Source organism: Cupressus sempervirens, chromosome 10, assembly GCF_028749045.1.
Source record: "Cupressus sempervirens isolate cs-2001-9-10 chromosome 10, ASM2874904v1, whole genome shotgun sequence".
Lineage (NCBI taxonomy): Eukaryota > Viridiplantae > Streptophyta > Pinopsida > Cupressales > Cupressaceae > Cupressus > Cupressus sempervirens.
This window is the reverse complement of record NC_143127.1, coordinates 979,236,117-979,308,205: the sequence shown is the minus strand read 5'-3', so window position 1 is coordinate 979,308,205 and position 72,089 is coordinate 979,236,117. Positions and strand designations below refer to the sequence as shown.

Genomic DNA, 72,089 nt, shown 5'->3' with positions numbered 1-72,089 from the left:
CTAGAAACCTAAAAAATCCCATCCTTTGGTCTCCTTCTCCATAGGTTTGGCAGCCTCTGAAGAACAACAAAGCAATGAGCAAAAATCAAGTTCTGGAATGAGCCCAAAATGCCTCCAAATCCCTTAAAAGAGGGCATAACCCTAACTCACGTCCAAGAGGGGTTAATAAAACATATTTTAAAAATAATTTTCATTTATTCATCCATTTTTTTTCAAAGATTAGCCCCTTTTACCGAAACTTCACCTTTTTGGGCTTCCCTGCCTTAGCAAAAATTATTATTTTTAATTATTTGAAAAGGGGACATGACAATTAACATGTCCTTGACCCATAGAATGAAATGATTTTTTTAAATTAATTTTGTTCAAATGGGTCAAAGTTATGATCAATCAAAGTGGGCTACTAGTAAACTTGTCATAAAAGATAACTAGACAACCTTGAGTTTTGCAAACAAAATCAACTTGGAAAACTTATCAAATGGATTCACCAAGATTCCAAATTGCAGACATAGGATGTCATTTATGACTATAATGCAATAGTATAACCATTTTTTCAAAATTCTTAATAGGTCATAAAATATCCATTGTCAAACATGGCTTCTTGGAATTTTGAACAATGTACATCAACATGACAACAATAAACAACCAACTTTGAGGAATGCACAACCCTATCCAAACATGTCAAAATGATTTGAAATTTGGAACATAGGTTTTTTTGATATGCATATCTAGAACTCCTAAAGTGAAGTGTAGTGAAACTTTACAAGGTAAAATATAATCGAATGCAAAGTAAGTTTATGAACTCTATTTAACACTAAGACCAAAATGCAAATTATGACAAATGCTCAAAACAACACCTCACTGATTGACACAAAAATTCAAACCAATGACCCACGGTGGTTGAATATGCTAAATAAATCAAAATGAGAACTTGGAACACATCCTATGACTCAAAAAAACAACCCAACACATATGCATGGAAATTTTTTATAGGGACTCATTTTAGCAAAGTTCAAAAATAGGTACTCAAAATTGTGATGCAATTTTGAGTCCCAACAGTGGATTTTTATAGGAATTCATGCCCCTTGTGGGCATGATTAGGATTCATATATATGGAATAAGAAGACTACTTCAACAAATCTCTCTTGAACAACCTTTATTTAAAATAGAAAATCTACTCCTAACTATACAAATGATGGCCCCATGCCATTGAAACTTCAACAGAACTCTTTACCTCTATCAATGACATGATTTTCATTTCTTTATTTTGGAGGAAAGTTAATAATTTAATTTCTATCAGTTTCGTCAATCACATATATGACCTAAATGAACACATTAGGCAATGAAAAATCCTCATGCTCACTTTTTTAGTGCATAGAAAACCTAGAAACACTCTCTACAACTTACTATGAAAGTGCAAATCAACATGCTCAAAAATATTAGAACCAAACTAATAACCTTCTTCAATCTAAGAATAATGCATGCTATCAAGCTGAAAATCAAAAGTTTCATAGTCAACTTGCTCAAGAGAAAAATAATACAATAATTTTGCATTTCCTTTTGTATTACCAGTTTACATTCTAATTAGCAATCATATTTGTTTACTCACAAATATCATCAACATTAAAACCTAAAATCACCCCAACATACTCCAATGAATCTTGATCATAAAATGCAACATCATCATCATTATCACTATCGATCTTAGAAGAAGAACAATCTATTTTCTTATAACAATAAAATAATTTATCATCATTTGAATTGGGATTAACCAAATCTGAAAATTTAGTGTACTCTTCAACAAGTGGATTAATAACTCTATGCAAAGCTCCTTCATGCATATTGTGACAAAGGGTGGGCTAATCCACATCAATATCCTCATAATACAATGGATTGGCAAATACCTTAAAGCCATTTTCAACACTACTATCATGAACTCTTTCAACACATGAGGGAGAAAAAATAGAATCACAACCATGTGAAGACACAACATCCACCTCACCAATCATGCACATGGCATATAAATCAACATTATTTGCATTTTCTTCTTCAAAATTATTAAAAGGGCATGACCAATATTCATTTTTCAACTAATTAATCGGTACTGATATATCAACATTATAATGACTTGCATGCTTATAATGACTTGCATGCTAATAGTTACAATCACATATGATTTCATGGTATTTCTCTACATAAATAGGCAAATCATCATTGTGTATAGTACATTCATCTATGAATTCTTTATCCTCATATTTTAGAGACAAATCTTCTTCAAAGTTTTCAACTACAAACTGATTTGTATAGTACAGATATGGGATTTCATTTTCATATTTAGAAGAAGAGGCCATAGCTTTACTTGCATAAGAATACCCACTTTCATAATTTCTCTCTTCTTCCCATGTTGCATCTAACTCATATGAAGATGGACATACACTTTCATTGTCCTCACCTTCACTCAGATAACAAGTTTCAGCCTCATCTTCATCATAAGACTATGATACATATAAATCATTGTCTTCTTTATATGATACTTCCTTATGGCATGATGGGTCAACACCTTTTTTCTCATCACTTGAATCATAACTTTCAACTTCTTCATCCTCATAAGAATGAAATGCATATTCTATAACTTCATGATTAGTAACATTATTAACATAATGAAATCCATTAATAGAAGAAGAAACTACTAAAATTACTTCATGTATTTGGAATTTATTAAGTAGATCAAATCCATTATCTATTTTTGTAACACTACAAACACATGCATTCCCTTCAACAAGAATAGGAGTATGTCTATTTTGTAACAAGGAAACTTCATCGACATGTTTTTAAATCTGAATTTTTAACATGGTTATTTACCACAACAAGGACACCTACATGATGATTTGAATTTGAACCCTCAACATCACATTGATTTATACTCTCAAATGCAAACCTCTCTAGAGAAATGACTTTTGGTTACTCCATACTTCATATTATTTTCAATCTCTATAGTTGTCATGAATGCCTGATGTAATGTCTTAGGTTATTTATCTCGTAATAAGTAGCTCATCTTCCCATAAAATGAATTAAAGTAAATGACTACACATACTTGACCATCGGGTCTACAATTACCAAGGATTTCATTTAAAGCTCTTGCAAATCTAATATTGAATTCATGAACAAGTTCACTATCCTAATATGGATCTTTAAAAATTTACTAAAAGAATTAGATATGCTTACCCTTTCTCCAAATTGACCCATGAGGGTTGAATGCAACTCATTTCAAGATGAGATAGAAAATTTTGGTTGAAAAGAAAACTAGTCCCTAGCATCATCTTCCAATGATTGAAAAAAAAATTTCAAGTGCATGTCTCTTCATGAACAATCTCAAAGTCACCCATAAAATCACTAAATAGATGAATATGATGATTGACTGCGTAAAAAATGCTCCCACTAAACTTAGGAAAATGCTTTCTAAGATCATATGGAACAACATTTGAGAAACAATGAATGCCATCAAAACATAGTGGCAAATATTTCTTGGTAGAAATAGATCTACAAAATCCATTAATGGGCTTCATACTATGTGGCATTAAATTTTCCATACTTCAAAGTCTTAAAACTCATTCACCATAATAATTTTCAGAATTAATTGAAGTAGATCTATATATTCCTCTACCCATTCACTCTTCAAACTTCACTTATACAATGCTGAAGCTTATTCCAATGAAGCATGTGAAAATCTATCAAGCAATTCTCCCACTTAGTGCTAAAATTTACTTGATGGGTAATATACCTTTGTGTAACTTACTTTCATGAAAAGAAAAACTCATGAGAGTGAAAATAACTCAATATGTGATGCTTGCAAACTAGTTCAATGCTGAAAATGATAGTGCATCTATGTCTTACCCAAAATTTATGACTCTTGAATTGCACACCACATAGTTTCTTCAACCATTGCTAAGAGCCATAGATCAACTCTTCAAATATGCCCTCTTGCTACTGTATTCATCATCACACTTTCAATTTCAAAATGTACCAGAATATAGATAAATACTTGAATCACCACTTAGTGATAAAATATTTAACCAACTTGTATAACATTATAAGCTGATCCAGAATCTATGACACATATATCAAAGATTTTATACAATAGCTATGAAGTCTCACATGCTTAACATGGTTGAAGAAAACTTAGACATGAACTCTAAATTTTTTCAATAAACTTTGCAATAGGATGAATCACATGGGGTCTTCACAAATCAAATCTGCAAAGTTATAGTTGTTAAGGACAAGGTAGCAATTAATATGCATTATTATAACAAGGAACTATAAAAAACTACATAAACTCATTGCTATAGAAAATTTCCTTGTGCATTTCTTCTTGTTGTATTGAATCTCCCTTTATATTCTCAATTTTTTTCTACTAAGAGGGTCCAATACAGTCCGTTGTAGAGTCACCTTTTTGTTGGCTCCTGGTTTAACAATGATTTTAACTACTAGGAAGTTGAAAAAAATAATGCATCTAAGATAAGATAACCCCCATGATGGATGCACTTTGATTAGAACTTGGGCCAACTATAAGGCTATACCCCTTGTTCACTTTAGGCTTTGCTAAATGTAGGTGGGTAGACCTTAGATTCATCCATATCACCAATGCAAAAATATAGATTTGAATCAAAACAAGTAAGATTAACCCTTGAATATTCTTCACTCATTCAATAAAAAAGATATGAAATGGCTAATAACATGACCTATGTATTCACAAGATAAGTGGGGTTCCCCTTTTTGCTCTTCAACATAAAAAGGAAAAAGATTTTGATATTTGAATGATTTTCGTATAACCTAGATATGAAACAATAAAGTATGCATTCTCTTGACTAAAATCAATGCCTAATACATTTGAGTATTCCAAAAAATACAACATACATCTAGATATTTTTGATCTATCTATTCACTTTGTGAATTAGACATCACTCTTCACAATGAATCACATGCTTATTAGAATCCTTCTATGGAATTCACAACCCTATCAAAATACATCAAGAATTCACTTGATCCTTTCAATCAATGGAAAAACATATCAAGACATACAGTTATAAAAAAGCTACAATGAGGATCTATGCTCTTTTCCCACAAATCACAAAAGATTGCAAAGATTAGATATAGGAGACAAGAATTAGAATAAAATTATTTCCATTTTCTATTTTTCATTGACTTCGTTGAGACAAACACATTCAAGATGCATGATATTAATTATGAAACACAAAAAATAGATCAAAACTATCACTACAACTTCATATTTTTGTTTAAATAGAGAGAAAACGTTGAAGAATAGGTGGAATCATAGCTAGAGCCTTTCTCAATAGACTAGAACCAACCTTAAAGTATGACAAAATAAGAGAATATGTAGAAGAATGAAGCTAGGTCACATTTGATTTGATCATGCTACTTGTCATCTTTATTCTTCATCTTCCATAGGAGGAAAACCTCTCTCCTCTCTCTTCAACTAAAACCCAAATATGATATTCATTATTGTTGCAACAAACTAGAAAATACCTCATCAAAATTATGGAAACCCCTCTTGGAGAAAAGATTAGATCTTCTACTAAAACCACTACTAAAAGTCCCACCAAATGTATGGAGAAATAAAATAACATTATTGGAAAAAAAAAACACCAAGTTTGGCTCCTACCCAAATGGTAGACTTGGAAAAAAAGGTTCTCTAACCACCATCATTGAGTAATAAACAACTAGAAGGAAAAATTAGTTGGAGAAAATCTACTTGGAAAAATCCCTGAATAACATTTTACAATGAAAACTTGCATGTATTTGGACTACAAATCTAGAATCTACACTCTGAGATCTTCCCAATGATATATAATACTCATTGTTTTGGTGAAGATTTGGATTAGAAACCCCTCACTAAAGATTAGGCAAGCCATTAATCTGAATGTGCAGATTATTTTTCTTCAAAAAAATTGTTTACTATAAAGTCAAGACTTTATAATTAAAGATAATTTCAGTTTAAAATATGTAGAGCCCAATATAAATTTTAATAAATTCCTTTTAATTCCACAAATTGTGCATTCAACTCATCTAAGGGGTATCACTTCAAAAAATAAAAAATGAAACCTTATCAAGCATTTCTTTTGAAACTTGGCACTTGGTCAAACGTAGTTGACTGCCACATGGAAACACCAATTGATCCACTAGGTCTTTGTTAGTGCCTCATCACTACCCAGTTATCATCTTTGAGTGGCTTGCCATGTCATTGCCACATGGTATCTTTTGATTTACTCTCAAATCCCTATCAGCTTACCACCTTAGCTCAGTCCACATTAGAATCCCTACCATGTGTCATGATCTTGCTTCATCATGTTGATGTCATCATCACCACTCTGGATCATGCAATTTCAAAACATGTCCTCTTCTAATATTACCATCTTCAACCTTGGGTGCCACACATAATCTTGTGATTTGCCAACATTTCCAAGTCATCACCACCTCAGCGCCATGTTAGCTACCTGCTATGTTGGAACCTTGGATGTGCCAAGACATGTGGTATTCTCTTGATCCATTGCTATAGTTTAACACTAATCTCACGATGAAGTGAGATTGCACCATGTGGAACCTCTATCTCTATCACACCACTGGGTCTCACTACCATGTGGTAGTGTCACACTTCATTGCTACACTAACACACTACTATTACAATGAAGCAGTGATCTAGAACCTGTCTACCTCCTTAGTCATCTACCTTGAAATCCATGCCAAGTGTGCCTCCTCATTGGTCCACCTAAGTTTGACCAAGTCATCTCTTGATTCATTCCACCCATTCAAAATTTTATTCTTGCACATCAAGTTTATGTGTGGGCCTCACACAAAAATTATCTCCTTGCCAAAAAATTGCATGAATTAGACACTATTACAATATGCTTTGGTTATAAAAACCAATAAAATTTTAGTCTACTATTCAACAAGGTACTAATATTTTCATTACATCTCTTAAAAGAGAACTCCATGCATTGCCAATAGTCTCGATACTCTTGCAACACCTTACCCAAATGTTCTTTCTTCATAAAAAAACTCATCGTCACTACTCTACCTTCATTTAGCACTACTAATCATAGCAAAGATTCACAAAATAGACCTCCATCCACATCTTCTATCGATACATAGGATATCGATTGTGATTGTAATCTTTCACTCTTGGCTCTCATTCAATGAAGCTTGTTGGTATTGGTGGCGTTGCTCCTCTATACAAAGATTTTGAATGGGATTTCTAGTGTTGTGCCTACTGAGTCCACAGTGTATATAGTGAGACTTTTTCTATACTTCTTCTCTACCTAAAATGCTCTCTTTAAAGAATGCCAATTTCCTTTGTAATTGATTGTCAATTTGAAATGCCCCATGCAGATGCCCCATGCAGTCATTCACATGAGAAGGAAAAAAAACTATAGCCCATAATTGTGATTCATTTTTTAATAGGATATGGTGGAGGAATATTGAAAAAAACTTCCATTTTTTTCTTGAACAACAATGTTTCCAATTCAATTTGTACTCCCACTACAACATTTGGGGTCAAATTGTGATGGCAATTTGTGATAGTGGTGTAATTTGTGGTGATTTTTATGTTTTTTTTAAAATTGTCCCCTTGTCATCGCAGTATTGATGTTGGTGTCATAATTACAACATGAACATAACTATAAATATAAAAAAAGAAACATGACATTAATCATTCCCATTTTATCAACTATGGAGAGTTGCATGTGAAAGATTGTGGAGAGCTCCAAATGAGGGTATAGAGAAGTTGTGATAGAGTGTGGAGTGTGGAGATCTAAATTTCCTAGCCCTGCCCTTTCTCTACATTTTTTTGCCATGGTATTTTTCTTATAATGAATTCTCCTCTATCTTCTTCCCTATATAAGATCTTAAACGTAATAAAAAAAATTTTGTTGTCCATGGCATCAAATGAGCTTGACTATATTGTAATAATCTCTAGTCAATCTATGATCATGCCTTAGCTTTGCAATTTTGTTGCCATGCCACATGCTTGTGATCTTTGTGCCCTTGCCCTTGCCTTGTCCTTGATACATACATATTCTAGAATCTAACTAATAAAACAATAAAACTCAATTAACCTATACTAAGTGGCTTACCTCAAGATCCTACACAGAAATAATGCAAACCAAGAAAAATGGGTAGAGTTCACAAGAAACATTAAAAAAACATATCATATAAGATATTTTTCGAAAGAAACAAGCCATAGCATAGTTAAATTGGTCTAGTTGTTGATTAGCTAGGTTGATTAAAAATTCATGTAGAATAGTTATCACATTAGGTTCAATAAAAAAAATAATCAGCTCTTCCCAACTAGCAAGACCAAATATAGTTTTCCAAGGTGAAAAAATTGCATATGCAGGTGCATTACTTGCATGCTAGGCATGAAGCACATTCCCCAATTTATAAGACTCATTCCCTTGTAGAAGTCTCTGCCACAATGACATTAGCTCTAAAGCATCCAAAGGATTTTGAAGTGGTTCTCAACCTTGAAACACTCTTATAAGAAATGGCAAAGAAAATGCAGATGCAATACATAAAAAATTGCACAACTTGTATTTCTCTTAATATTTGGATTGTAAATTCTAAAAGACAATTGTAAGTGATTTCGATGTCATAATACCTACCACAACACTTTCTTGAATTCTATCCAATGCTCCCATAATATCCTCTATGTTGTCTAGCTATTGTTGTAGTCATCTAGTCTCTTTCTAAAGCCACTCCTTCTCCTTTTGGTATATTTCCATAGACTCCCTCTCATGCTTTAAATTTTGATGAAACTTATGAATATCTGCCTCTACCATATCTAAAATCAACTTCACATAATTTTGTAACTTTGGCATAGGTTTTTGATCCTCGATAGCTTTCACTTCTATTTTCACAATTTAAGTAAATAGGGAAGAGAATGTGTATGGCTTGTGATCATTTGGATCATTTGGGTTTTTTTTTTAGATATGTTACTTTGACTTTAGTATTGATTTTAATAGAAAAGATAATTGGTTAATGGAAAGGAAAATTAATAATTATTTTTAATGATAAATAACTTTATTAATAGAAATAGTAATGGAAAATCTTTGCATATCTATTTTAGTATGCTTTTGATAGATTAAATTCCTCATGTAATGGGTAGGAAAATTAATAATTGATTTCATATAAATATAAATATAAATAATCTATTATTTTATAATAATAATAAATTCATATTATATTTTTGAGCACATGTTAATATGTATATATGATTGTGCATGCACATTTCTTATCTTCATTTACTTATTGGCCCACAATCTATTAATCATTCTATGATTTGTAATCAAAGATAGCCACAAATGCATGTTATTGAGAACCTTGGAAATCCATCTAAATGATTTAAACCTACATATCATTCTTATTCATTAGATGTCAACCATAAAGTTTACTAGTCTAATAATACACATTCAATTAAGAGTTGGCATGTATCATTTAATTGAAAGGTTAAAAAAATAAAAATAAACATTAAAAATGTCATGAAAGACTCTTTCAAGGGGAAATGGAGTTTAAAAGTCAAGTATAAGCTCTAAAATATCTTGTACCAGCTACTATTTTGGAAGATTTCAATGGAGTTTGCAAAGATCCAAAGTTAAGACAAGAGTAGACATACTTGCATAACTTTATTTTGTGAGAAGGGAATGTGGACATTAATGTGGGGTTAGTGATTAAATTATAGAGAAAAAGATTTGAATATAATAGTACTCACATAGTCCCATCAAGGGAGACAAATTTTCAAGCTTTGCATTTATAGTTCTAATAAAAAGTACTAATAAAAAGTACTCAAATGATACCATATGGTCAAATTGCATTTATATGTTAGGTACCCTATAGCCCATAGGCACATTTTAATGCAGTTCACTAAAGAAATACATGGTGATTTTAATGCACTTCAGTGAAAAAATACCTTGTTAAATAATTCTACCATCTTCAAAACCATATGTGTAGATATAAAGATTAAGTACAACATATCCAATATTTTTGTAGATATACACATTAACTACACCAATTTTTTCTTTCAAAACCATATGTGTAGCTATAAACATTAAGTACAACATGTCCAATATTTTTGTAGATATACACATTAATTACACCAAAATGTTCCTTTTAAAATCATATGTGTAGATATAAACATTAAGTACAACATGTCCAATATTTTTGTAGATATACACATTAATTACACCAAAATGTTCCTTTCAAAACCATGTGTAGACATGAACATTAAGTACAACATGTCCAATATTTTTGTAGACATACACATTAATTACACAAAATTTTTCTTTCAAAACCATATGTGAAAATATAAACATTAAGTACAATATGTCCAATATTTTTGAAGATATACACATTAATTACACCAAATTTTCTCTTAAAACCATATGCGTAGTTATAAACATTAAGTACAACCAACTCAATAAGGATACAAGAATAAATTATTCGTGTGAAGAAGCATCATGTGAGATAATACAATGAAATTTGATCAAAATAAGGAGACAATCTCTTGAATGTTGTCTAACTTTCAAAGAGAAGGTGATGAAAAATGTTATTGTCCTTGCAAGAGTTGTAATGACTTGAAGACAAGAAGAATAAAATTCAAAACAAGTAAGAGACATTATAGGGAGAATGGTCACACTAAAGGGGGGTTTGATTATCATCCATTGGTAAGTTGTTTGTATATTATTTTCATAATTAATATACACATGAATCGTGAAATGGGGGTTTGATTATCATCATTTTTACATAGGCCGATCTTCCTAGGGTAGTATATGATATGGACCACCACATCTCAGAGGAACTTGGAGGTGTGAATATGGAGGAACATGGAAGTTTGAATATGGAGGAAATAGAGGTGTGAGTGTTGAAGAAGAAGATCATGATCCCATGGGAAATGGCGATCATGTGCCAAAAACCACATTTGAAGATGATGGTACAAATACATTGATCCATGACACATTTGGTACTAGTTTTGGTGCTAATGCTAATGATGATGATTATGATAAGGATGACATTGAGTTTTTTCATGATATACCTCTACTTGAGAAGGAAAACATGACCCTTTACAAAGGATCCCAATCAACTCTTCTCTCTATTGTATTGTTGTTAGTGAATTTAAAGGTTATGAATGATTTATCTAGCATAGCAATGTCACATATGCTAATATTTGTCATTAAAAGGTGAAATATTTACCCTTAAGATCATTCATACTAAGGACTTATATTTTTTGGTGTAGATTGATAGGTGACTATTTGTTACCACCATCAAATGTTCTCCTTTGCTCATACTGAGAATCATGTGACACTATGAAACAAAATTGAATGGAGTATCAAGCAATAGATGCTTGTCCTGAAGATCATGTTATTTATCATAAAGAATACAAAAATGCAACATAATTCCCCGAATTCCATATGAGTAGATATCAAGATGATCAAGTGATAGAAAAGGTGTCTTACAAGGTTCCTTGTTACATCCCCATTATTCCACATCTTAAACAATTATTTAGGTGCAGTAGCTTGAGACAATTTATGGATTACTATGTACACAATATAAGTCAAGATGACATTATTTGAATGCCTACAGATGGTTCATCATTTATGTAAATAGAAGAAAAGTGGCTGCACTCTAAAGAAGAACCTCAAAAGCTCAAGCTTTCTCTAACAACTGATGATGTTAATCCATTTTGAGAGATGAGATTTGTTTACTTGGTATGGCCTTTTTTTTTTATCAACAATAACCTTCCTCCATGGATGTTAATAATGAGGGATCAAGGAAGTTTGAGTTTGAAAGCATGGTGGGTTCTCCAAAGTAGTCATAGTAGGAGGTGGAGATGGGAGATTTCAGTTAGGGAGGTTGGGTGAGGCAAGGATGAAACACAAAGAGTGCTTGTCGTACGTCAAGTGAATTAGTGTATCAGCCTAAGCTCCAAATGTTGGTTTGTGAGGGTGAGTTAATTTAGGTAGGGTTACTACAAGCACATCCTAGGGGTTCGAGAGTCAGTGTGGAAAAATATCCTTTGTCAGCATTATTTTTGTTGTTAGGGCATGTAGTACAATAGGTGTTGTAGGAGGAATTGGGTGGCAATCCTATGATGCGAGTGAAAAGTAGTCCTCCTGGGGTAACAAAAAGCATGCCAAAAGCATCAAAAAATGTGCAAGAGATAGACTCTCCTGAGAAGACTATAGGAAAAGTGTAGAGAGAAATGAAGGATGTCATTGTGGGTAATGTGAGAAGTGCAACGAGTCAATTGATTAGCCTTAGAATCTTGATTCAAAAGTAAACAAGTAAGAGAGATGGGCGTATTGGGTGTGGTGGAGCCACAACTAGAGGTAGAGGGTGGGGTACAAGCAACAAGTGAAGTGGATGAATTGCAAAAAATGTTGGTCATAGAGAGAGTTCAAGTAGAAAATATAGAACAAGAAGTTATATTTTTTGGGTTTGATGAATAAAGCTCGTGAGGATGGAGCATAATCAAAAGCCAGATGGCTCCAAGTGGTGGTGAATACTGAATGGGCACGACTATGATTGTTGGAAGCTAAGTTGTAGGTGGAATAGTCATAGGCAAAGGGAAATGATGTGGGTATCTAAGCTGAGTGAGCATGGACACAAAGGTTACAAGATTCTCTGAGGATGGCACAAGTGGGTTTGGAAAGTGTGTAGAATGAACTGGTGTTATTGTAGGTGCAACCAAAATATTTTAAGGATGTAGCGTCAAAAATAAACACCATGTCATTGCAGCTACAAAAGTGCTTGGTGGCTAGTGAGGTAAAGGTGAGGTAGTTGTAGTAGTGGTTGAGTGAGACAAAAGTAGATGTGTAGCATGAGAGAATGGAGATTGATCAGATGTAATAGAAGTAGGGTGTGGCTCAATGAGCGATCACTATATTGGGTATTAACAAGTTGGTAGACAATGTGTTCATGGATATGCAAAAGGACTACAAAATTATAGTAGGAAGCCACCTATTATATGGGGTTATATCATCAATCAATCCCATTAGAGCATTGATGGGAGACCCAGTTCATGGATATACAATTTATACAATTGTTCAATGCTCAACTATGCAGTGGGAGGTTCCTAATACCAATGGATGTTGTTTGGGTGCAAGGGGGATCCACGCTAGGAGCTTTATCTTTTAGGACTATACTAAGGGAAATGCCCCCAATAGGAAATCCTAACATGTCACCTCCTTAAGGGAGCCCAGAATAAGTGATCTACTAGATGTTGCTTTATATGTAATTGTGCCTTTGCTATCGTAATAGAATAAAAAGTGTGTTTTTTATGGCAAAAAAGGGTTACTAGAACTCCTGTTATGTCTTATTAATTGAAAGTTTCTGATTATTATTGTCATTTCTGATTGATATTTTTGCATTGAAATGGATTGGATGTTTTTAGTATTTTTTAGTCTTTTTGGATGCTTTTGGTATTTTTGAAACTATTATGGATTTTTTGGTATTTTTGAAATTGTGGAAGGTTATTGAACTCCACAAAAAGAGTGAGCAATGGGATATTTAGAGGAGGATTAACCTTCACTTATGTGTAATAACCGAATGCTAAGGTGGGCTCTCAATGAAAGATGAATATAGACTTGTGTAAAAATTTAACTAAAGTGTACGAGGTGGAAAAAGCAAGAAGTGCTAAACCACAAATTGTAGTCAGAACTTGGAGTGTAAAATTCTATGTATATTGATAGTCTTTATAGACAAGTTAGGGCCAATGTCAGGATTTTCTCTAGATGTGCATTGGGATAGATATTTATGGGGCCATTAAAAAGGTGTGTGGGCCTAAAGAGTTACTTTAGGGCCCAAAAAAGGTGTCAGAAGGCTTGAAAAGGCACTACGACGCCTTGAAAAAGGTCTCACTAAGCAGGCCTAGAAAAAGGCATTTGAGGCTTGAAAAAGGTGAAAGGGGACCTGAAAAGGATGTTTGGGCCTCTATAAGGTGGGGGAGGTTGTTGTGGTCTTGCAAATGCTTACCTATTTTGTGCCACCTTTGGTTCCAAGGGTTAAGGGTTCAAGTGGTGTGGCATTCCATCTCATGCATTATTTCTTATGATTGTGAAGTAGGCTAGACTGATAGAGTGCTAGTAGCATTACTGGGGCATATCAGAATGGTGGCTTAACTAGATGGTGATGAAAGAGTGCAATAGATATCTGTGGCAATCTAAGTGATGCCATGACTACCAACATGTCCCTAAATCATAGAGATGAGAAATGAGATCACAAAGATGTTTCAGGATAGCATTGATATATTTGTTGAATGGTGCTAGATCAATTGTGGTCTTTGTAACATAAATAAGTTTGAAAAACTTCTTTTGATATTATTATGAGAGGAACCAAGGCAAATGTCTTCAGCTATCCATGTTGTGCCAAATTTTTCCAACCCCCCATATATGTGTCAAGACATAACAACACTACTTCTTAATTAATTTATGCACTTGTTTGTTGTCTTTGTTGGAAGTAATAGGGCAAGGATAATGTCATAAAATATTTAAATATTTTTCAATGTATGGTGGCTCACCATTGATTTCATATAAAATTAGTTGAGGTATATAAACCTATCTCGAAGGAGCAAAATTATAGACATACACCAACTCGACATGAAATCAATGGATCATTGGATTGAAAAAATACAAAAAAAAATCAGTTCAAATTAAAGATAATATTTTTGTCATGTTTTATATCTCTTATTTGATTTTTTTGATTTGTTTGTGATAGTTTTGATGCATTTGTGATCATTTTTAATGATTTTTATGGTTTTTTTGGTTGTTTTTTATTATTTTTTATTATTTTTTTACTATTTTTTGACTATTTTAAAAAACTTTTTATTGTTTTTTATAGTTTTTTACATGTATTGATTGTCTTTGATTATTTTTTACATTTTTAGACTATTTTTGATGATTTTTGATCTAGTAGTAGTGAAAGGAGGAAGGAAGTGAGATTTGTTAGAATATGGAGATCACCAAGGTAGGCAAGAAGGCTAAAAGGGATGTTTCAGAGCACATAAAGAGTTAAGGAGACTAAAAGTGGGCTTTAGGGAACATGTTTGCATTAATGAAGGCTAAAAGGGGGCTCTTAGGGATATAGTTGGAATTATGGAGGCTAGCTGAATTTTTGGATTTTTGGTAGTGATAGATACAAATGGAGTTTATGGAGGCTAAAATGGATATTTGGATTTTTGGTAGTGATAGATATTTGAGATGTGTATTATTGTTCCTATAATTCATGCCTATGATATCATAAAACATAATCAAACTCCATGTTTCCTCTAACTTGTTCACCTTCCCTTTATTTGTGTTTGTTGGTTGTCTCTACTATGAATTATTTCTAATGATGAGAAACCATTGAACTGTAACCCACAAGGGTTTCTCAATTGGGTATGTGTAAAATTGACTCAAATGTGGCATCAGCTATCCCTCTTGTTCGGTGTCCTATTAATTGTGTTAGGTAATGCTAAGATATGCAATGGAAAGGCTACAAATAAGAAAAATTGGTGTGGATAGTTTTTTTGTATCCATGTCCTAATGTATTTTCACATTGAAGGACTTGTGTTGTTAGGGAAGCCTAAAGGTGGTATCTCTCGCTCCTTTTACACCAAATTCCTTTGTTTGTTTGTTTTTTAGGTTAATGTTTTATGGTTTTTTTTTATATTTTCAGATATGAGGTGGTTCCTTGTGGCTTTGGACATAGAACCTTTTAAGATGGGTGATGGTAATGGGTTCTACTAGTTCTTCTCCATCACAATCAAAAAGTTTGTATATACCTATCCTAAAAGATTCTATGAGTATATAAGGGCCAATCTAATTGGCTTCCCATTTTACTTTTTTTTCTCGATTTGCCTAGTTTTTAGGGTTTTCATGAAGGACTAAGTCTCCTATTTAGAAAACACGAGGCTCCACCTTCTTGTTATACTGGCTGGATAGCCTATTGTGATACACTTTGAGTTGTTCATGGGTTGTGCAATGATGTTCCTCTAGGAATTCCAATTGTTCTAAATGGACCACTCTATATTCCTCACCTTTCATAACATCACATAAGGTGACTCTCAAAGATGGGATTTCAACCTCTAGGGGAAGAATTGCTTCACTTTCGTAGACCAAAGAGAAAGGGGTTGCGACCAAAGGCATTCAAACACATGTTCTATAGGCCCAAAGTGAAGGATTCAGTTGTAGATGCTAGTCCTAACTAGTGTCATTAATAGTTCTTTTGATGATGGCAATGATTTTTTGTTGGTGGTCTCTTCTTGGCCATTTCTTAGGAGATAATAGATTTATGAGGAATGGTGAATGATGTGGACCTTTTCACACAGGTCGTCAACTATTTGGTTTTTGAAATACAAGACATTATTTGTTAGAATATCATGAGGTATGTTGAACCAACATATTACATGATTAAGGATAAACAAAGAGATTTTTTTTTTTGATGGCGTCTGTGAGTGCTATTGCTTCAACCCATTTGGTAAAATATTATGTTGATATGATAATCCACTTGTGTCCATTAGAGGAATGTGGGTTGATGACACCTATCAAGTCAAAACCCCACTGATAAAAATGCCATGGTGTGGCTAAGTGGTTGAGTTCTTGAGCTAGTGCATGAATTATATTACCATGGACCTAACATTTCTTAAAAGCTTTGACATAGTTGATAGAATCCTTTTCCATGGTCAACCAGAAATAGCCCATTCTAAGGAGATTTTTTGGCTAGGGTGAATCCATTGGAATGTGACCCACAAACACCAGTATGAACCTCTTGCAGAGAAACCCTAGACTTTTAAGTTTCTAGACACCTAAATAAAGTGTCATCTAGACCTTTCCTATACAATGTATTAGCTACCAATGTGTAACATGAGGTTTGTCAGATAAAGTTTTATTTTTGGTTTTGCAATAGGTTAGAAGGCATAATGTTATTGCATAAGTAGGCAAAAATGGAGAAATACCAAGGGGAGTTAGGAGTGTCTAAGAGGAAAACAATGTGACATTCTGGTTGAGAAAATATAGGTTGAACCACCTCCTCTCCTAAGAACTCATATCGTTCTTGTTGGTTTGATAGCTAGAGTAAGGAGGCCAAAGTAGTGATAGCATTAGCTACCCTATTCTTGTCTCTAGGAATCTGCTCAAATATTATCTAAACAAAGCATGCTTTGAGAGTATCAAACAAATGTTTGTAAGGTAGCAATTTTTCATCTTTGGTTTGATATGTGTCATTCACCTGATTGATGACTACCATGGAATCTCTATAGACCTCTAATTACATCAATTACCATTCTAAGGCTAATTTAATACCAAGAACTAAGGCTTTATATTCTTCCATATTATTAGTGCATGGGAACAATATTTTGTATGACTTTGGTATGTTCATGCCTAAAGGTGTGATGAATAAAGTCCTTGTACCTAAACCATGATGTGTACATGATCCATCAAAATAAAACTTCCATGTAACTAGATCTATCTAATAGATGTGTGTATCCATAAAATGTACTAAGATGAGATTTGAGCTTTCTAGGGTTGCCTCATCCAACTGATCTACAATGGCTTGTCATTTTATGGCTTTTCTATCAACATAACCTATGTCAAACTCACTTAGAATAATCACCTACTTAGCTATCCTTCCTATTAACATTGCTTTTCTAAGAAGATACTTGAGAGGATCAATTTTGGCTAAGTTTTTCCTTGTTTATTAGGAGGTAGTGGCATAATTTTTGGAAAGAAAAAACTACTGCTAGATATGCCTTCTTAATGAAAGTGTAGTTGATCTCATACTTAACCAATATTCAACTAATGTAGTAGATGGATCATTCCTTTCCTTGTTCATTTTCTTCTACCAAGAGGGATCCTATTGATTTTTCTATCAAGGAGATATACAACCATAAAGGTTTATGTGGCATATGAGGCTCCAAGATAGGTGGATTCATTAGATAATTCTTGATAATCTCAAAAGTTGTTTGATACTGATTATCCCACTTGAAAACTATGTCTTTGTGAAGAAGGTGAGTAGAAGGCACTCATTTGTTGGCCAACAGAGATATGAATCTTTGGATAGACTAAAGTGTCCCTTGGAGAGAATGTAGTTGGCTCAAGTTCTTGGGAGGTTTCATGTTGACAATAACTTGTACTTTTTTGGGATCTACCTTTATCCCTTTGGCGAAGACAATATAACCTAGGATCCTTCCAAATTGCACCTTGAAAGCACACTTCTTAGGATTTAGCTTAACTTTGAAGCTTCTAGACATGTGAATATCTTGTCTAGAATTGGAAGATGGTATTCATGGGTATGAAAATTTTCTAGAAGGTAATCTACATAATCTTTCATAAATGTGTGCATCATGTCATAAAATGTTGTGGTCATAGCGCATTGATATGTGGCACCTATGTTCTTGACACCGAAGGGCATGATGGTTCAACAAGATGTCCTCTTTGCAAAAGTGAAGGTTGTTTTCTCTTGGTCTTCAGGTGCTATTTGGATTTGTTTATAACTAGAGAAGTCATCAATAACAGAGAACATCAAGTGTCCTATGGTTAGGTCTACAATGACATCAATTCTTGGTAAGGGAAAGTCATCTTTGAGACATGCCTTGGTTACATCATGGAAATCAATGCAAAACCATATACTTCCATCCTTCTTTGAAATAGGCACAATGTTTGAGCTCCATGAAGCATACGCCAATGGCCTAATGAAATTGGTATGAAGTAACTTTTCCAACTTTTCTTTGACTAGAAGTCCTATATGCAGACGCATTTTTCTAATCTTTTGCTTGACTAGTTTATCCTTTGGAGAAGTATTGAGGTGATGAAGAATCAAATTAGGGTCTAAATCTGGCATGTCTTCATAGGACCATGCAAAATTAATTTGCCTTTTCTTGAAGAAATGAATGAATTCAATTATTTCATCTGAAGTTAATGACTGTGCTAGGTGAATGATTCTGGGTTATGCTTCTATGCTAGTGTTGACTTTCTCTATGGCCTCAGTTAAAATAAATGACCTCTCTTTTGAATATTTGGGTAGAACATCAATTATCTCATCATTGGGTGCCACAATTGGGTTTTCACCCTTAGATACATCACTTCTATTTGTTTCTATTTTTTTTTATCTAGTCCTACCACAACATGGTCTGGGTTGCTAGATTTGTGAGGTATTAGATCTCTATTCCTGTGACTAAGATGATTGATATTGGAACCATTCATAGGTGCTTCCTTTGGTTCTAGTCTTGGAGCATACATAAATTTCATGGTCAATGTCAAAGTTGGGAATATTATGAGGCTCAACTTTATCTCAATTAATAAGCTCATGATGGACCAAGGATAATGAATAAAGATATGGTTATGGTTTAGCTGGGTTGAAAGAAATGACCTTCCTTGATGACTCATACATCATATCTGGTACATCTATAACATGTACTTCTTCTAAGTTATCAAGGAAACTAAATTCTTTGAGTTGCTCATTATCCTCATTTTAAATTTTCATTGGAAAGAAATCTGGAAATAGGGTCTAGAATTGGAATTCTTCATTAGGTTCATCATCACCCTATGATGTGAGATAGGTGTTTGTTCTATATCTCCTTCTGAATCATTCTAGCATAAATTGACTCTGCATAGTGAAAGGGTGTCTGAGCTAGAAACAAATTCTTAAGTTTTGGTAGTGTTCTACGTAGAAATGTGCATAATATCACATTCTTTATCATAAGTAGATTCCTCAAATAGTGTATCAAATTCCCATTTGGTAGATTCATCATCATCTCTATCATTAATGGCATCCATGAATTTTTATTCTACAACATGTAGATCATGGATAGATAGGTTTACATTCTTTAGATGGGATGTGCTCTGATCTATGATTTCCTTCTCTTTTGGTACCCAAACAAAAGTAGATGAGGAGGAAGCTTAGTATCTAGGTTGTGACTTATCAAGGTTTGGTGGCTAAGGATAAGGTGGAAAACCTTCATTTTCTTGTTGTGAATAGCCTACTCCTATCTTTAGTTTGTTGGGTTTGAATTATGCTACTAGTGGCTCAAAAATACCTTTGTCTCTTCCCAAAGGGCCTTCTCCCAAATAACCTATTTTCTTCATTAGGTCATAACCCTTTCCAAAAAGGTGAAGGGAAATGTAAACATTGTGTATCCTCCATTTTTCCTCTTCTTTGATGTTTAGAGATATATCACTTCCTTTAACAAAATTTTTATTGTAGGGTCTATGAAGAGTGGTTGAAGTTGGTCTGCCATGAGATTTAGGAGATAGTGGTGGGTCAAACAAAGAAATTGAATATTTACCTACCCTTTTGTGTTGCATTTTGCAGTTTATTTTAAATTATTTCATTAAACAACTCATTTCTTTATAATGTTTTTGTATGGAGTCTCCTAGTAGTAGTGATGATGAGGTAGAAGAATTGGAACAATCCACTTTCTCATTTCCATTATTCATTGTGGAAAAGTGGTTGTTGTCTTGGCTGGTGGAGTTTGAAGTTTCTACTAGTATAGATTGGTTGGCATTACTTTGTGGGGTGGTGATTTCTTCCCTGTTATGGGGAACAAGGGAATTATAATATTGCATGTAGTTTTGGTCATCAAGTATGGTTACCTCTTAACCAATATATGAAAATTTCAAACATTGATGATAATTGGAGGGAATCGCTTATGTGTCATGGATTCCATGACTTGCCTAATAAGATGGTGTATGTTAGCTTCAGGTCTAGAACTTGATAGATGGTTTCTTTCATGACTAGGCCAACCCTTATTGGTAAAATGACCATACTCTTAGAGGACCTTTCCTCATCATCATAAGCCTTAATTGTAAAAAAAAATTTCTTGGGCTCAACAACATCTTTTGTATACCCTAGAGCTTTAACAGGTTTGGAGTGTAGATATTTAGATTGGCCTTGTCGTCAACCAAAGCTCTCTTTAGTCTATTTTTGTGTATAAAAACTTTAATATGTAATGGATATTTTTGTGGATGAGTGAAGGACATGTCATCTAGTGGTGAGAAGGGTACACAATGAGGTGTAACAAGGCTACTTACCATGTTTTGGAATCTACTAACATCAAGATCATTTGGCACGAAGGCTTTGGTTAAGATCTCTTTATGATTTGGAGATATGGGCAGGAGTTTTTGATAGTTAATTAACCAAGCTATATTTGGATATGGTGGACCTTGTGGTCACTTGTTCTAAACTTGGTAGAACCACTTTAGAGGCTTGACCCTAGGTAATGGCACTCAAGGGTTGTTTCTTGTGCTTGTCTTTAACAATGATGACATTAACAATGTTGTCAACTTTCAAGGTCATGTTCATTGTATTATCATACTTGTGGGAATAATTGACCTTGTCATTGGAGAATGTGTCCTGGTTATTTTTGGAAGATTCACCCTTCTCATGGTTCATGAAGGGATTTTTAAAGGTCATATGGTCCTTGTTATTACAAAGATTATGTACTTCAATGGTCTCCTTATTGATAATTTTTTGAATGGCTCCCTTAAGGGCATAGAAATTTTTGGTGAGATGCCCACTATTTTGATGGTGGGCACAAAAATGTTTGCTACTCACCATAGAGGTTTAACTTGTGGTTCATAAGGTTTAGCTTCTAGTAATACAATAAGCTCATATGCTAAGAGCATTTGCAATTCTCTTTCATATGATTCACCAATGGGAGTGTATACTTTAGGTGGGTTAAGAGACTTATATCCTTTTTGTGGAGGGGCTTGGTTATATGTCACCTATTTTTTGGGGATATTCTATGCTAGAGTAGTAGTTGTGTTCCTATTAGAAATAATAGTCCACCAAGATAACTAGAGGGGGGGTGAATTAGTTATCCAATAGTTAAAACATCTATCCACCTTAAATAAACTTAACAATCCAACCAAAGTAAATAACAACCATAACAAGATGCACATAGACAATTACACTAGATATGTTAATTAGGAAAACCCTTGATCAGAGGGAAAACCCCGATGGGAATGATGCCCACAAGATGATGTACTAATATAAATATTTCTTGTTAGAGGATGGACCTTGTTAGGAGTCTATTACAACATTTAGTACATATGATTCCCTATTAGGATACTTTGAATCCTTGTTAGAAGATTCCAACCCCATTAGGAGTTGTATAAGATAGAAGGACCCACTATCCAAATAGCTTTTGAGGCAAGACCACTAAACTCACTATCCAATTGATCTCTCAACTATTCCTTGCAAAATAATTGTTTGTAGTGTTCTTTAAGTTCTTTACTCTATCCTATCAACTGGACCAATCACTATCAAACCTTGTAGAACAAGTCACGAACATCGGATCCAAGTATCAAACTTTGGATCACACAATAGAACCTTGATAACAAATTTTCCTTCCCCTTCACTCTGCTCTACTTATCTTTTCATTCTACTCTTTGTGCTACTTACAATCATTCACTTGCTTCCATACATGATAAAGGAAATTATCCTTCCTTTATACTGAATCCATACAAAAATTTCTTGAGTTGGTTATTACACCTTCTCCATTAATTATTATAAGACCACATTAAGAACATGTTACACTTAGTGATAATATTAATCTTTCATCTTGTAACTTGAATAACTTTCCATACATGTAACATTATGATCAGTGAGCTTAGCTATGTCATCTCTAGAATGTCTTCTTCACATCTTTAACTTTGACTTCTTAGAACAACAAATTTGCTATGAAATATAACAAGTTTACCAAAACATGCCTCTATAAACTCTATCTCAAAATAATCATCACTGAAACTTGCATAAGTTCTTCTAGAGTTAATATCTTATGTTTCCAAGGTTAGCTATATATACTAGATAGTTAGTTGTATCTTCCTTTAACCTCTCTTAATGAAAACGCTCAACTGTGTATCCATTCCAACTTGATCTTTCCACTATTCTTTTGTTAGATACCACAGAAAATTGTTATGTTGACATCAATGACAAACACAATCATGAATGTAACGTATCATCATGATAATTATCTAATCATGTTTCTACAATACTCCCCCATATGAATATCATTAGCATTCATGCTTACGATAGTTTCAACAATATGTTGGTCAAGTATGGTCTTGCCCTTGTGTATCTTGGGGAGAAGGGACGTCGGTGACATTGACAGTTTGATATTTTTTATTTGGGGAGGGATAAAGTTGTGATTTAATGATATTTTCTTCTACTACCTCATCATTTACATTCTTTTATTGTTATTTATCCACCATGATTTATGTTTATCATTTGACCAATCAGATGAATTATGTGGTTATAGGAAGTTATTGGAGAAACCTTTGCCATCTTTTGATAGTTTAATAATATCATTTCTTAGTAAGGTTTCTTCCACTTTGGCTACATTTTCCAATGTGGTTTTAAAATCTTTAGGACCTTGGAGTTGTAGCCCATAATTCATAGGTTTGAAGAGGCTATTGATGAAGATATAAGTTTTCTCTTTGTCTAGGATATCCTGATAATATTTGGCAAATATATTCCTCCATCTTTGTAAGAAAACATTGAAAGATTCCCTTGGGATTTGTTTCATGTTATATAAGTCAATCATAGTGAACTCTCTCTCTCAATGTTATATGAGTATTGTGCAATAAAGATAGAAGCTAGTTGATTGAATGACTTAATATTGGAGGGAAGCTTTTAGAACCATTCAATGGCTTGTCCTCTAACAATGACTTGAGACACTATATGTACTTCATGGACTCCTAATAGGGTCAATATCCTTAACATGATTCTTTTTTTTAGTGAATTATCTAGTGGGTATCATCCTCACTAGGGTTTTCCCTTGGCCAGGGTTTCCCTAGTTAACAAATAATGGTGTTATGACTTCTCATTGTGCATGGTTATATTTAATATTCAACACTTTTGGTTTACTTTGATATAGAAGTTATAAATTAATTAACAATTTTTAGTTGTGGAAAAAAGTTTGTAGAATATTGATTCACCACCACCACCCCCCCACCCTCTTAGTATTATCTATTTCTAACAATTGGTATCAAAGCATAGTTACTCTGAAGAGGCTTAACAACTTGAGTAAGATCCCTATAGATATGGAACACTTGAAGAGAAATCTTCAAGAAGATATTGAACAAATTGATCTTCTTACAAAAGAAAGAGACAACTTGAAAGATAGATATGAAGATGCAAAAGTCTACATTGGTAAATTGAAAGATAAGATAGATTATCTAAAATTTGTTAAGGAATCAAATATGAAAACTAGTAACACTGATGAAGTAGGAAATCTAGAGAAATAAAATGAGATCTTGAAGCATGAGTTGAAAATTTTGGAACTTAAGTTGAGCTTAAGAAAAGTGACGATAATAATGAGTCTAATCTGAAATCTGAGAATACAAACCTTAGATCCTAGTTAAGTCAAGTAACATCTAAATTAGATTCTATTAAAATTGAGCATTCATAATTAGAAAAATACAATACTGCTATGAAACAAAAATTGATGCAAGCTAAGCAACAACTAGAGAAATTTTATTCTAGTAGTGAGAAAATTGATGAACAAATATTTCACCAAAGACCTTCTTATGATAAGACTAGCTTTGGTTACCTTATTGGAGAGAAATCTGCCAAAAAATCCTGTTGTTGAATCCCCTAAAGAATCTAATCTAAGATTGAATCAAGCATTACTACTGAAGTATCTAAAGAGATTGAACTAGTTGATTTTCTTGGGAAACATGATAAGCCTAAGAAAATAGAGAAAGTTGATCAACCTAAGCAAGATGAACCAACCAAGGAAGTCAAACATGAATTTAGAGGTAGATGTTTCATATGAAATGAAGTTGGTCACATGAAAAGAGATTACATAGGTAAGTTTTTCAAAGCTATTACTAATTTCTATTGTTATAATTGTCATGGTTATGGACATAAAGCAATAGATTCTAAAAAACCTAAGTTTGATGGTAATAATGAAAATTGTAGAATTTTTAGGAACCCTAACCCTGTAGGTGATGAAAGAGGAAGATCACTAAGTAGATCTAATCATGGAGAAAAACCCAATAGAGAAAGGAAACAATTTGTATGTTACAAGTGTAAGAATCCTGGACATATTGCAAGGAATTGTAGAGCACCTAATAATCAGAATGGAACCAATCAAAGGAGGAATGTACCTGTATGTTAGTTATGTAATAACTTTGGATACAAAAGAACATTATGTAGAATTGAAAAAAGGAACTTTAACGTGAATTGAAATTATAGAAGGAAACATAATAGGAATGATAGAAGGAATGATAAAAATTAGAAGGAATAAATCAAGGAACATGTTGATGAATTCAATGAAGCATTTGTGAAACCTAAGGATCCAAAAAGTTCTTATATAGTTTTGGAGGAAAAATATTTTGATGTACCTAATGAGAGATTGAAGTTATACATTTTTTATGACTCATCCTATTTGAATTAATCATTTGTAGTAAAGGCAGAGCATCAATTATTCAGAACTAATGTTAGAGAGTGAGTTAGAAGTTGTACAATTTATAGAAGGTAGAAGACATAGAGAGGAAGCTATGGTCGAGTTTTCAAGCTTAAATATGATTGTAGGAAGATATAAGATAGAAAATAAGCTTACTAGTGATTAGTGATAGTTTTTGAATTTGTGGTAGATGCACATTTAATGCAGAGTCCAATTTGAAGTGATTTAAAGATTGTGAACAAGATTGTGAGTACCATTTGGTCATGCAAAGAGTTTAAAGTGATTTAAGAGTGATTTGACAATGATTTCAAGTGTGAATAAAAGTGTTTGAAGTGAAAAGTTGCAGAAGCCCTAAACATAATATTTCAAGGTATTTTATGAAGCTTGGATTAAAATTCTAATATATACAATTAAGAATATTGCAAGTCTGACAATATATGATGGAAGTGATAGGTTGAGGTATAAGTCCAAGAAACGCCCATTCATTTCTTTAGTAGATGATCTATTAGGAGCATTTTCACAAATCTTGTTGAAGGTGCTTCATATAGAAGATGTTTAGAGTTATATTCATTACAAGTTTGAAAGGCTTTGAACCTCTACTAAGGAATAAAAAGAAGAGATATTCTTCTTCTAGGAAGAAACTATGAGGAAGTAAGGAAAGAAATGGAGGAAGACATTGTGAAACACATGACTTCAGTGCCTCCAATCATGAAGGAGAGTGTGTAGCCACAACCAAATAGTCCAATCTATTTGGAATCCAACACTCCCACTTTTGGAGAAGAAGCTGAAGAGACACAAAAAACAACATCCTCACATAGTTATGAGTATTGAATCCATGCAAGTGGATAGTACACACATAAAAATTGATGCAAAAGAAAATCCCTTTGTAGGTTATCGAACATCAATTGTTGGAAAATACTAGCTCTAATAAAGAAGACAAAGAAGAAGAATGGAAGAGTCATACAAAGAGAAAGAAACTAGAAGAACAAGAAAGAAATAAAATTGCAAAGAAGAAAAGATTGGAAGAAGAAAAAAGGAAGAAAAAAGTTGAAGAAGAGAAGAGGAAAGAAGAGGAAAAGAAGAAACAAGAAGAAGAAGAAGAAGAAGAAGAAGAAGAGAAGAAAGAAGAAGAAAAGAAAAAGAAAGAAGAAGAAGAACAATCAAAGAAAGAAGAAGAGGAGAAACAAAAAAAAGCTGAGAAAGAAAGACTAGAAGAAGAGAGGAAGAAGGTTGAGGAAGAGAAGAAGAGTACAAAACTAAAAGTAGTTACACTCATTCCCACAACAACTCCAGTAGCAACAATAGTAGCAATATTATTTGATGATGATGATGACCAAATAGGATTGATGAGTTCTTTAAGAAAATTTCTCCAAAAGAATAAATTAGTTGTGTCTTTGGAGAAGATGTTATTAGAAGTCTTGGAGAGAGTACAAAAGATAGCTCATACAACTACCACAAATCTAGACTTGTAGACTAAGGATAATTAATTAGTGAAGTCTTTTGATGAAGAATTCACAACTTTGTCTGAAATTGCTTTAGCACAAGCACAGGTCAAGCATGACACATCATTGTTTGATATAGTAGGCATAAATGTGAGAAATGACATAAGTCATTAGATGTATGCATCAATGATTTTAGAAAGAACATTGATGAAGGAAATGAGTTGTATGGAAAGTGTGCACTATCATACAATTATCCATCAGAATTTGAGAATCAAATCAAGGGTCAAATGAGAGAGCTTCATATACTCACCACTAGGTTGTAGTTACCAGAGGCCAACATTGAAGATCTTGGAACTGAAGTAGAGAAGATTCCCAATGCAATTAGAATCATAGAGACTAATAAGGAAAATGTAATCAAAAGGTTCTCTACCCGTAGAGAAATTTTCACCTAAGATTAACATTTTGTAGAGGCAATTGGAGGAGTGTCTTGCAGCCAAGGCCTCCTATGAAAAAATTTCTAATAGTGACTTGACCGCTGTAGAAGTGGCATCCTATGCACCTTGCACACTCATTAGTATCTCTAACATAGTTAAGCAGAATTGGAAGAAAGAAGTTGAGGGACTGAAACTTGTTTATGCAAACTACTTTTCCAAAATAACAAGTTGATCAGTAAAAGGCTACATAGTTTTTTATATAGCTTTGACACGTTTTCCATTGATGTCAGAGGGGGAGAAGTATGTAAGGAAAATTGTATATGTTTATGATGTTTAAGGGAGAAGTATATGTAAGGAAATTGTATATGTAAGAGGAGTATACCTATATACCATTGTAAGGAGTGATTAGGAATGTAATGATCCATCAAAACATGAATAAAATATTTTTTGTTTTGAAGGCAATTTTTGTAGCTACTTTTTAAAATTTACTTATGTTTTGTATGACATCATTTTAGAACTTAGCCAATTTTCCTAAATGTTGCCATAAATGCCAAAGGGGGAAATTGTTGGAAATATGGTCAGCTAGGTGTCTAGAGTGTTGTTATTTATGGCAACATACATTTAGTATTTCATTTATGTATTTAGAATTAGAAAATTTTTTAAGTGTTAGATAGTTTATAGCAATATAGAGACAGATGTGATGTGTAAAAATAACACAATTTGACTTAGCACATGTGCAATTGAGGATAGATATATTACAATGTCATGATGATGTAAGTCACTGCACATATGTGTACATACAATATGATGCAAGTTATAGTTGATTTACTAGTTTAGGTATTTAATAGAATAGAATAGAGCATATAAAAAATATGAGTTGTACAATTTAAGGAATTATTTTGGTGACAAAATAATTACTAAGTCATAAGGGGCTAACATTATACACATTAATCCATAAGTGATCTTATACCAATTCAAGTGTGTGAAGAAATAAAGGCCGACAAAGAAGAGATTTGTTAACTTCTTAGATATAAGTAAAGATCTTATCTTGTGCAAATAATGTGTAGGATGTGTGATATTAAAACTATTGTGAAGATAGCTTGAATGATATGTGAGCCTTATGTGATACAAAATCTAACATATGATCAGATCAAGTACAAGTTTTAGCAGAGAGAAAGTATTGTATGTATACCTATACTTGTGAAGAACTTTATTGCTTATTGCATGTTGGGGCAGAGGGATCTTCTTGCATACATTATATTTGATCTACTAACTCCTAATAGAGTTGAAGCAACTCCTAATAGGGTTGAGGCTTTTAACAGGGCCTATTTCTCTAATAAGGACTCGGGACACTATATGTACTTCATAGAATCCTAACAAGGTCAATATCCTTAACATGTTTTTTTTGTTTAGTGAATCATCTAGTGGGTATCATCCCCATCGGGGTTTTCTCTTGGTCGATTTTCCCTAGTTAACAAATAATGGTGTTATGAGTTCTCTTTGTGCATGGTTATATTTATTATTCAAAATTGTTGGTTTACTTTCATATGCAAGTTATAAAGTAATTAACAATATTCAGTTGTGGGAAAAAGTTTGTATAATATTGATTCACCCCCCTCCCCCTCTTAGTATTATCTATTTTTAACAATATTATGACATTTGTATATGATTCAAGGTCAGTTTGTAGTTGTGTCTAAGTTTCCTTGATGTTGTTGTAATTTGAAGTTCTTTAACACGCATTAAATAGGCACTTTCAAGCACAACAATTGAAAATGAAAATGAAATATTCCACGCACAACTCTAGAATGTAAAGAAAATGGTTTCCTATTAAGGGTTTTGCTAAGGCTAGTGACTAGGAGGTTCTATGGTTTATTTTGGTGGAGCTGATGAAATCCAACTTCGAAGATGCCCAAGATCACCTGCATGTGGAAACCTATCAAAGAGAAGCCAAGGAGAGGAAGAGCATGGAGCAAGGAAAAAAATCCTAAACAAACATGAGAGACAACCAGATATGCAAACACAAGAAAATATGTATTTACAATATGCCTTGATGATGAAAATAAAAAGAGGGAGAGACCTCTTATAAAGGCCTCGAGGAATCTTCCAGAACAAGCTAGAAGATGCTAGGAGATAAGTGTGACAACTAAGCATACATCCACATTAGGTGGAAAGTCCTCGAACAATGTGAGAGGATAAGTATGACTTAGGAGAGAACAAACTCTCGTATTTTCAACAACTTATAAAAAACTCCTAGACTACAATAAATTAATAAATGCATTTACCTAAGTAAGCTTAAGTAAATAGAATAAATAATTAATAAATTAATTATTTACTCTAACACCCCCCCTTAAGTGCAACTTAGGGAAATGCCTTAAGCTCACAAAAATAAGAAATGCAGAATGGGTCCCGACAACAAGGCCATGTTAGGTACCCATGTACAATGCAAAGAAAAATGCAACCTCTAAAAATGGGGAAAGAGAGAAAACTACGTGGGAAAAACCCTCCCCCAAAAAGAGGTAAGAACCTAGTGAAGAACTAAAGAAGCCTCCAACTAGGGAATGTCCCCTAAAAATAAGAACAAGGAGTGGTCATGAAGAGCATCACTAAAGCTTGAAGAAGTCACAAAATCTTCCATTTGAAAGAGAACTACTGATCTGAAGAACCTCCATGGAAGAAGAAGGCACGAACTGAGCATGTCTATATGGTAGATGATCCATCTCATCGAAATGCATAGGTAGCCAACCACTGAAATCGCCTTGTATATAGGATCAACCACTGAATAAATAGCTCACACTATCGAACCATCAAACCATGGATGCATTAGAACAATAGAATAACCCCCCTTTAATGCAGACGGGGTGAGATGACAGGCAACTGAAAAGGTGGGCCAAAGTCTCTTGCAGACGAACCAAGAATGACGAGAGAGGGAAAGAGGTAAAAACACTCATAAAGACACAGGAACAATGATGCTACATGGGGCTAATGTCATGGAAAGGACACTCACTTGACAAAGGGAGAATGCCTAAAACAGCAAACAACTACCCCCCCATGGTGCTTTATGAAAATAGTGCATGTACAACTAACTCAAAAACAACTTTCACGATCCCCGAAATACAAAAGTGGCACTTTATCTCAGTGTGATACATAAAAGTGCTTCAAAATGATAGCTTCAATGATCAAAACTAAAAACAAGCTGATACAAAACAAAGTACAACCCAAGACAAAGGAAACCATGACAAGAAAATGATCCTCGAGCTTAAAACACTCAAGATATCCACCGTATAAAAAAAAATGCTAAAAATATGATAGAAAGAGCATGGGCCAAAAACTCAAAAAAATGACCACATTTCTAAAAAGATGACAAAACTAGCTTTCCAAAAATATAAAGTTTTCAAAAAACTGACATGGGACACAAAAGATATGCTTTTTGAAGTCAAAAACACAACTTCGAACTTCAACTAAAAAAGTGGGTAAGAAAAATGCATCAAAACCTAAAAATACTTGCACCAATGTCTCCATCTTGGAACCAACTTTCTAGCATGAAAAATAAAAATTGAAAGAAGGTTTGGGAGTTTGATCACCCTAAAAGGGTGAGAGCATATCCTTACTATTCCAACTTCTCAAACACAACAAGTAGGATGTTCAGTTACGAGACTTTAATTAGGAAAGCAAGAGGCTCTTATTTAGTCTATGTGTTTGTTCATTCCCAAATTGATTCCTTTTGACACTTTTGAAAGGTTTGGCATTCTAATCAACTCAAAGAGTTAAGAGCATAGGCATATTCCCAAGTAGATCAAGGAAATCAAACTTCTTACTTATGCTAGGTTGTGAACTTTGAAATGTCACAATCTAATTGACAAGAGTTTCAGGCCTACTTGATTCGATGCTAATAAAGGCTAGGAACATTTTTTATTGTTTTCATTCCTTTCTTGCATGTTCAGTGACTTGGGAGCTCCTGTCCAATTCAGAAGAGGCCTATAAACACCTAGAAACTAGATCTGCAAATTAGATATGATAAATTTTGAGTCTGATCAAATGCACTAAATAAATGAACATATGCCCTATAAAATTACTCAAATTCATTATATAATCTTATAAATGTGCTAGAGGATGATGTGTATGCATTAGAAAACTTCTAAATGCACTAGAAAATATTGTATATGTGTTATTTAATCTTTCAAATATGTTACAAAATACTTCAAATGCATTACAAAACACTTAAAATGTGTAATAAGACAATGTAAAATCATTAAAATAGTATCTAGAAGTGCTAGGATGTTAGATAAATCTCAGACCTGATATTTGTGCATTCGGAATTGTCTTTGAAAGGTTTCTGCTCTAGTTATGATTCTTCGCAAACATTGTTAATCCTGCAATCAATTAGATTTGCAGAAGAATTAAGAGCAACACACAGATCTACAATGAGATTCAAAGATTAGAATGAAAGATTAAAGATCAATGAAGCTTTAGAACTCAACCCCATGGAGGGTGCCAATTTGTATAGAGTGGAATCATGTATTCATGAGACCTTGGTGAAGAGCGCAATCAGAATAACAATGAACTAATCTATACCTAAGAATAAAATGTCAAATAATGAATCTAAAAACATCTCATGTTTCCCTAACTACAACTACTAAAATGTCTCTCAGACTAGCATTTTAATGATGATTCTAGAATGGGAGTATGTTATTGATGCAAATCTATGAATGTCTATATGAGATCTGTATGGAAATACTAAGATAAGAATGTAAAATGCTAAAATAAGTGCATGCATGAGACTAAACAATGTTAAGTAATGCTAATGAGTATAGAATGATGCTAGAAGAACACCAAAATGACATTAAATCTCTACAACAATGATGCTAAATGGATGATCAAATTGATAGCTCTAATATGCCTATAGTATGGATGCATAAAACTTGGGTCCTTTCCCTCTTGATTTTCCCTTATATCTATAGGATTTTAGAAGGGGGTTAGGGTAAGGATCTAGATTTTATATTTTACTAGGGGTAATGGTGAAAATAAAAATATCTCATAAGACCCCAAAAAGAACAATCCAATAGACTTGGAATGTGAGGATAAATAGGGATTTTCAATTCTTTAGTCCAAAAAGGTGAATTTTTTCTTTTGAGAGGATAAATGTCCTTTTGTTGATTTATTAAATGTTGCATTTATTTTCAACTTTTGTCTTTACGTTTTTTCTTTTTTATTTCATTTTATTTGATTTTATGAATTGACTTTCCTCTTTAAAAGTGACTTTTGTCCTTTTTGAAATTGATAGATGACTAATTAATTAACAACTCAAATGATTTGATGTTGCAATTGATTTAAAAGTCTATTATTTTCCTCATTTATCTGATTTTGTCTTTAATTTTTGTTGTTTGATTGAAATTTATGTTGTTTTATGTTTTTTCCAATTTTAGGGTGTATAAAGACACATCATACCTTAATTGTTAGACTTGCCACAACACCTCATCACACAAATCTTCATATTCCTCACCCTCAAGTTCAAACAATCCTTCATTATGCTCCATGTTATCTCTAGTCTGCATACCTTCACTTGTCTGATCCTTAGCTTCAACATCAATGCTACCAATACCACTCCCACTACTTGAGTTAGTGATCTCATTGTTTGAAATGTTTCTCAAACCTCTTATTTGATATTTTTTCCTCAATAGTTCTAATGCCCTTTTGTAATGAAATTATTGACTTCATATCTGGATGTATACAACCTCAGACAATTTTTCAATTCTTGTCTAGTTTATTTCTTACCTTTGACTTTAGGAACCCCAAAGCACTAAAAACTCTCTCATCCTCCATAGACCCCAATATCATGGTCAAACATAACTCAGTAAGCTTGAAAATTTCTATTTTTGAATCCCACAACATTTCGCTCTGTACTAGATTTCTAAACTTTGGTTATCGATCCTTCTTCTCTATGGTTCCACATAAGATCATATTGTTCCTTCATTGTAATAGAAAAACAATGTAACGTCTTTCTGAAATGAGATTCATCTAAAACTCCATTTACAATTACCCCATTGATTTCTTTGGTCTTACAAAATTGATCTATCAAAATCAATAACTTATCTCTAAAATCTTAAGGATTTCGTAAACTCCAATTTATGAGGAAAGATTATAAGAAATTTCATTCACAAAAACTATTGCAAGCTCAATAATTTGTTCAAACACTTCCTTTGTAATTGTTAATTTTAGATATGTGGGTTCCTTCCCTTTTCTCATGAACACGGGCCTTCCATAGTAGTGCATGTTAAAGTTGATGAAAGATCAACCCCACAACTCCCAAGAATCACCTGCATACAAACACCTATCACAAAAAGAGAGAAGGAAAAGCTACAGAGCTTGGAACTCCTAGATCCATAGATGAGGCATTCTTGAATAAAAAAAGAGAGATTTCTATTATTAAAAGTGAATTAAATTAATTACAAAAAGATCAATCCTTATAAAAAGAGATCAAAATCCTAACTGGTAAAATCTAGGATGCATGGTAACAATTAATAAAAGAATAAATTATTATATGAAATTTTAGCTTAAGTAAACTAGAGACAATAATCAACTCAATAATTAAATCAAAATCATTTAATTAATAAGACAATATCATATTACTCTAACATGCCCCCACCCCTCGGCCTTTAAGGTAAACTTAAGAGTAGCTAAAGACCTAGAAACTACTGCTGAAAGTAAATATGGGTCCCAACAAACAAAGCCTGATGAGATACCCAAGCACAACCAAATCTCTGAAAAGAGGAGAAATAGAGAAAAACACATGGGAAAAACCCTACTCCAAAAAGAGATGGAAAGAATGCTAAAAGAACTAGTGAAGGACTGAAGAAGCCTTCAAAATAGGGAATGTCCCATAAGATAGGAACAAAAGATGATCATAAAGAACACCACTAAAACATGAAGCTACAAACATTGCCAAATTGATGATATGAAGAACCTTTGTAGTATAGAACATGACTAGGTAGAGAGGATAAGTTTGAAGAGATGATCAATCGAAGATGGAAAGTATCTTCATGGTCTCCAAAATAAGGAATGAAAGAATGTGTATATGGTAAATGATCCATCTCACCGAAATACATAAGTATCTAGCCACCACAATCGCCAAGTACATAGCATCAAATATTGAATACATAGCTCACTTTGTCAAACCAAGAAAGCAATAGAACTAACATAACCCCCCTATAATGTTGAGACGTAAGACATAAACACTGAAACTGAATACAATAATTCCTATAGAAAAAAGAACCAGGAACATTGAGAGTGGAAAAGAAGTACAAACACTTACAATGTCACATGTCATTGACACATCATGAGGCTAATATCGTGGAATGAACACTCACTTGACAAAGGAAGATGGTGAACATGGCCAACATGAAACCCCCCAAGGTACTTTATAATATAGTGTGATTGAGTACAATAAAACAAAAAGATGTGCAAGATCCCAAAATGCAATAGAGTGGCACTTTATCTCAATGTGTTTGCAAAAATACTATAAACGGATGTTAACAAAGATCAAAAGAGACATAAGGTTGATACAAGAGATAGTACAACGCATGCAAAATCATCTGAAGTAAACAATCAATCTCTTGACTTGAAACACCCAAGATATCCACTACAATGTAAGAAAGTAAAAAACTAAATGAGATGTGCTTGAAGCTAAATCTAGAAAATAGATATTTTCAATGTCTCCAAGAGTGCAAAATAGAACCTATGACATTAACTACATAAACTGGAAACTAGGCATAATCAAAATTCCAAATAAATTGCAACGTCACAACAAGCTTGAAATCAGCTTTCCAACGATATCACATTTGCGAAAAGTAGAGTCCAGATGAGAAAATTACAGCCAAAAAACCATAAGTAGGTGAAAAAAGACCTAGAATGGAAAAATAAAAAAATCATCACCTCAAGAAACATGCCCACTAGTTAAATTATCTCGAGAAGCATGTAAGGTCTTATAAGAAACTATCTTGGGAAGTGTACAAGTTCTGTACCAAAAATTTGAGTTTTGAAAAAAAACTCGATTTTCATGTCAAAAATCACAAAATTGTTGCCTTTGAAAACATGCCCAATTTGGGAGCAATATTTTTTTTGCCTCAAATTCTATGTCCAAATTGGACAAATTCTATATGAAAATAGGAGTTTTGGGGTGCTCTAAGCTCAACAGCGAGGTCCGTTTGGGCTCAAAGTGCACTAAGAAAAGTGAACCCCCTAGATCCAATACAAAAAAACTCTGAAAAATGAAACCATCTGAAAGAGAAAGCATAGATCTGAAAGCCAAGTCAAACCTCTCATAAATAGAATAGGGGTATGAAAATCTGGAGCTCTGATACTATGTTGAATTTGATGAAAAATCAACTTCAACAGCTCTCGCAAATCACCTACATGCAAACATTTTTCACAAAAAGAGAGAAGGAAAATCTATGGAGGGTGGAATTCCCAGATCCATAGATGAGACATTCTTGATGAGAAAAAAGAGAGATTTCTCTTATCAAAAGTGAATTGAATTAATTACAAAGAGATCAATCCTTATAAAAGGATATCAAAACCCTAATAGGTAAAACCTAAGTTGCATGATAATAATTAATAAAAGAATTAATTATTATATGCCCAAAGTTTAGCTTAAGTAAACTAAAGATAATAAGTGACTTAATAATTAAATCAAAATGATTTAATTAATAAGGCAATATCTTATTACTCTAACAGTGCATTGGTATCTCAACACCCCATAAATTAGCACATAAGTCCCCCTTTTCTCAATCTTTACAAAGTTATTAGGATTATCCAAATCTGTGATTCTTATCCACCCTTAAAGTTTTTCATCCATAGAAAATGAATCTAGGTTTCTATAGAGATTATCAAGGGTCGTGCATGTCATTTTATGCAACATATTATATTTTGCAATATAAAGAAATCTTTGTTGGATCTTATTCATTATATTTCTGATTTCCTCTAGCATGGGGAGAATGGTTGTTAATGTCAAGTCTCTACATTACTTAACCTTTAAAGTAGCTCACCATATTTCCATTGACCACCTTGATCATCGTGAGTTGACTCCATTGTACCAAGAAACGATGGATATTCAAAAAAAATCGATGAGTTGGTCCATCCAAAGAGATCCACCTGGTATCATTATCCTTAAGAAGCTTTCTCCCATTAGTTAGTCTCTTGACAAACTGATGAAATTTCGTGAATCGTTTAAGACTTTGATAAATGTGCACATGTGTGTGTGTGTACATATACATATACATATACATATACATATACATATACATATACATATACATATACATATACATATACATATACATATACATATACATACATACATATATATATATATATATATATAACTTCAACTTTGTATGTTTTTGAAGAGTTGTTGACAATTCTAAAAGCTAGATTCATTGTTTGGGTCATGCAATGAATTCCAACAATGTAGCTTGGTGCAAGAAAATCTTTCAACACTGTGACAAGACCATTCTTGTGGCCTTGCGTTACTGAAGCTCCAAATGCTCCAACATACACCAACTTTTGGGCAATCATCATTTCAACTATACCTCCATATTCAATTAGATAACTCTTTACTAGTTCAAATATATTTTCCATTGTTGAATTATCCTTCATTTTAACAACAATTAGTAGATTGGGTTGGTGGAAAAAATTGTATATAGCATAGAAATGCATGCATACATACCCAAGAAGTATTGTTTATTGTTCTCACTTCATCTAAAGATAATGCAATGAAAATTGACTCTATAATTTTTTCTTTGATATTTTCCTTTTCAACCTTAGCAAGACAACTTGCTCATTCCCATCCATTGTTTACTGACTAGTAACTCCTCAGATAATAACAAAGTTTGAGAAAGTGTAATAAATCACTCAACGATGGGTAATCTGTTATGGCACACCCTTTTCTCAAAATAAAGAAGACAACACTTCACTAAAGAACTTTACCCATTTCTTCAACTTCCATTGCTTTTCCAAGAAGAGGTTCAATTGATTTTTTTGCTTCTTCATCTGTATTTTCCCCTGAAATTCTAAGATTTTTGCATTCTTAGCATGTTCCTTCTTGATTTCTCATCTTGTCACTAATTTTTCCACTCCATCTATGATTTTCTTCTCATAAATTTTACCTATTTGTTTTTCTATGGTGTCAATTTTTATCTATAGCCTCTTTTCCTTTTTACTTATCCTTGTACATATTGTACATCTGCATTCTACCAGAGGCTCATCTTCTTTTAGATTAGGCTCAGGTTCAATGAATGAATACTTTGAGACACATTCTACCTGAAAACTCCTAATCGATAAATCTCAATTCTGATCTTTTTTTAAATTTTGCATCAATTTTTGCATTTTTATTTCCTTTTTCCCTTTCCTAGTCATGCACCATCACCATCTTTGGAATTCTCATCCAAGTTCATTATATTATTTTGGCTACTCTGGGTATTTACTTGAATATCTTCTTCAAGTTCATCGTAATCAAAGATATCAGGTTTGCCAACTTTTTCAATATGTGCCAATGGCACTAGCAATGGTTAGGAATCTTCTAGATGTACTTGTGATGTTGCAGCTTCTTGATATTTGCCACTAAAATATGATCACAAGGTTCTGTGAGTGCATTTGCCTAACTTTTCTTGGCTTGCACCACATGTAGGACTCTTACCCTTGTTCATGTTTGGCATCTCCCAAGAAATATAGGTTGCCAAAAAATTCAAGTTCAAAATGTGACAGTCAACTATAGTTTATTACATATATTTATCTAAATAGTATTTATTGGTTGTACAACCTACACTATATAATATAGATGTCTTAGGTATCCCTAGTTACTACATGACTTAGTGGTACTGGTCCAAGTGATAACTGACCACTAATAGTCTAACTTGTATCTACTAAATAAGAATGAACTCAAATTATGGAGAACAGATATATAGGGGTCCAATTTACTCACCTTTGCCTAAATTGTAGTCGTCACACTCAAGACTTGCTCGACAATGAGCTCAGTAGTTTGTGAAATTGAGATTTTGCTATTGATTGGGATTTAGACAACCTATTGATCTATGAATGTATTTAACCACTCATTTTTTGCAAATTTAGTAGGAATAATATAGTGTATACAAACTATTTGGTGAAGCTCGCATAATAAAAACATGTGTTATGGAGTTTCCAAGGTGAATATGGTTCATCCATTATATGGTCATGCATAATATAGTTGGCAAAATTGAATTAGTGTGTGACATACGTTCGTATATTTGTGGGGAAAATGTCGTCCCTCTCCTAAAACATTTTGTAAAACCATTGGTGAATTGAGGTCGTCCAAAAAGTTTCACTTCGAAAATCATAGTCAAATGTGTTTAATTTGCCACATGCAAAATATTTTTTTAACTAGCTATTTTGTGTCAAAAGGAGAGTTAATGGCATAAATCCTACAACAATGGTCCCAAGGGTGTGATCTATTTTTGGTAAACTTGGGGCGATGCATAGTACCACATATGTGAAAAAATTGCTAAACTGATGTTGGTCAATGAGCAAAATTTTCCAATTAACAAATATTTGCCACTAAAGAGAAAACTGACAATGTATGATCTCCAAACATATAGAGTGGACAAAATGAGATACCTATGTGTGAATAGGAATTTTATTTATATATTACTTATCTACCCATATATGTTTGGAATTATAAGATACTTTAATGATATTCTTCAATATGTGATTGTGTTTGTATATGTTACTTTGAGATTAATATTAACTTAGATCTCTTTACTGGCAACCTTTTTCTTCGACAATTCCTCTAGATAAATTTGGTGTTATCGTTTGCATTTGTAATATTTTCTTTCCCACTTCATAGTTTATTATCTTATTCATATCTTATATCAAATAAAAATTGTGTTAATATTTTCATTACACCATGTACTAATTTACTATTTTATTTAAAATGCTTATATGATTAGATCTGTGTATAATTGCGTGAATATTTGCTTAGATGGAGACATGTCTTATCACTAATATTCTTATATTTATATATGTAAATGGTTACTTGTACAAATAGAGACTCCTCCCATGGAGAATACATGCCTAAAGGGAAAACACATCAGATTCTATTGCTTCATAAGGAATTCATGGTGATAACTTTGGAGGCGTGTTTATTATCACTACATATCTCTAAATGCATGATCATTCTATGATTCACATGTATTTTAAAGTGCAAGCAACATATAATATTGAAGTGTATATATGTATTGGTTTCAATTTATTGTATTTATTTTAAATATTTGAATACATAAGAATATTAGAAATAGTATAGTTTTGAGCAAAGCCCCTTGCATGCATTATCCACCAACCTTGAACACATTTCTATGCATGAGCCCCTCACATTCACATGCTTACACCCTGGTAACATTCAAGCACTTTTGTAATTGAAGATCAATCACACCTGGAAGATCAACCATTTATCATCATTCTCAAATACTTTTGTAATTGTAGATTAATGTTATTGTTACCATCGTTCAATTTAGAGAAATGTCCCGTGATATCCAAGAAGAGCAAAGCAAATTTTCCCATTAGAGCAGGCCCCCATGCTGCTGATTAGCTTAATTTTGCAAGAAGCGATTGCTCATTTTTTTGTGGCGCTGGTAGCCCTATGGATCAGAATGTTTGCTACTTAATTTTTAGCAGCATTTCAAATATTACTATACAACAAATTTTTAATTAGTTCTATTGCAAATAATTTTGAGAACTAAATTGTAGCCAAATAAAAGGAAGGAGAAAACAATGGTGATGACATGGGTCGCTTTTTTCAATAAGCAGCTAATGATTATTTCTAGCCCCATCTTTTTCCACAGCTTATTTTTATTTGTTCAAAAATAGCTACACACAAGAACAGAAAAAGATTATAAATTTTCATTTTTCCATAATTAAACAAAAAATTGAATTGACTGACAAGATATTATGGTAAGGCATGAATGAAAACTTATATGTAGATCATATAGGACATGTTTGTAGCTTTGAGACAAATTTGCAGCCATAAATTCAACCTTGATCGATTCGACTCATCTTTGCACAATGACAATGATAAGGCGATTAATAATTTGATATTCATTATTTCTAATACTAAGATAGCTCAGAAATCTCGCATTAATCTTAGAACTGTCTATAATTTACTAGGCTAAATGCAATAGCTTTCCACTTAAATTATCCTTGTTTCCATGGATTTGATAAGATTGGTTTGGGTCAGATATAGTAGTTCAGTCCTTTTTGAGGAAATACTTCTTTAACGTAGTATATAAACTTCAAAGAACATGGAGGCTAGTATCTTACAGTTTCAATGAAGCAAATATTTTTTGGGGGATTTTATTTTCTTTATTTAGCTGCTTTTACGTGTAGGATTTTAGCAGGTTCACACTTTTATTTTATATCTGAATAGAGAACAATAGAGAAGAGGTAACTAGATTTGAATCACAATTCACTTGGTATTGTTCTGATCAAAAAAATTAAAAGTCACTCAAAATACAGCCAGCACGTTATTCCATGGTTTCAACAAGAGAAGAAAATGATTACATTATTTTGGTTCTTTGAGAGAAATTTACGTCAAAACACTGCAGACAATAAGTTATACAAAAATGCTAACTATGCAAGAACGTAATTACTTACTTGCACAAAAGAATACGAGTGGGACATCATAATGAAAGTATTTATGTAGCAAAATAACTATATAGTTGGAATTCATAAAACAGAGATTTTTATAAACGACAGAAATCTTTTCTGAAGCAATAGAAGGCAATCGATAATATAGCAAACATGTAGCTTGGTTTTTCCTGCTATAGTAAGTGTGCAATGTCTACTTCTGATGTAGTACATCCCTCAAAGCTGTGACACATTGGCATAGCATAGTTACATAGAAAAACAACATATTTGACAGACCATATAATGACTTTTTCTTTTACTTTCTTGACAGTTTTTTGACTTCTGAGAATTGGATAGTTATTTACAATAATTTTGTATGGATGACTAAGCTATAAATTGGGGCTGGTGCTGTTACATCGAGAAATGAAACATACATCATTTCTGATCTCTTGTTTATAGATAAGCATCCCACAAAATAAGTATATTGTCATCATTTCATGTCAAGAGCCAACTTATTTAAGATTCCTTCTTCTCTTCTCTAAAGCAACACCCTCCTCCAACATATCAGCTACATCGTCCTGCATTCCAAGTTTGATGAGGGCAGCAGCTTGCAAGTAAAATGCAGTGGGTCAATCATGTTTTAACCAATGTGCTTTCATTGCATCTAGAAGAGCTGGCTCTGGCAGACCACAGTAAAGATATGCTAGACTCTGTCTTGCATGAACTGTCGGTGACTCCAAAAGGTGAGAATCTATGACCTGTATCCCAAAAAAAAATGTCAAATATATTCATAAATTGTAGATGCAAAACCATCCCTTCAATTAAAGTTTACGAGCTATCTATTCAAGAAATGCTCATCAAAACTTGTTCATATGAGTAAAAGTTGCCAAAATGTCTTTATCTTTAGAATATTGATATTCATGTCTGTGTTCTACTACATACACCTAGCGTCAAATGGTTGTTATTACAGTTCATTTATTTCAACAGTTAGTTATGGAATTTTTCTTTCTAAAACCCAACAGCTACTTGTAACCTTTGCACAAGGATTGAGGTGACATTCGTAGAGCTTTCTTCTTGGGAGAAAATACAAGCCAAAAGGCTAAAACAAGGAAATGTCACAAAAATAAGCTTAAAACAGAATTGCGTCGTGATCTTTTGAGCATTGAAGTACACAAACATTAAGTCAAATTCCAATACAATACAAGTGAAAAGTGTTGGAAATGAAGAGAGTAACTAGAGGGGAGGGGTAAGTCAATTACCACAAAACAATTCCTTGTCCCCAAATGTCAAATCAAATTTTTCACTGATAATGCAATTCTTTATCCAGCTCGGTTAAAACTAAGAACTTCCTGTAACTTGGTTAACAAAGCAGTCTTATGAAAATTAATCTGTTTTAACTTTAGTAACTTACTTGAAGAAACATAAAGCATAGAGCAAATAACATTAACACAGATGACACCACGATTTAACATGGAAACCTAATTTGGGAAAACCACCATGTAACTAGTTACAATATTTTCACTCTTCTGAAGTGAGCCTTGTTAGGAGCCAACTGTAATGTCCACTTTTTGGGATATTCATAATTGATAATTATTTAGTCAAAAAGTTAGATAATGCTATTGTTAGAAATTATTTTTATATTTAAGGAGGAGACTTCAGCTGTAATCAAGTTGCTTAGACACCAATCCTCAATAGGTGTTCCCTCAATGTTTACAAATCCAAGTCCGTTTCACAAAGATTTATAGAACATTGACCCCCACCTTCTATTGGGATACATCCAATTGGTTGGAATTTACTCCAGCCTCTCCTTAATTACATCCTTGATTCTCCTCTCAAATACAAGATAATAATATTACAAAAAAAAATCATCCCTAATGCTAATAATAATATTGTAATTAATAATAGTAATCCCATTTTTAAAAAATAACATAAAGATTCAACTTTATTCATATGAATACTCAATATTAGTATTATTTATCTAAATATATAATATTATTAATATTACCATCAATATACAATATATAGCTTGATTTTTGGCATTAATTATGTACTCCTTAACACCCCTTTTACTCCTCTATGGTCAAATTAAGCCCCCCCCAAGAATTTCGGTTTTTTTAGCATTAATACTTTACTCCTTATATTATTTGTATAATTCCTTCTAAATCCACGTAGGATAACCTTGTATGTTAGATTCTTTAAAATTGGGGCACAATTCTAATAGCCATGGATATTACCAATTGAATGGAAATCCTTCCATATAGTTTTCCCTTTAAATAGTTTCTTCTTCATTGGGAAATTATTTCCCTTTTGCCCATTGGTGGGGTTATATCTTGCTTGCCCTCCTTTTATTATGCATTTATTTTCCTTATTTTCTATTCGATGGTGATATCTCCTCTCTACTTTTTGATCTGCTACTTATATCCTCGATTGGCATTATAGTACCAACACACCAAGATAGGTCGTGCCCTATCATCATTCGACGTGTTTGGAAGCCCATCTTTTAATATGGTGTTTAGTTATAAAGTGGGCTGAAAAATGGTTTAGAATGATTTGTACTTATTATGTTTCCTTTTATTTAAAGTGGCAAGGAAATTTTATTATAAATGTTTTTATTTAGCGACTTGGATGATCTTATATATTGAGTAATAGTTTATATATATCTTTTATTGACCATTTACTTAGTAAATAAATATGGATATAATTTATGATTTAATCTTAAATCTTTATTTAGAGAGGATATTGCACCAACTTTGTTAAAGGTTACAATACATACTATTAAGTATGACCTTGTTAGAGGATTTAGATCACCCTATTAGGAGTGGCCTAGTTAGAGGTCTTCAAACACTTCAATCTTGAATGTCACCTTGTTAAAGGATTTACAGTCTGACTATTAAGTGAATTATGTTAAGAGATTTCTTCACTGCTACAATGGTTAGAAGGTAACACGAATTTGACCTAATTTATGAAGCAACTTCTTTTACAAATTCAGATCTCTATTTTGGCTTGACCTCTAGATCCATACTGATCAAAATATCCTTTGCAGCTTATCTTCCACACTTTCCTGCTCTTCCTTTTTCTTCAATCACATATCCATCTTATTCCACATCATACATATCTCACATTTTACATTAGACTTCTTGATCTCTCTTATATATCATAAGCTTTGTCAAGTCAGATTGAATACCTTTTCAAATAATGATTAAACATCTAACAAGTTGACCTCAATTAGTTAAATAATTAACAAGTGTAATTTGTTGTCACTCGATCAATACTGGAAGTCCTTTGATGCCCGACCACTCGGTTAATACTGGAAGTCATCTGATGCCCGACCACTTGGTTAATACTGGAAGTTGGATATCTTCCATTGCCTGACTGCTTGGTTAACACTGAATACTCTTCATTGCCTGACTACTTGGTTGATACTGAATATGCTTGGTTCATACTGCAAGTTCTTCATTGCCCGACTACTTGGTTAATACTGACATTGTGTAACATCAATGGCAATATACAATTTGAAGAATTGTTTCCAACAAAAAGGCTACAAATATACTATTATCTTTAAAAATTTGTATATATGACATTCTAAAATATTAATAAGCACAAAAATTTATTATGTGTAAATGTAGTATTCTAGTTTATAATATTTTTTATAAAAATACAAAATGATTTAGACTTATTTTAAAAAGATGGGATATATTTGTTTTAAATATTTTAATAAGTTTTTAGAAAAGTTTCTATCTTCTTGTATGAATTTAGGAATGATTGCTGCTATTACTTCTATGGTGCGAGGATATGAAAGGTTAATGGAACTCAAGAATGGGCTCAACTATTCAGCAGATTCCCATGTGTTACGCACTTGTTTTCCACTTTGGTCTCAACAGCCCATAGAGAGTAGGGGCCCTTTACACAGTAGGTTGGGTGCCTCCAGAACTAATCCATAGGTTCTCCAATACATGTTGAGATTCAAGTCTTCTCTGAGTCAATCCATAGTAAATATTTCTATTAATGTGACTGGATCCGTGGTGGAAAGGAATCAAAAATACTTTTCTGGATCAGCTCTCTCAAGTATACACTCAAGATTTGGTATAAAAGGAGGCCTTCCCTCTTTATTTCGAAAATCCATAATCCATGATTGATAGCATACTTGTGCTCATGCAATTTCAAGCCTTCAAGAAATCAAGGGTTCAAACCATCTTCAAGAGCATTCAAGGAGATCCTTTTGCAACCCATTGGAAAGGAGATTTCTTGCATTCAAGATGTTTTCAAGGAGCTTCAAAGCAATTCATTTGGGGGTTTCATCATCAATCTTCCATGCTCATACCACAACCTTTCAAGATCTAGCTTCCTCCAATGGTAATAGTGGAGCTTGTCATCAAGAGAGGGTTTCAACATTCACCATTCTTCTACATCTGATTTGATTCAAGAGCACATTCACATCCTCTTAACCTAATCAACTTGGTAAAGTGAGTTCATTGCATTCGATTGAGAAATCCTACTCTTGTAAGGTTAATTTGTTCATTTGCTATACATTTCCAGCTTCGCAATTACTATTTCGAATTCAATTTCAAGGTGAATTCCTAAACTGGGGTTTGACCAAGGCAAACCCCCTATCAACAAAACAAAAACATTTTTCTTGCAAGTTACAAGTTTTGGAAAGCAGAACAAAGTATAGATTTGGATACCAATTTCGTCAAATACTAGAGATTTGAAACCAATTTCATGATTGGACACAGAAGGGGTGGGAGGCATTTATTCCTTGTCCCAAAAAATAATCTTTGTCGTCGAAAGGGACGCATTTCTTCCCCGTCCCTAAAAGTCATCTTTATCTTGTAGTTGAACAATTTCTACATTTTGCATATCTCAAAGTTTCTTGTCCAAAAGATGGTTTGTTTGCTATCAAAAACAATACGGAAGCCAAAAACTATAAGTCCAATTTTCCGTTCACCTTTTAAGGTTAGTCTTTTATTTGTTTCATTCATTTCAGTAAATTTACCTTCTAAAATCTATTGTCTTTAATTGCAAATCACTTGCAATTTCTACAATTAGGGTTTTAAAGATCTTGCATTCTTTCTCTAATTCTATAACCATTAAATCTTTGTTTGCATTAGTGCTCCTTCATCATTTGGATTGCATTAATCTACATGAATCTAATAACCTCAAAGTTGGACTTGAAAGAATCTATCCCCTTAGTTCCCCTTTGTGTTATAAGGTCACAACTCCCTTGACAAAATGTGAAGTAATTGAGAGCCTTTCCGTTGCTTCACTTTTCACCTTTACAACATGTAACATACACTATGTTCCATGGTCATTCAGGATAGGGAGGGGAGATGGCAGGGGACATGGCAGGGGACATGGTTCGAAACATTTTCTAGGTTATTTTTATAAGAGAGTGGTAGTAGAACAACATTATAAGTTTCAATAAAACATTATAATAGTAGTCTCAAAACATAAAAAATCCACTCTATTAATATCCCAAAGCCTCATTACTATGTGTTAACCATCAAACAACATTCTATGAAAACTCTCTCTCTAAAACATAATTAATAAAATATTATAATATAACTATTGATAAGTAATAAGTTTTTTTAAAGTATATTAATAAAGATATAGAACTACTATAACATAATTACAATATAATAATTATAATTATAAAAATATTAAAAAATAATAAAAGTGCAAACAATTAAACATTGACCTTAGAACAAACCTAATGCCGTGGAAATAACAATGCAAAATCAATTGAAAAAACAAAATACGAAAAAACACAATGCAATGTTAACTCAATGCAAAGTTAATAACAATGTCAGGCAAGTACTAACATTGCGGAAATTTAAAAAAACATCACAAACAAAAGGCATTCAAAGGAAATAGATTTAAAAATAGAAATTCCAGTATGATCCCTTGACCATTGAAGTAGATGAACATTAATATAACCTTATCACACTAATAGTCAAGATGGTTCAAATAGGTCAAGGAAAGGAAAATTGACTCAAAAATCATGAGCATTCATATTAAAATCACTCAAATTTTTAGAATGAGATATGTTCTTAAGAAACTAAAACTCAAATGGAGGAAATGATGGGGACACAACCCAAGAATAGAATGGACACAACAGAAAAGGGGAAAATTATATTGACTGAGAAAATAAGCTAGTACAAACAGTACAGAGAAAATAATCTTCAAAACATGCCCTAAGGGCTTACAATAGCATAAATCTGGAGATAATTTCTCCTTTCAGTACCTCCTCTCAAACTGCACTCCAAACTGCCTTTTACAATGCCAAAAATCTCCTTAAATAGACCCCAGAGGGTTAAGTACTAGGAGTACATTCTAGAAAGTGCTAGTAGGCACCCACCGACCAAATAGAAGGTTCTGGAAGCTGCAATAGAAGTCGGTGCAAATCTAGAGGAATCCAGAAACAGTAACTGAACTTTCGGGAGGCATAACTTTTGAACCGTAGCTCCGATTGACGAACCATTTACATTTTTGGAAAGCTCTCGAAGCGCTCTATAGCCCTATGGACAAGCTTTGCTTGTCCCCCATTTTTTGACCCTTTTTTAGGTCATTTAATGCCCCTAACCTGACATTGAAGCATTCTTAGGAGGTCTCCAAAACCCAAAAAATTGCAATAACTTTCAAACCGTGGGGCCTTTTGACCTGATTCTTTTTCTGGAATGCTCTAAATCACAATTCCATTCATCTAGCCAATTCACACTTTCTAGGTCACCAAAATGATGGCCAAATTGCATGCTCCTATTTTTTCGAGATTTTCTAGCACACTGATAGTTGAACTGTGAGAGTTGCAACCTTTATTTGACCCAAATGGGTATCCAAAAATGAGAAGACATGAAACAAAAACTAAGTCTAAGTACATTTTTTGGGTGACACAGGATTGCCCTTATACCTCTGGATGCTCCTGCATCAGGAAAGCTTTTTGTAAACTCCAATGGCTTCAATGACAACTGAGGGAAAACAGAAGCATACAGAATAACTGCTAGCTGTGCTAGGCAAGCATTAGACATTCGAATGAATCAACACCCCACTAATGGATTCCAAACCAAGTAAATATGGTATGACAATCCTTTTAAGGCACAAATAATTCCTATAAATAATTGCGCCTAGAACTAGTTGGTTTCTGCATAGGTGTCTTGTTGAATATTTTTTAGCCTATTTTTATTTTCATTAATCCCAACTTAGATTAAAATAACTTTGGGATTAAATAAAAATAGGCGCCTTGCGAACGATTACTCTCGACGTAATATATATAGAAGTATATATAAGCTAGTTATATAATAGACAACAAAAAGGGTTTCTATTGTTATTGGTGAAACAGTAAACTGTGACGTTGGTGGCTTACAAGTATCATTGTGTAGTAGATTGATTTGCAGATTATTATCAGTGGCTTACAATTCAAAGATACCTATTACCATTATTATATAATAAACATCAAAAGGTGTAAGGTGCAGTTGCATGTGTTATTTGTGTTAAATATTAATCATATTCAATATACATATTGATTGAAAACATATTTTGTGACCATATATATATATATATATAGACATATAAATCTAATACGACAACTTAAGAATTTAGTTTTAAATTAAAATAAATCTGATCATTCATTTTCAACATGGTATCAAAGTAGGTCTAAGAGATGATCCTGATCAGATTTATTTATCCAGTGCACTCAAAATTCCTTATCTATCAAAATGGTGAATGGTATGAGACTAAAAGACAAACTCAAGGTGACTCAAGTTTTGCAGCTTGGAAATTTTGCATAATGTTGATCTTAAAGAAGCATGATTTAAAACAGTTTATGGAAAAATCAGATCCACCAACCAAAGGGAGTGACGAATTGAATAAATGGGAAAAAACAACACTAGAGCTATGAAATTACTAGTGGACGAGATGAAGGATCATCTACTTCCCGTTATTACAAAACTAGACACAGCACATGAAACGTTAAAAACACTTAGAGAAATGTTTGAGATAAACAATACTACCAATATTCTCACATTGAAAGACAAACTCTCCAACCTTAAAATGAATAAAGGAGAATCCATTGCTTCATATTTTGCAAGGATAACAAAACTAAGGAACCAAATCTCTACAAATTGGTCACATATATGATGACAGAATTAACCATGATAGCACTGAAAGGACTACCACCATCATGGAAAATTTTTAGACAGGGAATATAAGCTCGATCCAAGCTTCCTAACTTGCTCAACCAAAAAGGCTGACTGCCTACAAGAGGAATGCATGCTAATGTCTCAAGATGATGCTTCTACTGAAGGTGATATTCAAATTCTCACAAACCAAGTTGATAAAAGGAAGAAACCTAAAATAAAAGGGAAAAGGAAACAGATAGATTACTCTAAAATATAGTGTTTTAGATGTGACAACTATGGTCACTCGGCATTTTAATATCCTGATAGACTGAAACATCAAGCATCCTTTGCCAATCACCAATTCGAATATAGATTCAAAAAGATGTCCATTCTAGAGAAACTTCAATTTTCATCACACATGAAATATTGGATTGAGAGGGAGTTCTCTATTTGCTTACCATCGTCATCAAAATTGCAAAATAAATATGAAATGTTTTTAAAGTAAATTTGCCTTGGTAACAATTTCTAAGATGGAGTCTCAAAATACCAAATTATTGTAATATATTTTCATATAAATCAAAATTTAAAATCACATTTATTTGTGTATATTTCTATACATACTATAAGAGCTACGTGCCTTGATCTTTTCCTCAAAGAATGTTATTGTAGGAAAAGGTAGAAAAATTCAGAAGGAGCCTGACATTTCATTAGAGGCGACCTTGAAAGAGAGGGTGGAGATAGAGGATATGATTCAGTCAACTGTCAATGATCTCGGTCATATTGATTCAGAGGGAGTAAACCATGTTGAGATGGATTCTTCAATGATAAATATTAAATATATTGTAGTAGTCAAGAGGAGTGTGATTCATGAATATACCCCGTGACCATGTGATTTTAATGGGCCTACCCCTATGTACATCATGGGGAAGTGACGACTTCCAAATGATCATTACTTGTATTAGCAAAAGTTAATGAAAGGTGGCATCTTACAATAACTTAATATTACGATGTCTATAAAGATCATGATAGATTATACTTTGCATGGTGGATATTTATAATAAGCATTACAAGAATGGGTATGCTCATACCTTGTAAACATTTTTTGACTACATCATGAATGTTATGCAAATTGATGTTCTAGAAGACCATTACACAGAGCACTTGGTGAATATCATGCGACTTGATGTTCTAGAAAGCCATTACTCACAGTACTTGGTGAATATCTTTCATCTCAACATTTTGGAAGGCCATTACTCAAAGAGTATTTGGTTAACATCATTGATACTCTGGGAGACTAATGCTCATGATATCAGATGTGATATAAAAAAAATTTGATATCGAATATTGATATCCTAGGAGGCCAATGCTCTTGATATCAAATGTGATATCAAATGGTAGAAAACTTTTGATTAGAGATATCCTCTCAATTGAGGTAATTTATGACATTCTTTTGTGTTTGAATCATCTCAATATCATCCTCCCTAGCTAAGAGGGAGTGCTAATGATATAGCTTTCATCGGATGATGATTCAATATGATCGATTTAATTAGATGAATATATAGTTTATTATGTTGTGTATGTATATATATATATATATATATATATATATATATATATATATATATATATATATATATATATTTATTTATTTATTTATTTATTTATTTATATTTATATTTATAATATTTAATAAATGATATATACACTATACCTATAATAATTAAACTATACATAGTTTCCAGCACTATTCTCTATGACATAAGAGATAGGCTTGGGTACATTATAAGGGGCTTGCCTATGTGTGAGATGTTAATTGATTAAATGCTCACCCGATCATCTCCTCGTTGGATAGCTAAGTCGAACGGATGTTTTCTTTGTTCTGCTTGTGATCAAATATTCAATGTACGAATGTCATGCCATGTGGACCTCAGGTGGCAAAGGGATGTGCGTTGAACCCACGTTGATTGAGCATGGTTGATATTAAAGCATCGTGATTGTATCCACCCAACCTTGTTAGTAATTGGTGTGTCGATTGAATGTAGGGATGCACGTAGAGGTCACGTCCCCATAGTACTTGCCCCCCAACTCCTCTCACACACTTATTACATAATAGAGTTCATGCCAGTTACTTCAAGGATATATATACAAAGTAGATCAATAAAAAAGGTTTCGATTGTTATCGGTGAAATAATAGACAGCGACATCCATAGCTTAAAAGCATCATTGCGTTGTAGGTCGATTTGCAGATTATTATCGGTGGCTTACAAATCAAAGATACCTATTATCGTTATTATATAATAAACATCAAAAGGTGTAAGGTGCAATTACACAAGTGTTGAAGATTAATAATATTCAATATACATGCTAGTTACTTCAAGGATATATATAAAAAGCAGATCAACAAAAAGGATTTCTATTGTTATCCGTGAAACAATAGACAGTGACATCGGTGGCTTACAAGTATCATTGTTGTTTACCGTACAGGGTAAACAGTTTATTAATGCATTCAGACAATAGACAAGAACATGTAACACAAAAGTATTCCTTTTATTATTCGCATGTATACAGAAGATACTACAATATTCGATATGATTGATTACATTGATGATTACGATTCTCCTTCTGATCCAAAGTCCATTCCGAACGGTGTACATATACCTTCCCGAAGGGGTGACTCAACTGTCATGCGCCTGTTTGGATACAATTCTACCCATCGGCTACAATATAGATTTTCTCGACAACAATTGTGTTGTAGGTCGATTTGCAAATTATTATTAGTAGCTTACAAGTCAAAAATACCTATTACCATTATTATATAATAAACATCAAAAGGTGTAAGGTGCAATTACGCAAGTGTTGAATATTAATCATATTCAATATACAGATTGACTGAAACCATATTACATATTGATTGAAAACATATTTTGAGACCATTTATATATATTAACATATAAATCTAATACAAGGACTTACGGATTTAATTTTAAATTAAAATAAATCTGATCGTCAATTTTCAACATGAACTATCGATTGGCATTTAATATTTATCATTGGCATTTGGAAAAGATCAATGATGAAGTACCAAACAATCAAATGATTTAGTTCTACAATTCAAAAGATTTATTTAAATTTTGTGTGTTTGTATATGGAGTCAGAGACACATACACACATGCAAACCCAAACCCAAGAAAATTGCCCATACATAGATACTAGGTTCTGATACCATAACCACACTAACAACTTAGATTTGAAACAATAATAGGCCTTTACAATGGTTACGAAATTGCTCAACATCATAAATTATCATTAATAAAGAATTATAAGGTTCACCTTTTATTGAAGGTTTATATTGGCTAAATGGGCATTAAACCTTGAACTATAGATTATGAATCAACTTCCAATAAAGCACAATATGTCTAGATTTAGACGCTAAAAAGAAGTCAAAGATTCAAATATGCTTTTTTAGCCAAGTAATAGATCTAGCACAACTGAATCACATGAAAAGGCAATAAATGGCACAAGGGAAGTAATCCAATCAGGCTGATATACGATTCTGAATTATACAAAATACCCATCCCGATCTCCCACTCTTAATTATAGGTCTAAATGGTAGAAATTATCTAGAACAACTTAAATTGAAGACATTGTACTCATTCCAGTAGTTGTTTACATCAGCCTTGTCTACATATAAACACTTTCCAAGTTGAGAGATAAAATTGACAAGCTCCAAAAAGTAAGCAACCGGTTTACATCAGGCTAGTTTGAATATAAGCAGCTGCTAGATTGAACATAAACAGTAATCAAAGTTGACAAGTTTCAACATCTTAGGTTATCAAACTCTACATTGCAAAAAAAATTACATTGCATATTGCTATTAAGTTGTTTTTCCTAATTAAAAAACATCAATTTGGATGTTGGGTCCGCGGATGCTTGTGGAAGCTCATGGCTGCCCTCTACTGCATGCCAAAAGCACAGCCTCGATACCTAGAGCTCTCTGGATGCATACAGAGCATTAGGATGCACTTCTTGCATGCATCAAAGCATCCAAGTGCCTAGGATGCACATCTTGCACACATCTATAGGGCAGCAGTGTCTGCATCAAAACAAATCCGCTTATGAATCCAGGAATGATGCTGTGAATCAGTAACTAGGACAAAAGTAACAGAGAATCTCCAGGTCAACTAGAAACATAAAAGAAAGAAAACTAATTATAAATTGTATAAAATAAAAACAAAATTAAGACCACAAATAATATTTAAAATAAACAAAAATGAGTAGAAAACTAATATATGAAATAAACAAGTTATAATATATATAAAACAAAAAAAAAACCTAAAGGTATAACGCTATATTATAGATAAATAGATAGAAACAACTAATTCAATTCCATATAAACTCATTCAATTCCACAATCCATGGGCTTAGTTCAAAAAATAATTTCTTTACAATGAAAGAATAAAATATATCAAAGTGCATATATATATATATAGAGAATCATAAAGCGAAAGCATGATTAAATTTCCTGCGGTACCTGATGACACTTCTAGTGATTAAAAATTTTGATTGCAGAAAGATTGCCATGAAATGATGCAGCTTATTTATTTGTTTACTTCTAAAAATTATACATACTTATAGTAAACCCTCATTATTAATAGGGATCGGTTATTCGTGATGAAGGGGTGTGATGCTTTGTAAGGCACCCGATCCCCCTCCAAAATCTATAAATTTAAGATGTAAAATCTTTCAATTCATATTCATATTAAAAAATTTACGTACCCAAGTTCTATATCTATATATATATATATATATATATATATATATATATATATATATATATATATATATATATATATATAGATATAGAACTTGGGTACGTAAATTTTTTAATATGAATATGAATTGAAAGATTTTACATCTTAAATTTATAGATTTTGGAGGGGGATCGGGTGCCTTACAAAGCATCACACCCCTTCATCACGAATAACCGATCCCTATTAATAATGAGGGTTTACTATAAGTATGTATAATTTTTAGAAGTAAACAAATAAATAAGCTGCATCATTTCATGGCAATCTTTCTGCAATCAAAATTTTTAATCACTAGAAGTGTCATCAGGTACCGCAGGAAATTTAATCATGCTTTCGCTTTATGATTCTCTGTGTAATAACATCCAAAAATTTGTCTTCATCTTTCGCGTGTGGCCTTCCATTCTTTCTTCTATGCATAGATTCCTGTCACTAAATCATCATGTTCCTATTTTCATACAAAGACATTGGCAATTCTCAAGTTCTCATATAATCTTCAAGCAAGATGTTCTCTGCTTGGTTCTAGAGTGGTCTTCTCTGCACAGGATAATTCCTTCATAAGGATTAGATGTGAAATCTGATTTGAAAGAATTCCATAGATAACACTTATGTGCGCTTCCTCTTCATTGCATACCTGCGACAAACACACAACATCATTAGACTCAGATTATTCTAAGCAAGACTTGGATTAACAATTGGAAGTAGATAACGCAGAAACTCTTCTAGCCTCTTCCGGATGAAAAATAGACTTCAAGAATATATGCTCTATACCAAACATTTGGTAGTACCACCAAACAATTAACTTCATCATGATTGTACAAAGCTGCTACAACTGTGTAAAAACTATTATTTTGATGCTCTCATTTTTTTCAAAGCAATATTCAAGATGATGTGATACTTTTTCATACTTGAAATACATTGTGAGTGCATGGAGGATATCGCTGAAATCTTATAACCATGCAACCATTATCTAGGCCTTTGCAAAGAAAACATCTTGTCATATTGAATGATGACAATCCTTCCCGTCTTCAAAGTATGATGTTTCCTCCATTTTATGTGCAACAAAATCATTGAGTTCAACAAGACATACTTGTTCTTGTTCTACATGGTTAAACATTCTCTATAGCACTTATACGTGAGTATATTATTCTGAAATGTGGCTTTTTCCTTTCTTTTCATCTGCTTTGTTGTAGTATAAAATAGTGTGTGGCTTGGCCTCAAGAACATTGGTTCTAGTATAATTAGAGATTTACCCATCTTCTTTTGCAAATACAATAACATATCTTTTGTCAAATAGCCTACATATTTTCTCACAAATATGTTAAAAAATATTCTAATTATTTCTAGATTTTACACGATGGGTGAAGCTTCCTCAACTCTGATCAAAAGGCCACTTATCTACTCAAACACTCTTCAGAATTTTGCCTTGAAAGCTCTGATAAATCTAGTAATCAGTACCTCATTTTTTGGCTCATATCCGCTATGTTAGAATGCTCAAATTTTCCATATGAGTCTTATCAAAGTCTGCAACCAAATTGATGAGATGAATGCCTTTTATGATTGTTCCAAATTCTGACTCCAATCTGCTATGCATCCAGCATAATGTCTGCTGTAAATTTGCAATGAGTTCTTCAAAAGTATTTGCACACTTGGATGCATTTAGTCTAGTATCCTTCATTCCATGATCGGATCTTATAATTTCCTAATTATCATTTCTTCTTCACAAAAAAATAACTTTCCAACATAATTTCACACATGGATATACAAATTTGCGCTCCATCAGGGACAACAAACTAGTCTCCATTATGACAAGTATTACAACCTCTAGCACCCTCCCAGACATCAACTTAATATAGTCTATTGTAATCTGTTAGTTATCATGATCTTCGGCACATTCCAAGAGTACAAGTTAATGAAGTCTATCATAATAATAGATCAAGAACTCAAGAACAACAAATGTAGTATCATGATGTTCGAGACATTTTGGGATAACTTAATATAGTCTATCATGATATTCGACACTCCACGACAACTTAATGTAGTCAATCATGATAATAGATCAAGCTATTGTTAAGATCATCACCTTACAATAACCACCTCACAAATACAACAATGAAAGATCATCACCTTTCATGACATAATCCACATGTGCAAAATAATAACCACCATGAACCAAGCCAGAGGGTGGAACAAGGGCTTTCACCTCAACTTCTCTCTCACAAAGAAGAATGTATTGCAAGGAATTTTGCTTCAAACTTTTCTTTCATAAAGAACTCATTAACAAGGAATTGCACCTGGAAATTCTCTCTCTGAAGAAAATGTCCAAGATCCTTCGATGTCAACTGAAGTAAATCCTCTAGTTACTCACCCTTCAACTACTACCATAAGATCATCTGAACGACCAATCTTGATCTTAGAACAAAATTCCATCGCAGTTTGCTCCCTCTCGATGAAAGAGACCCTTGTCTTCTCTTTATTTCATACTCCCATATGTTATCACTCAACAACATTCCTAATGCATCATTCTTCTTTTCTTGGAAGAATATCCTTGCACATCAACATTCTTAATACAAGTTGCTCCAATGAAGGTTCATATGCATCAAGTTTGAAAATGCCTCTATATAAGCATTTGTCAAACAATGAGAATGTAACATTATTATTTCCCCCATAATGTAAAATTTTCATTTTTATCTTGTTGAACAATTTTGCATCACATCAAATATGACAGACTTGTTCTTGTTTAATAGGTCTCAAAACCTTAGTCTATTTGACACTCAATTGAGGTAAATCCTTGAGTTTCTCTCTTTGAAGCTTAAGTTCTTGCACCAACCTCTGATCAATTCTAATTCTTTTCATTGTCCAATTCTACAAAATAGAGAAATCTTTGTCCATGTTGCGGACACCATGTTGTTTTTATAGATGGGTGTGCTCTCAAAGTCAATAGTTTAATAAATGATATGGAACAAAGAAGCAAAAATCACCAAAGGCACGACACTGAATTCCAAGATTGGTTAGGTATGACTCTCATGTCCCCTTCTTGCACTATTAGCACCATTTGTTTATAACTTCATTATATCTCCTCATTGTGAATTTGCATTTAAGTAGTTTCATGTACTCAGTGAACAGTTTATGCTTTCTTCACATATCATAGTTACTTTTTCAAAGCACAATTAAATCATCTCAAAATGCTATAACATATTAGTTGTTGTTTGAGATTTCATTATTATCATTATAGATGATTAGGGTCCGCTAATAATGGCTCCAAATCAAATTGCATTTTTTAATGTTAACTCTAGCAACAAACACATATAGTTCCCAAACTATTCTATGTAGCATCTATCAATTTGTCTCAACTCCTTGTCAGTTCCTTATCTGCCCTTAATAAGGTCTCGATAGTTTCTTGGAGTCCTCTTTCACTAGATGATCCACCCACTCCATTTGATGTGATCTTCTATTTGAATAATGTGCTCCTTTGTTGGCATATGTGTTCTATTATATTTCTAGAGCTAATGAGGCATTACTATATAGAAAGGTGATTGGATAACTGAAACAAACACCACTGATTCCAAGTTCACTGATGTGTCCCTATGTATTCTCATACCCAACCCTACTCCTATCAATTTCAAGCGCCATTTCTATATATATGATGATTTCTACAGATGTAGAATATTAGTTGTGAGATATCTTATGAAGACATCAATTTCATAGCATTTGTTATACTTGGAATATGTAGTTCTTTCCTGCAATTCCAAACCACCTTTAACTTCCTCATGCATAATTACATTCTATTAACAAAATCCATTAACTAATTCAAGCCTCGACAATATACTTTAATCTTGTGAGCTCCAAATAAAACAAATCTTCATAATGAGTATTCAACCTGGTCATATTCATTTTCTTAAAGCGTCTTTGTCATGTTGTGCCATATATTTAAGACCCGATGTCAACCTGGAATTTGTCTTTTAGGATTACTAACAGGTGTGGCAACAAAAAAAATTATCTGAAGATATATTCCAGCAAACCAAATGAGTGATAGCGGACAATTATATTAAGAATTTATCATGCCACAAAGTAACCTTTATAGGCTGTGGAAATGGCATGATAAAACGATACCCCTATTCAGCTTGTATCAATTCTGACTTGTATCAATTCCAATGACTTTGACTGCATCAATTCCTATAAGCATACTTCTTTATCTTCTTCTTTCTTGTAGTTAAAGGCATGATTATTGGTTAATGTAAAATGTTCTGTAGATCTGTAGGTTATAATTTTCCGTAAGAAATGAAGATGCACACAATGTATTAGAGAAGATATTAAGAGATTCTCTAAAATTTCTCCGCATTTCAAACTTCTTCGATGATTTCTTGCCTTTAAAGATCTGACTAACTCCCAGTCTCTATATCTTCTACTTATGTGTACTTGTCACTGGATTGTTGTCATCCTCTCACTCTTAGAGCATCTTAGAGATAACCATAATGCAGAGCAGAAGTGTAGTGGGCCCATAACCATAATGCTCGATAACAGAAAATTCTTTGAGATAAGGAACTTAATTATCTAATGAAGTGTTATATATAATTTCCCGTTGATCCATCCTCCTTTGCCTAGATAACAATCGCTCCTTCTATACTTCATTGTCTACATCTGCATGTGTGTGTAGGCTTTGTCTACCTATGTTCGTATCTGTGCCTTCCATGCTTTGTTTGCTCAATGTCTTCAACCTTCATATGGATTAAATCCTTTAGATTCTTACTCCCTCTCTATTATTTATTTAGTGCTAGTGGAGTTAAGACACTATGATGTGACCTCCTTCACATTGCATCTCCTCCTTAAAACATATATGGTAGTGATATCCAACCTTGATGATTGCAAAGAACAACATAATCATGAGATTGAAATGTGAGCATCCGAATATCTACCATTGAGACATAGACAAAAGTATTACCATTTGCATCAAAATTCATACAAATGTATTATCATTATGTTAGCATAAGCATATAGCTTACATGTCTACATTCCCCCTTCATACCGGATTCTCCTCCATTACATTATCATCAAAATCAACCATATAACCATTCCATCAAACCAATATGAGAAAAATTAGCTACAATGGACTTCAAAATATCATTATGGTTCTTCAGGGTATTCCACGATAATAGGAAGGACTTTTGATTGTATTATCTTCAACTACTCATACATCGATTACCAAGAAACATAATGATTTACTAAACATATTTCAAATTTAGGAAGCATAAATTCACTTCATTACACAGACTCTATCATGCCTCGATTAATTTAATCAGCTTATTTGATATGAAAGACACCATGTTTTGGGAGGTCTTGACATTCCTCGATAGGAACTGTTACTTCAATACCACTCAAATAGGGCTCTACAATTATTTAACCCGATACAATATAAAGAACATTAAGAACATTCTTACTTTGATGTGTCTTCTACAATCAATAAAAACAATACATTTCCTTCTCCATTACATTTCTCTTTGTCCTATGTCTGGTTGGTTTCTAGGTCCTTTTTGCATTTGCAGCCTTGCTCTGATACCATGTTGATTTTTAGGATCACTGCAAATGTAATGGCACTATCTATATGTTATGTGTTTTCCAAGTGTAGATCTAAATGAATATGAATAGAAGTAGAAGAGACATGTCTCTATGTTAATCAATATTGGTTATGGTAAGTAAATTTCATTAGACATTATTAACAATTTTAAATATATATAGATAGATAGATAGATAGATATTTGTCTAATTGATGATTAATCAAAAACCAATAACCCTTGGGAATTAACTCTAGATCAATTCAACTCGACTGAAGCTACAACATTAACACTCCCTCTTAGCTAGGGAGGATTATAGAGAGATATCATCTCAATATGATATTCTTGGAATGACATATTTAAGATATCAACATATATTCATCAAATCATATATAATCTGACTGATGCTATTTCATCAACAAACAATTTAAGTTTGACCATTGATTTGGGGGTGATAACTTGTGTTGGGTGTCAATCCAATTCCTATCAAAGAGGAGCTCTTGCCAAATTTGGCTAATCAATCAGTCTCCTCTACTGCTAATGATCTTTCTTGGCCATGTAATCTAAACACTTGATTAAAGAAGACTTCAGCTACTTGAGGTGCCTTGTATTCTATGGATATGGCCATGAAATGAATGAGCTTGGTTAGAGAATCCACAGCTACATATATACAATTTTTTCGTTGAACTTTAGGAATCCCTGTTGTGAAATCCATAGAGATACTACCCCACTATTCATTCAATATAGAAAGAGGTTGAAGGAGGCCAACTAGATATGTTTTCTATGTTTTGTTTCACTAACATGTCATACGTTCTTGAGTTTATTTCACTATGTGTTTATTAAGTCCCTTCCAAGAGTATTATTCCCTTGTTTATAAGTTCTGAAATAACCTTGGTGACTTGCTAGTAGATTATCATGGTATTCTTTTGTAACATTCACTTTTCTCGGGTCTTAATTAACAACAAACATACTCAAAGAAACATAGTTATTACTTCATTTTCATAAGAAGACAGTTAAATCAATTTCGTTCATATGAAAGAGATTGACAGTTAAAAACAATGAAACAAAATTTCTTAATTAAGAACTTAAAACACTATCAATGAATTTGCTATAGAAATTAAAATCCAGATATCATGGAATTTGAACCAAGAAATCATTGTAGGGATGCTTTTGCAACCACCTAAGTTAGTCCAAAAATACCACTCTAACAATATCAAATAACAACTACCATCCAATACTGCTATATCATAATCCAATGATGATTACCATTAAACACCACTATATAAAATTAGGGCATCACATACCACAGTATCAATTAGGGCATCGATTACCATCAGATTATTTAGGGCATTAGATACCACTATATCAATTAGGGCATTGATTACCATTGGATCATTTAGGGCATCAGATACCACTGTATCACTTAGGTCTTCAATTACCATTGGATCATTTAGGGCATCAGATACCACTGTATCAATTAGGGCTCTAGATACCACTGTATCATTCATTTCCTTCTGATTGCTTAACTATGGCAATAACATAAGATTAGAAGATACGCTCATAATTTATCATTCATATATATGAAAGATTGATATAGCAATCCGTTAGATAATTCTATCTCTTGCATCTAAATGTAAAATAACTCTAACAATGATATAACTCAATTAATTATACTTTAGTCTTTCATATTCATCATAAAAGTCAAAATACCTATTTTCGATAAACAATTGAATGTATAGCTTATCTTTGTCTGTTGTACGTTCAACAACTTGGGAAGAGGTGAAACATTGTCAAGGACTTAACCACCCAACCTTGGACCATAACTTTATCCCCACACAATATCTAACGAGAAAGGTCCTTCCTACCCAAAATAGACATGGAACATCTTGTTACCCACTGAGTATCCTGGTATCTAAACACATCACTCGACTTGACAACGAGAGAATACAATAAACAGGATCGTGCATGAGCTATTAAATAATTCAAACTAAAAATGATAAACATTGTTATGTCATATCTGATTCTGTTTCATGCTATTGTAAATTCATTTCTCTCGCCTCTTCACCCTTTTCTTTGGCTATATAGTCAAGTGAGTTCTAGGCATTGGAATCTCAGAGAAAACAGCTCTATCAATTTATTCAAGACGATTACATACATCCAGCATTTTACAATCTATGATTACATGATTATGTTCTTTAAAGATTTTAGAATTGATTGTTTAATTATAATATCCAGTGGCATAATGATTTATGGATTCATTTTATGGTTATTTGGCTTCATTTACCATGAATAAATCTACTTAAAAGAGAATCAATTATGTAATATCAAAACAAGATATCAACAAGTTATCATCCTGATAAATACTGTAGTTTACTGCTATTGAACCATTTGTTCAAGAAAACAGATTAGAAACATTGGATTTTAGTGTTCCACATAACCTAGATAATTTGTAGATGATGTCATGTTGAATGCTCAGCTACTTGTCACACCTATACTTTCAAAGTAAATAACACAGCTCCAACATAAAAGTACTTCATGATTTCTGACAGAATATCAGAATGGGCATGAAATTGTGGGCATAATTTATTGAAAGGTATAGACTGGTACATAAGTAGGGCTTGCGAGACAATGCATCTATTACAATATTTTTGCCTTAGGAAAAGTTGCAAACTATTATGGCCTGTTTTAACCACAGATTTTTGCAAACCAAACATTGCCTAAATTTGGCCAATGTGTGCATAATAGCCAACACTTATTTATCATGAGTACTAAACAAAGTCTTTCAATTGTAGTGAGATTGTGACTCTCAAATGGAAGTTTATTTTGCATGAGAATTGTTTCAATGCCCTCTCTAGATGCATCACATTCCAATTCAAATAGCAGCGTAGAATAGAGAATGCAAGAACGAGACAAGAACTCAATAATTCTTTTAGATTCTCGAAGGCTTGTTGGGCTACTTCATTCCAAGCGAACACTCTCTTATTCATTAGATCAGTAAGTGGGGCACAATTTTTGAGAATCCTTTTACAAGTCTTGTGCAATAGCTACATAAGCCCACAAATCCCCTTAAATGAGTTAGTCTTTGGTTTTGGCCATTCTTTGATAGCCTTGATTTTCTCCTCATCCACACATACTCTCTACACATAGATCTTATGACCAAGATAGAGAACTACTTCTAAACCAAATTCATACTTTGAAGCTTTACCGTACAATGATTCTATTGAAGGATATACACACAATTAAATTTTTGAACATGCTTTACAAACTCTAAAGAAGATTCTTAAAAGATGATCTAAAGTGTTATGAATATCGAGGCATGAAAGAATCACTTTCCTTATTTCATTGTATTGTTCATTTTTGGACAACTAAAAAAGAGTTTGTGATTGTTATCAACGATGTAAGGATCGAGGACAAGAAGCCTATGTCAATGTCTAACAAAGCTCCAGTATCATGAATGTGTTATATGATGGACAACATGGGAAAACTATCCAAATCATATGGTTATGGTTGCCAAAGCATTTGAACCATCTATGAGTCTCTCTTTGATGAATGAAGCTTGACGTATGAGTTGTAGATTCATTGATGTGGCACAATCATACTCAATCAAGATATTGGCGTATCTTGGAAAAGTTTAAGAAAATGGAAGGACATGTTCGCTTCTACTGTTAAGTTTAATGAATGTTTGGACCTTCAATGGATGATAAGAGCAAGTTGGAACTTAGAAAGAATTTGATGTGACGCAAAAGTGTTCAAACGATATAAGAGTGGGAATTTTACATTGTGGGGGGAATAATAACCAATGTTTCATTCCCACTTGAACCATCTTTAAAAAAGAGATGTTTCCATTAACCTCATGGGCAGATAGGTACTTGTATCTTTTACATTTATATATTAATTTATTGTAATCCTATACATACTATAAGAGTTATTTGCCTTGAACTTTTCCTTTATGTCTAAGGATGTTCTTGCAGGAAAAGAAGGTTGGTACTCTACACGTGCTACCAAATATTGTACAAACTCAATCTTATGATAGTAGCTCCAAAGATACTGATGATCAAGATGGATAAAGTGAGGCTCTTGAAGCAAATATTTTTTATTATTGAGATCCTTCTACATTAAGAGGGAGTATGACACTTCTCTAAGGAAATACAGGAGCTTAGAAGATTAATACTTAGAGGGAGTCTAGAAATGCATGTGTGTGACTACATTCATTTAATGGGCTTACTCTTGAGTGCATCATGAGGAAGTATTTACTTATCACTAGAAAATCAGAAGACTCATACTATGAACAACTATTGTTGATCTTAAAGAAGAAGAATAGAGGAGTGTTCCAGAAGATTTCAGATTTGATTGATGAAGAGGATTTGAGAAGACAAGAGATTCAAAGTGAGTCTGACAAGAATCCTTGGGGGAAGAGACCCTCTAAAGAAGTAACTATTGGACCTAACTTCCCAAAATCATTGTTCAGAGGGAGAATTTTTGAGGTGCAATCTTTTGAAAATAATATCTTCTGTATAGGAAGTTCTAAGTGAAACTCTTTGTAATGCATTCTTCTCTATGAGAGAAAATTAAGGTAAAAGCCTTTGTACCACCCTTTGACTAGGTTCATGGTGATTACTATTTCACATATGATATGTAATGAAAGGTGGTGATTTTTCATTGACATATATAAACAGAAGGTAACCATTGTAAGCTGACGATCTTATAAACGGTAGACCTATTATCATGATAGACTTCATTAAGTTGTTGTCTCAGAGAGTTGGAAGTCATGATAAAAAACATATCAACTAGAAGGTAACTATTGTAAGGTGACAACCTTATCAATAGTTGGTCTATCTCCTAAGACCAATATGTGTTGGAGCAAGTGCTATCATGGTTCTTCGGGCCGGATTTTGCCGGACACCATGAAAATCAATTTGTTATGATTCTTCAGGCTAGATCTTGCTAGACACCATAACTTGAATCTATCATAGACCACACTTAAGGTGGTGTTCAAATCTTGTATTATAATTATTTTAATTCTCTCTTTGCTAAAGAGGGAGTGTTGAGATATTTAGCCTCATAGTGAATTGAATATCATACTGAAATAATATCTCTTCATATTCTTGAGAGCATAACATGTTATATAAATCCTCCCTAGCTAAGATAGATTGTTAAAGTTGTGTCTTTAGTCGAATTAATTTGATCTAAGATACATTGTTATTATTGGTAAATCATCACTTTCTATATATACATATTCATGTAATAATAATATATATTATTATATATATTATAGTATATAATATATATTATTATATATATTATAGTATATAATATATATTATTATATATATTATAGTATATAATATATATTATATTATATATTAATACATATATATTATACAAATTATTATTATTAAATATATCAATTACAATGGCCATATTAGTACATTTGCAGAAAAGATCCATGTTACTAGATTTGGTGCATTGTAAACAAGGTGTAAAAGAAAAAGTTAGTGACTTCATTGGTAGATTTAAGAATTTGCATGCTTAAATTTTTTATCCTATTCCTAATATTGATATATGGCATATTTTGTTTCTAATTTACAAAAAGACATTAGGGATAAGGTTCTCCTTACTACTTACTAAGTTCTCTTCCTTCTCACAATTGTTTGCAGTGTTTCATTGTTATCAACTTCAAGTGAGTCAATTTGAGAGAAACACTCAAATGGTTCATGTTTCCATACATAAGAGTTGTGCTGCATGCAATTCCAACATCTCATAAACCTAACAAGTCTATCAAAATCAACTAATCATCCAGCACTATAGATAAACAAGTGGCAGTAGTATCCAAAGGTGTGGATCCTTTGTTCTTTGTTTTCAAGCCTTCTCGTACTTTTACTCCACTTTTTGAATCTTTGCATAATGTGATTTTGAAGTTAATGAAAGCAAACATGATGGAACTTCCTCTTATCAAACCAATTGACCCATCTAAACCACCTTCACAATTCTTTGATCCCAAATCTTTCTGTCAATTCCATCACCAAACCAGTCATGATACTAAAAGATATCTTTGCTTGAAGAATGTGGTGCAAGAGCTTATTGATTCTAATCCTATATTTGTTGATGTTGATATTAATCATGGAAATAATTCAGTTGCACCTCCTATACAGACTTTGCAAATCTACACTAATCCTTTGCCATCTCATTCAACCAACACTACTAAGGAACCTCCTTCTCCTACAAACATTGCTTATGATGGGAAAGTTGAAGTCAATCATACTTTTAATCAAGTTAAACATGTTCAACCTAAACCTCAACTTCAACCTTCCATTACCTTTAATTTTGTTGAAACAATCAAAGCACCCAATGGTCCTCTTTTCATTGTCACTAGGGTTGTTAGTATTCCTTCCCATGGTAGCCGATTTTATAATTTTTTTTATCTTGCTTCAAGGTAGTCTGTTCCTTATATCTCCTGCTATCTTCAATGGTTTTGAACATATTTAAATAGCACGTCACTTGCATATCCGACTTTCCCATGGGTGATGTCGTGGCAGCCAGCTCATGTTGCTTTATTCAGTATCGACTCTCTCTCATCATATGTATTTGCCAAGTCAGATTTATTTACTTATGCTACCATGGATGGCATACTTCATATTATTAAGAGACCATGATAGTGCATGGACTCTAAAGATTTTATCTTGTAGGATTTATGAATTGGTTCCATCGCTTTCCTTTCTCTCCAACATATTTGATTAAAAGGGTTATTTTGCTTATGTGGTCTCTTCCTGTTTGAGTTCTTTTGTGTGTGGTGGCTTCATGTCTGAAGTATTCATGATCATCAGTAATTTATACATTTACAGCTCTGTTTCTTAATGAAAATTTGATTAGCTACTCTGCATAAGCTTTGCAGTGATCTTCATATCGGTTTTATTTCAGTGAAGTCATATATTCTATCTCTGAATTTTAAGAAACTAAGGCATTGTATTTTATTCTACTGCAAACTTTAATAAAAGGAACATTTTCGGTGGGCTGGGTTGTTTGTTTTTCCCAGGATATTTTGATTGTGTTGTGCACTTGTCTTGCATTTATATTTCTATATCTTCTTGTAGGTCAAAAATTAACAATGCACATAATATTCCATGTGCATACATTATGTCTCAATCCAGAAGACATTGTGGTAAATGCATTATAAGTCTAGATATGCAAAGCATACAAGTTTTCAAACATTTTGTAAGGTGAATGATAGACTCTAGATCCTTGCGGTACATCCTGAGAAGAACCTAAATGTTGCTGGACATGATAGTAGGATGATTGTCTTCAAATAGGAGAGGGACCTGCCCATGTTATCCTTGAGACATCTCTCAAGGGGGAAGAATCTATACAGATTGTGATCAGTTTCTTCATAGAGGAAGAATTAACATTCAAAGGGAGTCTGACAATCCATTAGAGGCATCCTTGGATGAAGTGTCAAGAGGTCTGAACTTGAGCTTCATAGGGAGCAGCTAGAGGATCTGCTTCATTTGATTTCTGAAGATCTTGGTCATATTGAACCCAAGGGAATAGGCCATGTTGTGATGGCTTCTTTAGTGATCAGGAAATTGTGGTAGAGGACTATGATTCATTGGATGGTCCTAGGTGTGTAAGTCAAAAAGCCTTTATGCGGACACACAGATATTCTTGAATAGATGGATACTTGGTATTTCATGACACGTCAAAGCATGTGAAGATCATATTGAAGATATGGTGCATAGGAAAGGTATTCAATTGAGATACATTAGCACTGATGTTCAGATAGAAAATGTTCTCACCAACCCTCTTGCTCAAGTGAAGTTCACATACTTCCAAGAGAAACTTGGAATTGTGGAGAATGAAGCTCTGGTTGAGAGGGAGTCTCAACATCAGTGCTACACTGAGGTATATCTTCCACCCTCTGCAAGTAGGCATGGTGGTAATACATTCTTCTCTGGGAGAAGTATGAGGTACAAGCCCTTATTGTCCACCCTCTGCAAGTAGGTATGGTGGAATCAACCTCTACGAGTAGGCATGGTGGTGATGCATTATTCTCTGAGAAGTTTGAGGTGCAAGACCTCATTGTCCAAGCTCTACAGGTAGGTGAAGCCACCCTCTGAGAGTAGGCAAGGTGGTAATGCACTCTTCTCTAGGAGAAGTTTGAGGTCTAAGACCTTTTCCATCCTCTATGAGTAGGCATGATAAATCCACCCATTGCGAGTAGGTATGGTGGATGTCATGGAAGAAATTTCATGTTTGTGCATGTTTACCCTCTAAGAGTAGCCATGCTGCACATCATGACGACATCACATTGAGTAATTCCATTATGAGAACTTGTGGTCATTTGCTTTTGAATTCATGGGAACAGACATCATGGAGCCACCCTCTGAGACTAGCCAAGTTAGACATTGTAACTCTAAAGTTATCGAGAAGGATTCCTCCTAGTTATGTTAATTTTGTAGTTGCAGTTGGATTGATTCGATCATGCGATATATTCTTGATGGAAAATCATCATTAAATAACTATTCTTATATATATTATACATATGGCTATTTATATTATTAATATATTAACTAATCATGACTAACCATAGAGACATTTCTCTTCTTGAGACATGTCTTCTCTCATATTTATGAGTCTTCAAATATGCATTTGGAATATATCAATTACAATGGCAATGTTAGTACATTTGCAGAAAATGATCCATGTTACTCAACAACTAAGAGGGAGTATTAATGTTATTGTAGTTATGGTTGGATTCCTTCAGACCGACATAGTTAACATAAAGGTTGTAATAAAAATATTTATTGTGATACAATAATTATATTGATTATTGTAATTAATAATACAATAATTATAACAATATTTAATTATTAGATTATTGTATTATATGATATATTATAATTATATTATAATATACAATTATTATCAAGGTGGCACAAGTACACACACCTAGACCCATGGTACATGTACCGGGTACTTGGCTGGGTACATACGTTGCAGCCAGAAACACCATGTTAGCTCAAAAATTTGTCCCTTTGCAAAATGTTAAAAAACTGCCACGTAGATTAAGATGTCTGATTTTTGTTTCAATTTTTCATTTGCATATCAGCTTGATGTTTATCTAGCTTAATTCAATATGTAATCTGTTTGAAACTTCAATATAATATTGATTAATAGTAAAATACTAAACTTTTCTGATTTTCATTGTTCAAGTTAGAACTAGAAGTTTATCATTAAAAAGCATGTCATTATATGATTTATGATTTTCTTGTCCATATTTTTCTATGCATCTAAAGTTTAAATATTCAGCATATATATTATGACTCATGACTCATATTTTCAGAACTCTTGTTTTGAAAGCTCGGCATGATGACTCATGACTCATATTTTTAGATATTCTATAAAATATCAAAATTATATTTAAAAAATCTAGACATACCCATGTGCCCCCATTCCTTATTTTGAAAAACAGTTATACCCACACTCATACTCATATCCAAAGTACCCAAGTAACCCAGTACCCATGCAACCTTGATTATCATATTATTATATAATAATAATAAAATAATTATCATATTATATTGTGGTGGGGTGGGGCAACTTTATTATAATATTTAATTAATTGGGGGACCAAACTTTGGAAGGCTGGTGTCCCTTTGTGAATCCCATTTGATTTGTTCAAAAGAAGATTAATATTCCTATCTTGATTATAGAGGGAATGAAAAATACAATCTGCCTTATTAAGCAGATGCAGTGGTCAGGGGTGACAATCGGATTGTCTATAATTGGGAGCACAAATCATTGCCCGTGGTAAACAAGCAGGGAAAGTCAACATCTCCAAGTCTGGTCTATAAAAGCTTCAAAGGTCCAATACAATAATAATGATCCATATTTATTGTGACAAAGATGAATCTCTTGCAAGCCCTTCAACAGATCAATAATTTGAAGAACCATGATTTTTACTTGCCAAAGTCTTTATTACCTACATACCACATCCTTTACTACCTGCATGGCCTAGAGAACTTGGGCATGCTCAATGAGAAATATTCCTAATCATAATGGGAACACAAAAAGAAAATAGTTATCTCTAAAGTGAGTAAAAAAAGATGCATAAACAACTCAAAAGAAATGTAGGAACAAGATCAACATGTATCTCCCATTATACCAAAGATAAGATGAGATAAGATAAAATTATTAATGTCCAACAAAAACAAAAGGTCTATGGGACTGAGAGCTTACAACTAGATAGCTGACAATAGCAAGAGTACCAAACGGTGTCTGAGAAAAGCAAGAACCAAGAAGAGAGAGGCCAAGGAAAGACTGGAGTCTTTTCTTGGTAAAAATAAATCAGTCACAGAAGGATAAGACTGTGAGCAAGGAGGAGCCCTGTACTATCTCTGTGTACTCGTGGAAGGGTGTTGTTGACACAAGAAACCATTGCAAGGTCTAATAGATCTTGAATGGTCAGTAGAATTGGTAGAACTAGATAATCTTTTCATACCGAGCAAAGGAGATAAAGGTGTGAAAAAGGGAGTAAAAAGATGAGCAAAGGTATACCGATGAGGAAGTAGTGACTATAAAGTATTGTCACGGAGCAAAGTAGCCTCCTGAAGATAAAGCACTAGACACCACTGACAAGATAAGTAACTAGGACGAACAATAATCCCATTACTGATCTCCGAAAGTTGCTCCGCATAGAAAGCCATCCTCGGCCATAAGCAACCCTAAGGATTAGTCCATGTGGTGGTAATATACTATCTGTAGATATCAAGTCTGACATGCTCATTTAACTCCTGTCGAGAGGGGAGGAGATGAGCAGGGGCATTCAATGAGAACTGATAATAAGGGAGACAATCAATATCAATCTCTATCAAGCTCAGTAGAGAAGATGCCTGAGCATACCAGCAATGAGCATGAGAGCTAGTATCTGAACTCGCAGTAGCAATAGAAGAACAATATGCTAGGTAGGAGTATCTATCACGATCACCAGCCAAGTCCGCAAAACCATGTAGGTGATGAAGAAACCAAATCAAATTGAATATGGTTGCAAGACTGAAGCGATAAGCACCAAACTCAGCAAATATGATACTATGAGGAGTGAACTTGTGACATCTACTGATGCTGCGTAACAACAATGTCTGAACCCACCCGATCGAGGCCCAATTAGATCCAAAGAGAGAAGGCCCCCAAACCACTGAGCCATAAAGAACAGTTGGCCAAACAAGAGAGTCCAAGAGGGATAACTTAGACGAGGTATCCTGAAAATGGTGTCTGAAAAGAGAAGGAAATAGAAAATGTGCAGCACTAAGGAAATCTTACAAAAAAGCTGCCAACAATGGGGGAATATCTATGGTGACAAGTACTGTGGTGGAGAAATAATAAAATAATCAAAATTAATTCAGGTTCATCCAAAGTAGTAATCTGAATTTTGGATAGCCACGTTTCCTAATTTGTGGATGCATTTTTCACAGTGATGAAATCAAAAACCATTGGTACCTGTACAACCATAAATTTATTAAGGGATTGCAATTTTTGTCCATGAAACATGCATTTCAGTCATATTCAACTTTTGCAGTGTTTTTAAAATTTCCATAAGTTATTTTGCCAAAACAAATCAAATTTCAATTTCCCCAACTCAAATCATTATCAGATTAAATGCTAGTTTAAAAGAAAAAATTAATGTCTTCATTTTCCAAGTTACTCCTAAGAAAGATTTTTGCTACTATGAGGACAACTATATAAGCATCAATGAGGTGCACAATTGTAGTTTTCTTTGCATGCTTCAATATGTTCAGATTTTCATTTTACAGAAGATACATACTGGCTCCATTTACTTATTAGCATTTAAATATAAATTCTATAACCTCTGGTTTATGAACTCAATTACAGAATCCTAATCGTTAGACATTTTAGTTCAATAAAGCTTAAGATGTTATTAAAATGAAAGCACATTGCTCGATATATTAATGCAGCTGCTTTTTTCTATTACTCTATCACTTTAAACAAATGAGGATATACATACTCGATTATACCACAGTATAGCAACTCCAAAATCTTTATCTTGGAAAGCCAGATCACCATGCTTTCTTGTATTTAGTATGTTCTGCATATCAACTGTCCATACCCTGAAAGACAGCTGTCCACAGAAGACTGAAAACACTTCAGAAGGATGTAATAAAGAAAATCATCCACATTGGAGAAGTTTGTAGGACTCGCTAAGCTTAAAAAATAAATAAAAATATATTTATAAAACCACCAAAGTGTACAATTGCAATCTTGAAAACAAAGAGAAGAAACTTGCATCATAAAATTGACTAATGCCTTAAAATTACATATTTCTAGGCAAATACACATGCAGTTTAGTAAAACAATAAATTTCAGTCAAACTACAGACCAAGCAACACATGCCAGTCAGATATCAATACCACCATTCATACTACCATAAGGCATGTAATATCACACACAATGTTGCTAGACAAAATTCTTATTACAATGATGTTAATGGCATTATCATCCAAAAGTAGTAGAATTTGACATCAGAAGATCTCTCCACCAATAACTTACAAAGTGATATTAAAGAAGGATATCTTGTTAAGGTCATCAAGTCACCTCATGACCCCAAAATGGAATGATCATGTATTAAGAAAACTTTGAAGAA

The 72,089-nt window shown here is 33.2% G+C and overlaps 1 protein-coding gene across 1 annotated transcript; it reads right to left on the bottom strand.

The window, feature by feature from the left end:
• Window positions 1–41,068: 41,068 nt before the first annotated feature.
• Window positions 41,069–71,568, bottom strand: LOC149537249 (serine/threonine-protein kinase BSK1-2-like). The gene is made up of 2 exons (XM_089805470.1): window positions 71,454–71,568; window positions 41,069–41,728 (listed from the first exon to the last, which is right to left on the bottom strand). The coding sequence occupies exons 1-2, from the start codon at window positions 71,538–71,540 to the stop codon at window positions 41,600–41,602; spliced, it is 216 nt and encodes a 71-aa protein (XP_089661596.1). The 5' UTR covers window positions 71,541–71,568; the 3' UTR covers window positions 41,069–41,599.
• Window positions 71,569–72,089: the final 521 nt, after the last annotated feature.

What these genes read in the sequence shown, in the direction of transcription:
- LOC149537249 (XM_089805470.1), bottom strand. Translation starts at nt 71,540, where the DNA reads ATGCAGAACATACTAAATACAAGAAAGCATGGTGATCTGGCTTTCCAA. An exon ending in CTATACTGTGGTATAATCGA is followed by an intron (nt 41,729 to 71,453) that starts GTATGTATATCC and finishes TTTGGGATACAG; the next exon opens with GTCATAGATTCTCACCTTTT.